A 72,089-nucleotide genomic window follows, 5' to 3' on the forward strand; every position below is an offset into this window, starting at 1 on the left:
ATTAAATATATTTTATATATTAAAATAATTTCATCAGGGACTTCCCTGGCGGTCCAGTGGTTAAGACTTCACCTTCCAATGTGGAGGGTATGGGTTCGATCCCTGGTGGGGGAGCTAAGATCCCACATGCCTCACAGCCAAAAAACCAAAACAGAAGCAATGTTGTAACAAATTCAATAAAGACTTTAAAAATGGTTCACATCAAAAAAATCTTTAAAATAATTTCATCAGATTGATTTTACTTTTTTAATGTGGCTACTAGAAAATTTTAAGTTGCATATGTGGCTTGCATACATGGCTTGCATTATGCTTCTATTGGACAGCACTACTCTGACAAATACGTTTTCTGTCATAGATCTTGCTAAGAAGCAGAGTTAAGCCCAGAGGATGATGACAACCATTACAGGTCTTTTAAAGGAGAGAATACTTGCGTTACAATTTAATGGACTGAGAAGGGAGAAAACTTTCATTAACCACTGCTGGCATCTTCTGTGTCAAGACTACCCTTGTGCTCATCTTTGAGCAAGATCCCCAGATTGATTCTTTGTTGAAAACTCCTTGGAGGCCCAGAAGAAGGGCAAGGCTACAACAATAGGACCAGCCAAAATTTTAGAACCATACATTTCCAGCTGCTATCCTTGAGTAATTTCTTGAAACACAAACCAGCCTGGAATCCACCTTTCTGCTCTCCCCTAAATTTCTCCCATTCTTCAAGGTCTTCGTATAGCTCCCTCTAATTACTCCACTTCTCACTGACTGCTCTTAATCACCGAGTTCCTGCTCACTTGGTATCTGTAACATGATTTGGCAATTGTGCTTTGGTTATTCTTTCAGGCGACACCAGAATCCAGATGGGGCATTTTGATGCCTGTCATAACACCAGGACAGGTTTTTCTGGTAATAGATATTTTCAGCATACGTGTCTAATAGTGTCCATTCCATTTGCTGGCCTAAATTATCTAAAAATTTAAATTAATGTAATAATAACTCTATATTCCACTAGTATTTTCCCAAACTATTTTCACTCTAATGATTTCACTTAAGCCCAAACAGGATTCAGCTCTAACTGGCCAATTTTATGCCTCTCTGTTCCACAATGTATAATAATATAGGGATAAAGTGAGGGATTCCAATCACTGCTCTTCTACAATGTACACACCACGAGGAGTCTTGACTCAATCATAGAACTGTCCAGAATTAGGCTCTCCCTTTACAGTATTTGCTAGGCTGTCATTATACAATTGCATCTTATGCCATTACTAACTTTTCACCACTTTGCATGGCAGTATGTATTTATATGACAGTAAAAGTGATGAAATAACTAAGTGGACCTTGTAGTAAATGAGCTGTTTCTTTGCTACCATTATGTCTAATTCACCATACATTATTCAGTCTGAAGGCTTTGCAGCATCATAAAGTAGCCAAGATCATTTTTCACCTCATCATCCCATTATCCGTAATGAGATAATATTTGTAAACGTGAAGACTACTCTTTCCAAACATCCCTGGTGAACACTTCTATAGACATTAGTGAAATCTATTAAACATATTTTTTTCTCACAGCAGAAAGAATATGTAGGGGATGCCCACAAAGTCCTTCTAACAACTCTCAAGAGTCAGATTCCTTCCAGAGTATAAATGGGCCCTTCTGGATGATCCTACTGAGGTGGTGACTGACGACCTCACCACAGCTTATTGCATGAGATATTAATGGGCTTCAATTCACACCCAAAGTTTTCAGGAAGAAGGCAAGTCTAAAGTCTAGCTCTATCGTTCAATTTCCTAAGGAATGTCAGTGGATCTAACCAGACTCAGTTTGATTCCTCAGCTCTAATAATTTCTCTATGCACTTTACAGTTTACAAAGGGCTTCCAAACACATTATCCCATTTAATCCACTACATCCTGAAAGGTATTATTATTCACATTTTTCAGATGGGGAAAATGAGTTTCACTGACAATTAGTGATTTATACACGATCACAGATGCAGTTAACAGTAGAGCCAGACCCTTGCCCAGGTCTTCTGAATTCAGAGGCCAGGGGTAAAGAAGTTTAAGGAAACGCTCCAGAGAACAAAATTCCAACATCTGCTTAGCCAGTGGCAATTTGGGGACTTTAGGTAAGTCACCTCACCGAAATGAGCTGGACCAGAAAATCACTACAACTCCACAATACCTTAATATTCTAAGGATTCTAGGAATCTAAATGTAATTCCCACTTTACGTCTGTTCACCCTGGTCCTTGTGCTGGACCCTTGACACAGTTTTCAAAGTTGGAAAGGTTCTTTGGATTTTCTCCCATGTCCAACAGGATTCCAGTACCTCCATTTGACCCAACCCAGACCAAAAAGTTCTATCCAGTCCAAAAAGTCCATTCATACCTAAGAGTTTCTAAGTCTGCATGAAAGGTAGTAGGGGAGGTAGAGCCCTTCCTCTGTTTGGGAATTCCCAGAACCCTGTGGTTAAAACGTAAAGCCAAGTTCATCCTTCCTTATTTCATAAATTGGATTTGAAACAGATTAAAAGTTGTTTCAATAATAATCTTTATTATTATAGATTGAATAAATTATAGAGATTTCAGGAAATACTTGCAGTGTGGGAAGCTCATGCCCTCTTTTGTAAAATAAGCTTAGGACCATGATTCAGGTATCAGATGACATAGGCTGGGTATCTAAGTACATCCACTTCGGTTGAAAAGTGAATGCTCAGGTCAAGATATATGTCTGTCCCTGGTTGATGTGAACATGATACATTTATTTTTTATAGTGTTAAAAATATCTTTTTCTTCAGTTGTCTCCACAAAACTCTAACCAATAATTCATGGAATTTCTTGCCCCCCAAGAGAGATACTATATCACCTTACTAACAAACTCATGAAAAATTTAGGTGATAGATTAAAACCAACTGCAACAGTCTCCCTCTTTATCTCCTCTTTCTCTTTCTCCCTCTCTCTCGCTCTCTCTCTCCAAGCTGAAGAAAAACTTCAGCAGCAAGTCTTGAGTACAGTATACAAAAGAAACAAATTGCTAAGTAATTAATCTACATGTGATAGTTTTTTTTTTTAACATCTTTATTGGAGTCTAATTGCTTTCCAATGGTGTGTTAGTTTCTGCTTTATAACAAAGTAAATCAGTTATACATATACATATGTTCCCATATCTCTTCCCTCTTGCGTCTTTTGTTGTCTTCTCTTCCGTAGCACTGGAGGAGCAAGCAAAAACCCAAATGTGCTCAGGATTTTGAGTTGAGTTATCATTTCAGACACTAGCATTAGCATAAAAAAATTTAATTGTATCCATAAAAATGAATATAACCCAGAACTTGAGGGGAAAAATTTTTGAATAATCATTTGGTATGGTCCAATGCCTCTAAGCAAAACAGAATTCAATCTTCCTAAAAGAGATAAATATGTCTCATGTGCCTAGGGATGGAACATCGATCTTCCTATTGCTTAATAATGCAAAGTCTAGAGAGGCAGTATGCTATAGAAAGCATATAGGACTTGCATTTATTAGACACAGGTTCTAGGCCTGGCTACAACCTTTACTAACTGGCTGTATTGCCTTAGGAAAGTCACTTAACCTCTCTGAGACTCATTTTCTTCATCTTCACTACAGAATTTTCATTGCAGATTTTTACTGTAAAGTTCATTACAGTAAAAGAGAGACTTTAAAAAAAGCTCTAGTGAATTAATAGAGCTAGGCATTGAATATCATAGCTAATAACATCATACACAAAAAGAAATATCTAGATTATGAATTAACAAGGAAAAATAAACCTGATTCTGATAAAGCCTCAAGATATAACTACCAGTTTACAGGAAACAGGAGGCAGGGCACCATATTAAACCACACCACAGAGATGCACCAGCAAAATTCAGACTGGGAAAAACTCTATAAGATAGACAGCCCCAGTGTCTTCGATGACATAACAGAAAAAAAGTAGCAAGGAAAAACAAGAAGAGAGAAAAAGAGGAAGAAAATATAGATCAAAAAAGATTTAAAGGACATATAAACATTATGTTGTATAAATTTTATTTGGATTCTGACTAAAACAAACAATTGTGGGGAAAAAGCTGTGGAGCCTCCAGTTTCCAATCAGGGATATAGAGAGCTGGATAGAGCATTGCTCTCACCTGTACAACAGCAACAATCAAAAAAAAAAAAAGGCCAGATGACTGCAAATTTATGACTTTTCTCAAACCCATTAGAGAACTGAGGTATCAGTTCTCTAATGGGTTTGAGAACTGAGGTATCAACTGGTCCAAAATACAAGGAGAGATAGATACCTATAGGGAGCAAAGAGATGTGACCATACCCTTACCTGGGGTAGATGTCACTGGATGGACACTTATGAGAAGAGCTCAACTAAAATAGTTAACATAATATTAGCAAATCAGATAGAGCATTATATATAAAGAATAATATCTCACAACCAAGTTAAGTTTATCCCAGGAATGCTGATTTGAAAAATCAATCAATGTACTTCACCATGCTAACAGAAAAAAAGAAGAAAAAAATAATATCTAATGGTAAAAGACTGAATGTACCCACTAAGAACAAGCAGGGATGACCTCTCTCACCACTTCCATTCAACATCATACTGGATGCATCACACTGGATACATTCTAGCCAATACAATAAAACAAGAAAAGGAAGTCAAAGGCTTACAGATTGGAGAGGAAGAAAGAAAATGGTCTCCATTCACTGATGACATGATTGTCTACACAGAAAATTCCAAGGGCATTTTTCACAGAACTAGAACACATAATTTTAAAATTTGTATGGTAACACAAAAGACCCTGAATAGCCAAAACAATCTTCAGAAAGAAGAAAAGAGCTGAAGGTATCATGTGCCCTGACTTCAGACTATACTACAAAGCTACAGTAATCAAAACAGCATGGTACTGGCACAAAAGCATACACATAGATCAATGGAACAAAACTGACAGCCCAGAAATAAACCCACATACTTACGGTCAATTAATCTATGACAAAGAAGTCAAGAATATACAATGGAGAAAAGACAGTCCCTTCAATATGTGGTGCTGGGAAAACTGACCAGCTACATGTAAAAGAATGAAATTAGAACATTCTCTAACACCATACACAAAAATAAACTCACAATGGATTAAAGACCTAAATGTAAGACCAGAAACCATAAAACTCCTAGAAGAAAACATAGGCAGAACACTCTTTAGCATAAATCGTAGCAATATGTTTTTTTAAATCTGTCTCCTAAAGCAAAGGAAATAAAAGCAAAAACAAAGAAATGGGACCCAATTAGACGTAAAAGTTTTGCACAGCAAAGGAAACCATCGACAAAATTAAAACACAACCTACTGAATGGGAGAAAATATTTGCTAATGATATGACCAATAAGGGGTTAATATCCAAAATATATAAATAGCTCATACAACTCAACATCAAAAAAACAAACAATCTGATTTAAAAAATGGGCAGAAGACCTGAACAGACATTTTACCAAAGAAGACATACAGGCACAGGAAAAGGTATTCAACATTGCTAATCATCAGGGAAATGCAAATCACCTCACACCTGGAATGGCTATCATCATAAAGACCACAAATAACAAATAACAAACATTGGTGAGGATGTAGAGAAAAGGAAACCCTCATTCACTGTTGGTAGGAATGTAAACTGGTGCAGCCACTATGGAAAACAGTATGGAGGTTTCTCAAAAAATTAAAACGAGAACTACCATAGGACCCAGAAATTCCAGGCCTGGACATATATCAAAAAAAAAAAAAAAAAAAAAAAAAAAACACTAATTCTAAGATACCTGTACCCCAATGTTCATAGAAGCATTATTTACAATTGCCAAGGTATGGAGGCAACCTAAGTGTCCATCAATAGATGAATGGTTAAGGAGAAGTGATACACACACACACACACACACACACACACACACACACACACACACACACACGAATACTACTCAGCCATAAAAAAGATGGAAATTTTGCCATTTGCAACAACATGGATGGAGTTGGAGGGTGTTATGCTAAGTGAAATAAGTCAGACAGAGAAAGACAAATACCGTATGATACCACTTATATGTAGAATCTAAAAAATAAAACAAACTAGTGAATATGACAAAAAGGAAAAAAGACTCACAGATATAGAGAACAAACTAGCGGTTACCAGTGAAGAGAGGGAAAGGAAGAAGGGCAAGATAGTGGTAGGGGATTAAGAGATACAAACTGTTATGTATATAATAAATAAGCTATAAGTATATATTATACAACACAGGGAAAATAGACATATTACTTTACAATAACTATAAACAGAGTATAACCTTTAAAAATTGCGAATCACTATGTTGTACACCTGTAACTTATACAACATTATATATCAACTATATCTCAATTTTTAAAAGTGAAAAGAAAAAGGAAATCAAAGGCTTACAGATTGGAGAGGAAGAAAGAAAATGGTCTCCATTCGCAGATGACATGATTATCTACATAGAAAACTCCAAAATATATATCAAAAAAATACATCTTAGAACTAGTATGTGAGTTTGGCAAGTTTACCAGATATAAAGTCAATTTTTCTATGACAAATAAGAATTCAAATTTCTTAAAAATTCAATTTACAATAGTACACCAAAAATGAAATTTAGTTTCATATGTGTGAAAGATTTGTACGGTGAAATTTATAAAATACTGAAGGAGGAAACAAAGAAGAACCAAATAATCACATTCGTGGATTGGAAGACTCAGTATTATTAAGATGTCAATTCTTTCCAATATGATCTATATATTCAACACAAAATCACTGGTATACAACAACCCTCTATACTGCTTTTGAAATTCTTCCATAAATCTAAAATTACCTCAAAATAAAATATTTTTAAAATTATAATTGGGACAATTAAGGAATTATCGTTAATTTGTTTTGGGGTGAGATGAAGGTATTAGGGTTATGTTTTTAAAATCCTTACCTCTTAGAGACATAAATTTAAATTTTAAATAATCAGAAAAATCACTAAATGGCAACCCCCATAGAATTACTTGTTTCATGCAAGATTCATGAACGCTAAAATTAGTGAGTGAAACTGTTGTGAGAAACAAGATATATATTGTCTCAAAATATCTCCCCACAAGACACTTACTAAATATAAAGAGAATGATAGTAACTTTACAGTGAAGTAGCCTGGCAAACATCTTAACCAAGTACCTCCTGATATCATGCACAGAGAACGACACAGTACCATTTCTTGTATTCCTGCCCAAAATGCATGTGAGTCCTAATCATTCAGAAGCATTACACAAAACCAAACTGAGGGACATTCTACAAAATGACTGGTCTGTACTCTTTAAAAATGTGGAGATCATGAAAGATAGAGACAGGCTGAATTACTGCTCCAGATTAAAGGAGACAAATGATATGTGAGATCCAAATGCAATAGGCGATCTGGGTTAGACCCTGGATCAGAAAAAAATATTCTCTTTGCTGTAAAGGACATTAATGTGGCAATTGGCAACATTTAAATAGGCTTTCAGGTTGGCTAATAGTGTTGTGTCATTTTAACTTCCTGATTTTGTCCGTGGCTATGTTTTTTAGGAATCACACAATTAAGTATTTGGGGAATGGGGCATCATATCTACAACTTACTCTCAAACAATTCAAGAAGAAAATAATACATACAAATCAATTTTCACTGCAAAGTAAAGGAGCTGTTACAGTGGAGGATTCCTGGACTGAATGTCAATATTATGACATAGTATAAGTGTGTTTCATGTTTGGTAATTGCAATCATTGTTGCTTTTGTTGTGGTCATCCATGTGCAATGCTTGGTGTCAGTCTATTTATCTCTTGTAAAAATAAAATACAGTGTGTGTGTGTGAAAAAAAAAGAAAAGAATACATACATATATAATATATAAACACACATAGAGAATGAAATTATAGATAGAATATTTATTATATATATGATAAAACAAATGTGTTAAAACGTTTACATTTAGGAGACCAATGTGAACTCTTGGTACTATTTTTGTAACTTTTCTAAAAGTCTGAAATTAACCCAAAATGAAAGGTTTTAAAAATTAACAAAAGAGAGGTAATAACAACACCTTGAGTCTGTGGCCTCCCCTATGTCCACCTTCTGTCTATGCCAGAAGAAAACTGACTCTATGTCTATCATTCATAAGACCATCTCAGCCACTGTTTCATTTTCTGTGGTTGATATAACATATTACCACAAAGTTAGTGGCTTAAAACAACACAAATGTATTATCTTATAGTTCTGCAGGTCAGAAGTCCAAAAGGACTGGTACTGGGCTACAACCAAGGTGTCAGCAGAGCTGTAGCCTTCCTTTCTGGAGGCTCTAGAAGATAATCTGCTTCCTTGACTTTTCCAGCGTCTAGAGGCTGTCTGCATTCCTTGGTTCATGGCCCTTACCTCCATCTTCAAAACCAGCAGCATAGCATCTTCAAATCTTTCTCTGACTCCCTTTTCTGTCTTCTTCTTCCACTTCAAAGTACCCTTATGATTTAAAATGAGGCTTACCAGGATAATCCAGAATAATTTCCCTATATTAAAGTCAGCTGATTAACAACCTTAAATTCATCTACAACCTAAATTCTTCCTTGCCATGCAACAATATACTCACTGGTTCCAAAAATTAGGATGTAGACATTTTTTAGGGGCCATTTTTATCTGCCTATCACAGCTATCCTCTACCAGAAATGCCTGGAAATTATGCCCTATCCTAAAACCCAGATCCCTAAATCTTAACTCCTTTAGAAACAGGTCCCTAGGTAATTGAAATTGTTGTGGTGATCCCTCCAGATTTAACTTCCTCAACTCTCCCATCCCCAATAAACTTTACAGATTTTAGTTATTTCGGTTTTTGTTTGTTTGCTTGTTAGTTGTACAGTCTTCCGTTCTTTGACTGTTATCATTGTCTGACTGAGCCTATAACTTGGAAGGCTGATGCAGACAAATGTCACTGATAAGAAAACACTTCCTAATGTCTAACTTAAATCACCTTTGTTGAAATGTAACCATAGTTCTTCCTGTCCTCGCTTTGGAAGTAACAGTAAGCAAGAAGTCAATATCAACCTAATAAAAACCTTTTAATTTAGAGTCTATCTTTCTAATGCAACATACACACACACACACACACACACACACACACACACACACACACACAGATAATATGTCAACCAACCAGCCAATCCAGGATAAAGGCCAGTCAAGTTACTTTTTGAAGTGATGGAGTGATACAGTCAAGCCCTAAGATAAATAGCCATCCACAAACATGACCTGTATGATACCTCCAGCTTTTCTCCCTTAGCCAACATAACCCTACTCAGTCCTTGCCTATTTCCTAAAGTGCTCATAGTTTAGGTTACCCTCTCTTAGTTCTGATTCCTTCCTAAATCTCCTATGTAAGTTCAGCTTGGACCTGGAGTTTTTTCCTTCTCCAACTGGCAACATCTTTTTCATCTTTCAAGACTTCTCACATGATCCCTTTCTCCCCCAAGAACAATTAGCCATGCTCTTCTTTGTGCTCCCATTGGAGGCGCTGGGGGTTCATACCTCCAATATAACACTTAACTCGTGGAACTGAAATTCTCTACATTACCATCAGTTTTGAACTCAAGTCTTGTTTCTGGAATATGGATTCCAAGGAAGCAGCTATTGTTGTTATATTTTATTGCTTATTAAATGAGTCCAGGATTTCTTCCTACCTTTCTGGCTATTCCTTCTTCTATTTTCAGGTTAATTCTCCTTTAACTAGAAGAATTCCAACTCAATGCTAGAATCCTTCCATACTTGGTCCTTCGTCCTCTTCTCTTCTCAGTGTATATTCCTCCCCCTAGTTGACTGTATCCACTCCCTTAGTTTCAATGACTACTTTTATGCAAATTACTCCCAAGGTGTATCCAGCCCAGAACTCTCCTCTGAGATTTAGTCCATGCATCCATCATCTCTTGAATGCCTTAAAAGAACCTCACACACATGCTCAAAACAGAAGTCAGGAACTTTCTCCCTGGTAATGAGCACTTTTGGTTACCTTCCCAGTACTCGTTTCCCCCTCCTTACCGCAGTAATGTCCTAATTTCCTTTAAGGACTTCACCGCTCCCACTGTTGACCAATCTGGTCTCCATGAGGCTGACCACACCCTCATCCCCAGTTCTAGGGATGGACAGTAATTAACCTAAACTAATCCACATATCCCATCCCTCCCATCACCCTGGGCAGGATGTCTCTTGGACTGTGGGCATATAATCCAATCAGAGCAACTGAGTCACAGTGATGCCTTAGCTGGGGCTCCTCAAGAGCAAATCCCTCTTCCTGTATGGTGGTATGAGTATGTGGTCATCTTGCTTCTCTAAGTGGCCAAAGGGACCCAAGAGACTGATCCCTGTCACACTGTTTGGCCCCTAGACAAGCCATTCCTAAAGCCAGTTTACCCTTTTTTTTTTTTAATATGAGTCAACTAATTCTTTCTGTTTAAGCAAGTTTGTATTGAGTTTTCTATCACTCGGATCGTATAGACTGCTACAGTGAGACTTCTCTGGGAAGCCCCAGGGCAGACATTGTTCTGTTTTTGTTTTTTAATATGTAATACCTGTAGACAGCAACTGAATTCCCCCAGAGAATAGTTGAGAAAGAGAGAGAAGTCACCAATGTAGATAAGAAAGCTACACTGTGGACTAAGACAAGGATGTTATCTAAAACAAATGGGTAGAGGTTACTGACCACAAGAAGAATAAAATTCACTGGTATGTGAAAACAAACTCCCAGAATCACTCTGAGCTCTCCCTTTTAGCCAGCACCATCAATTATGATTATTAAGTGCCTGCTCGGCTGCTGTGCCGTGGAAGAGGCAGGGAGGTTTGGTAGCTAGGCAACAGCCTGGAAACTCAAGGGGTAGGAGTTGTGATTCTGGCTCCTCCATAAAAGTGTTAAGTGGCCTTGGGTAAACTTCCCCTGCCTTGTCTTCTTCATCTGAAAAATAGCATCACCAGTCTGCCTTTCCGCATTGAGGGAACAAAAACAGAGTGAACAGTACACTGCAATCATAGAAAAGTGAGCTTATGGGGCCTAGGGAGTGAGGAACTCATCAGGGGACCAACCTCTCAGCTGAAATCACCACTTCATTACAATCACACTTTATTACATTTGAGCCTAAGTAATCTGTGCCTCAGTTTATCCATCTGGAATGATTCAGAGATAACGGTCAGGTCCTGAGTTAAAATACTAATTAAAATATGTGGTCTTTATTTTTACAGGCTCTAGGGGAAAACTTGGGTGGAAGAACCTCTCCCCACTAAGTACCTCTGGAATTCCTCAAGTACCTCTAACCTAAGCACCTCAAAAGAAAGGTGCCTGATTCACCACACAAACCCCAGTACCTGGCCCAGTGTCTGTTACACAGTTAGTGCTCATTGTGTTTAATGAATGAGTACATTAATTATTTAAATAATATCACCTATTTAAATGGGGAAAAGGCAATATATAACCTCAAGTGAAGCATAACTAGTCTTGAAGGAAAAAAAGTCCATTGAACAACTTTGGAGGAAGTAACCTTCATCTATACTCTAGGGTAAAGTTAAGTTCATGCCAGGTCATGAACAGCCATGAAACAAGATTACTTTGACTAATTCTCTTTTATTTATTTTTACTATTATTTAGAGTAGACCCAAATATTACAGTTACAGCTCAACAGCATTCCTCCCTCCAAATATAACTGTCATTCCTGTAGAGCAAGTTTCAGAAATGTTTATATATTATCAAAATTAAGTTTCAAAATGAGCTACAGCATCTGAAAAAAGGGGATAATAATATTTCACAGAAACTAATTGGAAACTTGTTTTGAAATAAAGTAGTTATTATTTCCATCATGGAGAGATGAAAGTACAGAGATTTCCTTTTATCTCACCAGCCTAGTATCTTACATTATTTATTCAAACTAAAATTAAAACCTGGCCAAATCCTACTGAGGCGCTGCATATCAGTTAGAGATTATTCTTCTGGAAATGAACTTTTGTTCGCAAATTTCATTATGCAGTTACAAGTGACTATTATTAAAATGTAACATATAAAACTAAATTGTGTTTTTTTCCTGGCCATGCACAAGGTTCAATTTCCTATGCAGTATTATTCTTTTCCTCTGGACTGAGTGGCATGCTGTCCCTCTGCCCACTGCCTCAGCATCCAGAGAATCTCACAACACCCACTCCACTCGCCTGGAGCTCCCATCAATGCCACTTTTTATTCCTCTATCCTTTGCATCCCAACGAACAGACACCAAAGGACATTCTCCACCTGGAGACCTTGCCAAGGCCCATTTTTATTTTTTCTGCAGACTCAAACCTCAGGCAAAGTGACTACCTACAAAAAGTACCTGGAGCATGATGTTGACCCACTTGCAGCTTTCTGAGTGCCTAACTCTGAAGCTCTTTCTCACCCAACCCCCAGGCCTTGCCACTTCCTACTCATTTGGCCTGGAATGCTCTTCCCTGATCACCTAATTCTGACTTGTCTTTTGGTCTCAGCTTAGAAGGAACTTTCTCCAGAAAGATTTTCCTGACCTACCTCCCAGCTACTGGATCAGGTACAGCCTCTGTGTTGCCATGGCACCCTGCACCACATGGCACTTGCAACTTCTTCATTGACCCTACCTCTCACCAGATTGTAAGCTCCAAGACAGCAAGACTTACGTCATGTTGCCTCACCATTTTTTTTACCAGTTTCCAGCACGGTGATGGGCATATAGCAATTGATCAATAAATAGTTCATGAATTTTGGATTTAGATTCAACTCTGGTATCTGGCCTCTAGGAAAACCAATCTCCCATTTGAATTCCAAAGAATGCTCACTATCTTTGGGCTTTCCTGGAATTAACTCTGTGGTTCACTGGAGTTCTCCTTGGTTCTCCACCTTAAGAACTCTAATTTTTCCTCTGCTCATTTCCTTCCACTCCTGGAAGGTCCTGTATAGCACTTCTAGGGTTTGCTCTTCTGGTCAATCTGTTTGAATTGTGCTCATCAACTAGTTTTCAAAACTGGTCCTACTTCTTGGGTTCTTCACATCCATCCCATTTCCTGTACATCCAGGCCATCTTTTGCCCTATTTCCACTCTCTAGTCTACTCTTTAACTCTCTCTAGCTCAATAAGGATGAAGCTTGGTATGAACTTGTTAAGAGAGATTAAAAATGCATCTAGGCACCGCATGGATCTTTGTACAGACAACAATTTTAAGAAACTTCCAATCTTAGTTTTTGTGCATCTACATGACCTCTGCCCTTCATGCTGCTCAAACTTTACCTTTTCCCTGGGACACTGACACTCCACTACCTTCTATTCTAAAAAAATAGCCTCCCACCCCAGTTCTGAAAGTCATTTTCCAATCAGCTCAAAATAGCTTTTCCCTCTGCCTAGGTGCCGCCAATAGCTCCTTTTTCATCACAGGTTTCTAGGTTTATTTGTTTGTCTGTTTGACCCTGATGAAAGGTAGAAATAAGGGCAGGCTTTCCCAGGGAAAAGTCAACCAGGTTATTTTTGCACAGGCTGCTTAAAGACAGTCTTGGTTCATATCTTGGTTACATTTGAAGAAAGGAGATACTGAATATTGCTTATCTTCAGCCTTATTGTTTGCATCATTGGAGGTAGGAGAGGATCAATAAATAATATCAAGTTCTCAAGTTAAGAATATATTGAGAAACAAGACAAGGAAGACAGACAAATAGAGATCAAAACATCAGCTTTATTATTATTACTGATAAAACTGATTTGAGAATTTGGCTTGATGTTTGGGCACAAATGGACTTGCTAACACTACTTCTTGACTAGGCAGATTTACCCACCAATCACAGGCATCACTACACTACTGTAGAACCCTACCCACCCAGGCAGGAGCTGCTTCTGTAAGTTTCTAATATGTGTCAGTACCCTGTAGAATGGAGACCTCCAAGAAAAAAGGCCTGAGTTAAGTAAGTTTAGTTCTTCCTCCTATCAGAAAATGCCAGGAATGTTATGATTGTTATGACAAAGGAAATCCGTCATGAAAACATAAAGGCAGGGGAATGGAGAGTCCCTTGCATACAGCAACCACTCAAATCTATCAAAGCTTCCACCAAAGTCCCTACTATTGTCCCAAGATCTGATAACTCCGGATTCCCTTGGTGATTGCAAGTTTACCTTTTCATATTGTTATGAAACAATATTTTAGGATTCCCATGAGGTGTTACGGAGCTGTTTGGCTTCATCTGGGACTAAGATAAGCTTTCCTTTAGCATTCAAACTAAGCCAGAAGGCTTGGAAATGGGTGTACTGGTTACTTGAATTCCCTGATGAGGAAGAAAGTCCTTTTTTTAAAATTTCAAATGACAGTCTTTAAAAAAATTCATCCATTTATTTTGCTGCTACCATAAGCACACTAAATGTAATTTAATCTTTCTTTGATGATTCATGATCTGTGAGAGCCTCACATCATCACTATTCCTATGAATTCTCACTGTTTGGTACTGGATACACAGAAACACAAGATACAAAAATTGGATTGAATGGGCAAACTGTGGCTGACCAGGAAGCTCTCGGATGAGGTCAGACTCTTTAAATATATTTGAAAGATCACAGGAATGCATTACAAATGATTATGGTGGTGTTGGTTGTGATAAGCACTTACTATGTACCAAACACTATTCTAAGCACTTTATGTGTATTAAATCATTGACTCTGAAGTCCTAGGAGGTAGGCATTATTACCTCCCTTTTACAGGTGAGGTAAATCAGGTTCGGAGAGGTTAACTAACCTGCCCATGGTCTCACTGCTACAGGAAGTAGAACAGCCAGGATCTGCCCTTGGACTGTGTGGTTCCAGAGCTTTCGCTCATAACTAAATGCTAAAACAAGAGAAAATGTGCATAGGAGTATTGAACTGAAAGAACATGATAGGAGAGTTAATCCCTCAATGCATTGTAGGGATATGCTTATGTGAAATATGCTTAAGCCTTTCATCCACAAACTCGGAAACACACACACATCCCTTATCAGCTACAATCAAAGTAAAAAGGATGAACCTAAAAAACACACTCACTGCTTGGGGCACATGATACAACATTAACAATCAACAAAGAGAAAGTCATATATCTCAACTTCTGTTGTATTTCCATCTTCTTTATCAAGGAGAATGATCTTTAAACTCAGGAGGGTTGAATAAATGTAGTTTAGAAGGAATTGAAATATGAGATAAGTAAGGTGATAGCAAGAGACCATCTTGCTGTTTTAAATGAGTTCAAGCCTCCAGGCCTAAACAAATTACATCCCAGAGTATGGAGAGACTTTGCAGATGTAATCTAAGCGTCACTGTCAGTAATCTTTAAGGGATCATAGAGACTAGAAAAGGTACCAGGGCAATGGAGCTAGAAATACAGTATACCAATTTTTGAACATGAGAAAAACGGTGTATTCCGTGATGTACAGATCCACAAGCTTGACTTCGAAACTTGGTAATACTCTAAAATGATTATATAGACAATTTGTGAGCCCTTAGAAAGGGAAGTGGCAATCACTAGGATTCAGGACGAATTCACTGGGGAAAAGTAATAAAGATCCTGCATTCCTCTTCTTCGTAGGTTTAAGGACTGGTGAAAGTGGGGATGCCATCTACACCATGAGAGATGTGAGAGCAACCTGGCTGAGGCTCCTATAACTCTTTGGGTTACCAGGGTTGACTCAGATGATCTGGCTGGCTGATGGGGTCCCCTTTGCTTTACATTCCATGAAGTCGTACATCTTCTCAGAGAGAAACACCAGAGAGAGAAAAACCTTCATATGAACAAGGGAATACAAATCCTGTGCCTTCCCAAAACCCCCAAACAAGCTCAGATCCATCTGTGGTTTATATCAATTAGGGCAAGCATATTTACAAAGTCTCTTAATACTCTTGACATCTGATGGGTAAGTAAGACATTGTTTTTAAGAAAATAAATGTCTGGTTGACCATTCATACCAAAAATGCTTGAATTTATAAATCAGTGTCCTTCTGACTAGAGCCTTTCCCTGCAGAGAGTTGCATAGCTCTCATCCTCCCTCCAACAGGACTCTCCCCAATGTCTCCTCCTTAGAGAGGTCTTCTCTAATCATCTAAGATAGCATTTGCCCCCTATCATACTCTGAGTACCTTGTTTTATTTGTCTACATAGTTCTTGCAATTAGCTAATGTCACATTATACATTCTAGCTCTTACTACCATCTGACATTGTATTATATACACTATGAGATGTATGTGTGTGTCTGTATGTATGTATGTATATATTTATATATGTATGTATGTCTGTCTCCTCCTTTTGCAGAGCCAACAAATTCTATGTGAATGATGTCCCTACGTTATATGGTAGCCCTGCCCTTTTGAACATCAGCTCCATGAGGGCTGGGATTTTGCTGTCTTTTTTTTTTTTACCACTATACCCCTAATCACTAGAACAGTACTGAAGTATAGCTGTGCTCAATAAATATTTATTTCTCAATAATATTTGCCTAATTAATGGATGTCAACCTAGAGAATGGTCTCTAGAGGCTCTATGGCTCTGTTCTTAGCCCTATCCAACATATTAAATTTGACTCAAATAAGGAGAAAGAAAATAAGAGAATTGATTCTGAGCCCATGTCACAAAAACATTTCTTCTTCTTCTTCTTATTATTATTACCAAAACCATCACCTACTCAGCAACAGGTACTTATATTATTGTGAATGCTCACAACAAACCTAAAAGGTAGAAATTGTTATCACCTTCATTTTGATATGAGGAAACTGGGCTTGGGGAGTTTCAATAACATGGCAACATTAGACAGCAGGTACAGGAAGCTGGGATTAAAAACCAAGATTGTCCCACTGCAAAGTGCATGCCTTTTTTACAATACTATGATAACACTTACAAAAACATGGAAAAACCTACTTAAATGTGCAGCTGACAGGAAAGCCAGTACATTAGATGAAGGATCAAGATTTTACAAGAAAAAAAAAAAAAAAAAAAAGATTTTACAAGAGTTTGACAGATTTAAATGGCAGGTCAGAATTCCAAAAACATATATATTAGGTATAAAGGTAAAGACCCATATGCCAATTTTAAGAGTCAAATGCAGGTACATGGTGCGGGAAGGAAGAGATGGGGGAAATACTCATTTATTTGAAACAGGCCAAGAGGCATCAATCGACCACAAGCTTAATATAAAACATCATTAAGATGTGGCTGTCAAATGAACTAAAATGATATTAAACTGTATTATTCAAGACTTTTTAAAGGGAGGGGGGATGCAGTTCTGCAGAAACTAGACTAGGAAAACCACAGCCAAAGTAGAGTGCTACGGCCACTAGAATGGTGAAAATATTGTTATGAACATAAGGCTTGGTGAAGCTTGGCCTGGGAGAGAAAAGACTCACAGGGATAAAATAACCATCTGCCTATCTGAAAAGGATCATCACGACAAACAAAAGGACATTCTCTGTTGATCCAGATGAAACAGGTTTGACTAAAGATACAAAGCTTACTAATAATTAGATGCCTTCTCCCCAGTCTATCAGGGAAGATATTCAAGCAGAGGCTACACGACAACTGGCCCAGATACTTTAGTATCTCCCCAACGAGGTATGAAATTTAGTTGATTTTGTGTATTTTTGTTCAATCTCCTCCTTCTACATACAGTGACATTATTTTCTGAACCCCAAACCAAGACCTGTGGTTCTAAACAGGCTGTTGTGTTGCTTCTGGGTTCGAAAGACAGTCCAGCAGATATAGTGCTATTAGCTACCAGAATACTGAGTTTCTGGGAGATGTCAATGATTGAAATAATGGGGAAAATGTTTGAAATTAGGACTTTCCTGGAAAAGGGAATTTGTAAAATCACTCTAGGGCAGGCATTTTTCTCTCCTTGAGTACTCATCTTTTACCCAAATAGGCAGAAGCTCTTGGTTAGCGTTCACTCGTTTCTTTCCTAGTACAGCAAGTTTTCTTGAACTATGGCCCCTTCTTCCAAAAGCTGAGAATGAAAATATAACTACTTCAATTCATTCATATTTAGAAAATCAAGCAGCCCTCAGAAAAGCTTCTTGGAGCATAGTAAAACTCCAAGGCCCTCCTACAGAAGCTATGCCAACACTTCCCTCATGATATCACTTCCACCTTTGTGGGGATACTCTAGTCTGTGCAGCTAATCAAGCTCCCAAACTATCCTGGTTCCTCCAGCCTCCAGACCAGAGTGCCTCCCAACCAACTCCCCACCTTGGGATTCTTGCTTCAGAGGTGGGTGGGGCCAAAGAACCCCCACCCCCAGCCTTGGCCAAATCTGGGCTCTCTCTCCTTCTGGAATTACAGTTCAAGATATCACTCATCGGGCTGGTATCAGCTGTTCCCTACTAGACACAATGTTCTTTTCAATAGACTACTTTGTTTCACACTGACAGTCATTTTTCACCCTGCATGGCAGAATTTCAAAGCCAAGAATCCTGTATTACACAGTAAACAATCAAAATTAGACTCAAAATTGCCTTTTTTTTTTTAACCTCTTTATTGGAGTATAATTGCTTCACCATGTTGTGTTGGTTTCTGCTTTATAACAAAGTGAATCAACTATACGTATACATATATCCCCATATCTCCTCCCTCTTGCGTCTCCCTCCCACCCTCCCTATCCCACCCCTCTAGGTGGTCACAAAGCACCGAGCTGATCTCCCTGTGCTATGTGGCTGCTTCCCACTAGCTATCTGTTTTACATTTGGTAGTGTATGTATGTCCATGCCACTCTCTCATTTCGTCCCAGCTTACTCTTCCCCCTCCCCGTGTCCTCAAGTCCATTCTCTACATCTGTGTCTTTAGTCCTGTCCTGTCCCTAGGTTCTTCAGAACCATTTCCTTTTTTAAGATTCTATATATATGGATTTTTTAAATACGATTCCATACAGTATTTGTTTTTCTCTTTCTGACTTACTTCACTCTGTATGACAGACTCTAGGTCCATCCACCTCACTACAAATAACTCAACTCCGTTTCTTTTCATGGCTGAGTAATATTCCATTGTATATATGTGCCACATCTTTATTCATTCATCTGTCGATGGACACTTAGGTTGCTTCCATGTCCTGGCTATTGTAAATAGAGCTGCAAGGAACACTGTGGTACATGACTCTTTTTGAATTACGGTTTTCTCAGGGTATATACACAGTAGTGGGATTGCTGGGTCATATGGTAGTTCTATTTTTAGTTTTATAAGGAAACTCCATACTGTTCTCCATAGTGGCTGTATCAATTTACATTCCCACCAACAGTGAAAATTGCCTTTTTTGATTTTGATATATTAATCAACTCTTCATGAAAGCTTCTAAACATTTTCAGTTACATCAAAAACAGGCTGGCAACATTTTCCAACTTCAAAAAAAAAGAGGCTTAGTTAAAGGTTTGTTTTCTATTCCACGGATACTCTATATTACATATTTGCAACTGTTTCTGTTTTGGGACAGATTGATTGATAGCATCAGTTCTAAAATCCCAGAATGTCCGCAGGGGGAAAAAACGTATTTCCATCTGTGATCTTTATTAACCAAGGCAGATACATCTATTTTGGTGTGTTTGTTTCTTCCTTCAGCTGTAGCCTTGGGTACCTGCATCTCTCTGAGACTATAGGCTTCATTGTCACCATTAAATGCCAATTGTTGGTCAGTTGTGCACTCTAGCAGATAGAAGGCAAATAATGAGTCAAATGAGCCCAGGGGAAAGAGCAGTCTTGATACCCCAAAGACCCAGCCTCCCTCCTGTACTTTACGTCTTACTTGACTAGGCAAGAAAACTGGCATTTGAACTAACAACGGAAAGATCCTGAAAAACAAAACAGGAAGTAAGGTATAGTCAACAGGGATGTAAAAAAGAAAATCTATATCGGACAATTATATACTGAATAGATTAGATGATGACAGTAGCTAATGTGCTTAAATTATATAAGTCTATTACTTAAGAAGTGGAAATCACAGGCAGAATGCTACTAAGACAACTGAAATGTTTACACATCCTTCCCTGAATGTATTCCTTAAAAAAAGAGCTTAAGGCTGCTCCTGCTGCTAATTGCTAAAGTTTTTTTGTAACCTTTAAAGGACTATCTTATCTACTAGTTAAAACTGACAAGTTATAAGGATTTACTGAATCCCTGCAGTTTGCAGTGTGTCATGTGCAAGATACAAAAGAATTAGAATACAGATTTGTTTACAAAAAGGCTTACAGGCATTATAGGATAGAAACTGGACAAAAACACTTGCAAAACATGTAAGAATACTCTGAAATGTGGAAATGGATGTGATCTATTATATAATTAGATGGGGCTTTATGTGACCCTACAATGGAATTTCACCTCCCTTATTGAAATGAAACACAGAATTTGAAAGCTTTTAGCATTTGAAAAAGTTTCTCCCAGAGGACAGAGGGGCTAACAAGTGATCACTGCTCTGCCCTGTGATTTTTCACAGACACACACACACACACACACACACACAGTTTTCTTGGCACTCCTTAATACAAATGAGACACACTAAAATTTTCAAAAAGACTTTACTATTTCACTTTGTGTAAGAAACATAAAAAGCAGTCAAGCTTATGGAGTCCAGCATAATAGCTACATCAACCCCTTGGTCCCAACAAATATTCACATTCTTATTCCCCAAAGGAGCTAGTGATTCAACACTAATCTGAGACTGTGGGCCTCATGGATGCCATTAAAGACAGAATTTTTAGGGCCTGTCCTAATATTCTCCCAGATTACGGAAACCTCTCATCTCCAGCATAAACTGTACTTTAATTCTTTATATCAAGATGGGGTGGAAATTTCAGGATGCCAGAAGATTGAGACTCACATGTTTTTTATTTCCTATCAAATGAAATGCCAAACAATATCTCAATATTACTCATACTACTTCCAGAAGTCTGCCTGAAAGTGAAAGAATTTTAATCATCCAAAGCTGGTATTGCTCAATTAGGGAGTGAAGCGGAAAATGAAAAGACATTTCACCCCTACAGGTGAGTTTCTGTAGGGACTGAATTGGAGGAAGTTTTCCCAGAAAGTAGACAGAATCCTGAAAAAGGTTTTGACTTGTCTATGGACAGAAATCAAAAACCCACAGTGACATCCTTCACACCTTTGTTTTGCCTTATATGGAACAGGAAAGAACAGTTTCTTCCCAGTCTCTCTCTACAGACATACCTACTAAAAGTGCTGGCAAGCAGGTGTTCTCAATTAACAGGCTTTAAGCAGGTATTTCTTAAGCTTTATGCAGCTATTTCTTTTCTTCCTCCTCATTCTAAATATACAGCAGCCTATCTACCAGAAAGGGGAATAGGGGTGTTGGTCTTTGATTAAGAACAGTGATCATAATCTATTAGTCTACTGAACACCAAGAAAAGAAGAAATCACTATACTGCAATGCCAAGGGCCCGGGTCCCACGTGAGTACTTTCCTAAGGGTCTCTCTGAACAGGCCCCATCTGTGCAGCTCACTCACAGTTTACTTTGCCTAGATGACTGATAAAATACCTAAGGGTACCCTGTCACCCTTAACTGAGACCCCCATCCTCTAAATTCGTGGTCTGGTAGCTAATGACAAATCTCTTCATGGAACCTCCTTAAAAGAAAGGTTACTCCCCCTTTACTATGAAAGGGGGATACTACTCGGTCAGTAACTATACACAGTAAGAGAGTGTAAAGAGATAGTAGCCAAAACGGAGTGTCTTATTCAGGAGTGAAATTAATTAAGGAAGATTTCCTAAAGGTGGTAAGGCCTCCGTATAGACTTGATCATTATCCAACAGTATTTATTTTATAAGGCTCCTATAAATTGTAACCCTGGTGATTTACACGAATGAATTAACACCTATGTCTAGTAATCATCCAGCAGAAAAATTAAATATATCTGAAATATATGTCAAGTTAATTTTTTGTTTCATTTATCACAACACGTATCCCAATTCACATATGTTCAGTCTTCTTAATCTACAGCTGCTAGTGCATGATCCTGTCCTCATGACTTTTAAAAAAAAGGAGGAAAGTTAATTTTAAGACACCTAATTTTAAGACCTAAGACACATTTTAAGTCGCATTTCCGTTAGGAAAACACTATGTCAATTCAAAGGCGATGGCTGTGCTAACGTAACAAAAGATCTATAGCATTCCTTATACTGTCGGAAGTAATCACCCATTCAGGTTGGCCCCAGAATGATGGTATCCAACGAACTTAAGAGAGGAAATGAAATTGCAGCAAAATGGGACCCTATAAGATTAATAATTTTATAATTCAATATTTACATAATTGTACCTAAAACATTAACTCAAGGTACGAAGAAATATAACTGGTTAATATAAGTTTAAATACTTACAATTATCAAGATAGTGGTCATTGGCAAGTGAAACCACAAGAGAAGAGGCCCATGCTATGCCTGGTCCTGCTGAGCAATTTTCAGACGTCAGCTCATTCTGGCAACTACGATTAAAGAAGACACAGAAACCAGAATTATAATTACATGACATTACACTGTATCAATTAGCATGTTTCCATTGAAAATAGTAAAAGGCTGAGTAAAATTGGCTTAAACAATGACTTTTACTATATTCACAAAACAGGACGTCCAGAGGTAGAATAGCTCCAGTGAGTTCACTGAGTAATTCAACAACATCAAGAAGGAGCCGGGGGGCAGAGCTTCAAGATGGCAGAAGAGTAAGACGCGGAGATCACCTTCCTCCCCACAGATACATCAGAAATACATCTACACGTGGAACAACTCCTACAGAACACCTACTGAACGCTGGCAGAAGACCTCAGACCTCCCAAAAGGCAAGAAACTCCCCATGTACCTGGGTATGGCAAAAGAAAAAAGAAAAAACAGAGACAAAAGAATAGGGATGGGACCTGCACCAGTGTGAGGGAGCTGTGAAGGAGGAAAGGTTTCCACACACTAGGAAGCCCCTTCGCGGGCAGAGACTGCGGGTGGCGGAGGGGGTAAGCTTCAGAGCCATGGAGGAGAGCGCAGCAACAGGGGTGCGGAGGGCAAAGCGGAGAGATCCCCACACAGAGGATCGGTGCCGACCAGCACTCACCAGCCCGAGAGGCTTGTTGTCTCACCCGCCGGGACGGGTGCGGGCTGGGAGCTGAGGCTCGGGCTTCAGTCGGATCCCAGGGAGAGGACGGGGGTTGGCTGCGTGAACACAGCCTGGAGGGGCTAGAGCGCCACAGCTAGCGGGGAGGGAGTCCGGGAAAAGGTCTGGAGCTGACGAAGAGGCAGGAGACATTTTCTTGCCTCTTTGTTTCCTGGTGCGCGAGGAGAGGGGATTAAGAGCGCCGCTTAAAGGAGCTCCAGAGACGGGTGCGTGGCGCGGCTATCAGCGCACACCCCAGAGACGGGCATGAGACGCTAAGGCTGCTGCTGCAGCCACCAAGAAGCCTGTGTGCAAGCACAGGTCACTATCCACACTGCCCCTCCCGGGACCCTGTGCAGCCCGCCACTGCCAGGGTTCCGTGATGCAGGGACAACTTCCCCGGGAGAACACACGGCGTGCCTCAGTCTGGTGCAACGTCACGCCGGCCTCTGCGGCCACAGGCTCGCCTCGCATTCCCTGCCCCTCCCTCCCCCCGGCCTGAGTGAGTCAGAGCCCCCTCATCAGCTGCTCCTTTAACCCCGTCCTGTCTGAGCAAAGAACAGATGCCCTTAGGCGACCTACACGCAGAGGCAGGTCCAAATCCAAAGCTGAACCCCGGGAGCTGTGCAAACAAAGAAGAGAAAGGGAAATCTCTCCCAGCAGCCTCAGGAACAGCGGGTTAAATCGCCACAATCAACATGATGTACCTGCATCTGTGGAATACCTGAAGAGACAACGAATCATCCCAAATTGAGGAGATGGACTTTGGGGGAAACGATATTTTTTTTTTCCTTTTTCTCTTTTTGTGAGTGTGTATGTGTATGCTTCTGTGTGTCATTTTCTCTGTATAGCTTTGCTTTTACCATTTGTCCTAGGGTTCTCTCTGTTGGTTTGTTTTTTCTTTTTTTTTTTTAGTATGGTTTTTAGCACTTGTTATCATGGGTGGATTTGTTTTTTGGTTTGGTGGCTCTCTTCTTTCTCTCCTTTTTTTTTTTTTTACTTTAAAAAATTTTTTTAATAATTATTTTTTACTTTAATTATTTTATTTTATTTTACTTTATTTTATTTTATCTTCTTCTTTCTTTCTTTCTTTTCTCCCTTTTATTCTGAGCCATGTGGATGACAGGCTCTTGGTGCTCCAGCCAGGCGTCAGGGCTGTGCCTCTGAGGTGGGAGAGCCAAGTTCAGGACACTGGTTCACAAGAGACCTCCCAGCTCCATGTAATATCAAACGGCAAAAATCTCCCAGAGATCTCCATCTCAACGCCAAGACCCAGCTCCATTCAACAACAGCAAGATACAGTGCTGGACACCCTATGACAAACAACTAGCAAGACAGGAACACAACCCCATCCATTAGCAGAGAGGCTGCCCAAAATCATACTAAGGACACAAACACTGCAAAACACACCACCAGACGTGGAACTGCCCCCCAGAAAGACAACATCCTGCCTCATCCACCAGAACACAGGCACTAGTCCCCTCCACCAGGAAGCCTACACAAACCACTGAACCCACCTTAGCCACTGGGGACAGACACCAAAAACAACAGGAACTACGAACATGCACCTGCGAAAAGGAGACCCCAAACACAGTAAGTTAAGCAAAATGAGAAGACAGAGAAACACACAGCAGATGAAGGAGCAAGGCAAAAACCCACCAGACCTAACAAATGAAGAGGAAATAGGCAGTCTACCTGAAAAAGAATTCAGAATAATGATAGTAAAGATGATCCAAAATCTTGGAAGTAGAATGGAGAAACTACAAGAAAGGTTTAACAAGGACCTAGAAGAACTAAAGAGCAAACAAAAAGTGATGAACAACACAATAAATGAAACTAAAAATTCTCTAGAAGGGATCAATAGCAGAATAACTGAGGCAGAAGAACAGATAAGTGACCTGGAAGATAAAATAGTGGAAATAACTACTGCAGAGCAGAATAAAGAAAAAAGAATGAAAAGAATTGAGGGCAGTCTCAGAGACCTCTGGGACAACATTAAATGCACCAACATTCGAATTATAGGGGAACAGAAGAAGAAGAGAAAAAGAAAGGGACTGAGAAAATATTTGAACAGATTATAGTTGAAAATTTCCCTAATATGGGAAAGGAAATAGTTAATCAAGTCTAGGAAGCACAGAGAGTGCCATACAGGATAAATCCAAGGAGAAACAAGCCAACACACATATTAATCAAACTATCAAAAATTAAATACAAAGAAAAAATATTAAAAGCAGCAAGGGAAAAACAACAAATAACACACAAGGGAATCCCCATAAGGTTAACAGCTGATCATTCAACAGAAACTCTGCAAGCCAGAAGGGAGTGGCAGAATATATTCAAAGTGATGAAACGGAAAAAGCTACAACCAAGATTACTCTACCCAGCAAGGATCTCATTCAGATTCGACAGAGAAATTAAAACCCTTACAGACAAACTAAGAGAATTCAGCACGACCAAACCAGCTTTACAACAAATGCTAAAGGAACGTCTCTAGGCAGGAAACACATGAGAAGAAAAAGATCTAAAATAAACAACCCAAAACAATTAAGAAAATGGTAATAGAAACATACATATCGATAATTACCTTAAATGTAAATGGATTAAATGCTCCAACCAAAAGACATAGACTGCCTGAATGGATACAAAAACAAGACCCGTACATATGCTGTCTACAAGAGACCCACTTCAGACCTAGGGACACATACAGACTGAAAGTGAGGGGATGGAAAAAGATATTCCATGTGAATGGAAATCAAAAGAAAGCTGGAGTAGCAATTCTCATATCAGACAAAATAGACTTTAAAATAAAGACTATGACAAGAGACAAAGAAGGACACTACATAATGATCAAGGGATCGATCCAAGAAGAAGATATAACAATTGTAAATATTTATGCACCCAACATAGGAGCACCTCAATACATAAGGCAAAGGCTAACAGCCATAAAAGTGGAAATCAACAGTAACACAATCGTAGTAGGGGACTTTAACACCCCACTTTCACCAGTGGACAAATCATCCAAAATGAAAATAAATAAGGAAACTCAAGATTTAAATGATACATTAAACAAGATGGACTTAATTGATATATATAGGACATTCCATCCAAAAACAACAGAATACACATCCTTCTCAAGTGCTCATGGAACATTCTCCAGGATAGATCACACCTTGGGTCACAAATCAAGCCTTCGTAAATTTAAGAAAATTGAAATCATATCAAGTATCTTTTCCAACCACAACACTATAAGACTAGATATCAATTACAGGAAAAAATCTGTAAAAAATACAAACACATGGAGGCTAAACAATACACTACTTAATAACCAAGAGATCACTGAAGAAATCAAAGAGGAAATCAAAAAATACCTAGAAACAAACGATAATGAAAACACGACGACCCAAAACCTATGGGATGCAGCAAAAGCAGTTCTAAGAGGGAAATTTATAGCAATAAAATCCTACCTTAAGAAACAAGAAACATCTCAAAAAAACAATCTAACCTTACACCTAAAGCAATTAGAGAAAGAAGAACAAAAAACCCCCAAAGTTAGCAGAAGGAAAAAAATCATAAAGATCAGATCAGAAATAAATGAAAAAGAAATGAAGGAAAGGATAGCAAAGATCAATAAAACTAAAAGCTGGTTCTTTGAGAAGATAAGCAAAATTGATAAACCATTAGCCAGACTCATCAAGAAAAAAAGGGAGAAGACTCAAATCAACAGAATTAGAAATGAAAACGGAGAAGTAACAACTGACACTGCAGAAATACAAAGGATCATGAGAGATTACTACAAGCAACTCTATGCCAATAAAACGGACAACCTGGAAGAAATGGAAATTCTTAGAAATGCACAACTCTCTGAGACTGAACCAGGAAGAAATAGAAAATATGAACAGTCCAATCACAAGCACTGAAATTGAAACTGTGATTAAAAATCTTCCAACAAACAAAAGCCCAGGACCAGATGGATTCACAGGGGATTTCTATCAAACATTTAGAGAAGAGCTAACACCTATCCTTCTCAAACTCTTCCAAAATATAGCAGAGGGAGGAGCACTCCCAAACTCATTCTACGAGGCCACCATCACCCTGATACCCGGATACCAAAACCAGACAAAGATGTCACAAAGAAAGAAAACTACAGGCCAATATCGCTGATGAACATAGATGCAAAAATCCTCAACAAAATACTAGCAAACAGAATCCAACAGCACATTAAAAGGATCATCCACCATGATCAAGTGGGGTTTATCCCAGGAATGCAAGGATTCTTCAATATACGCAAGTCAATCAATGTGATACACCATATTAACAAATTGAAGGAGAAAAACCATATGATCATCTCAGTAGATGCAGAGAAAGCTCTTGACAAAATTCAACAACCATTTATGATAAAAACCCTCCAGAAAGCAGGCATAGAGGGAACTTTCCTCAACATAATAAAGGCCATATATGAAAAACCTACAGCCAACATCTTCCTCAATGGTGAAAAACTGAAACCATTTCCACTAAGATCAGGAACAAGACAAGGTTGCCCACTCTCACCACTATTATTCAACATAGTTTTGGAAGTTTTAGCCACAGCAATCAGAGAAGAAAAAGAAATAAAAGGAATCCAAATTGGAAAAGAAGAAGTAAAGCTGTCACTGTTTGCAGATGACATGATACTATACATAGAGAATCCTAAAGATGCCACCAGAAAACTACTAGAGCTAATCAATGAATTTGGTAAAGTTGCAGGATACAAAATGAATGCACAGAAATCTCTTGCATTCCTATACACTAATGATGAAAAATCTGAAAGAGAAATTAAGGAAACAATCCCATTTACCACTGCAACAAAAATAATAAAATACCTAGGAATAAACCTACCTAGGGAGACAAAAGACCCATATGCAGAAAACTATAAGACACTGATGAAAGAAATGAAAGATGATACCAACAGATGGAGAGATATACCATGTTCTTGGATTGGAAGAATCAATATTGTGAAAATGACTTTACTACCCAAAGCAATCTACAGATTCAATGCAATTCCTATCAAATTACCAATGGCATTTTTTACAGAACTAGAACAAAAAAATCTTAAAATTTGTATGGAGACACAAAAGACCCCGAATAGCCAAAGCAGTCTTGAGGGAAAAAAACGGAGCTGGAGGACTCAGACTCCCTGACTTCAGACTATACTACAAAGCTACAGTCATCAAGACGATATGGTACTGGTACAAAAAGAGAAATATAGATCAATGGAAAAGGATAGAAAGCCCAGAGATAAACCCACGCACCTATGGTCAACTAATCTATGACAAAGGAGGCAAGGATATACAATGGAGAAAAGACAGTCTCTTCAATAAGTGGTGCTGGGAAAACTGGACAGCTACATGTAAAAGAATGAAACTAGAATACTCCCTAACACCATACACAAAAATAAACTCAAAATGGGTTAGAAACCTAAGTGTAAGACCGGACACGATAAAACTCTTAGAGGAAAACATAGGAAGAACACTCTGACATAAATGACAGCAAGATCTTTTTTGATCCACCTCCTAGAGTAATGGAAATAAAAACAAAAATAAACAAATGGGACCTAATGAAACTTCAAAGCTTTTGCAAAGCAAAGGAAACTACAAACAAGACGAAAAGACAACCCTCAGAATGGGAGAAAACATTTGCAAACGAATCAACGGACAAAGGATTAATCTCCAAAATATATAAACAGCTCATGCAGCTCAATATTAAAAAAACAACCCAATCAAAAAATGGGCAGAAACTTAAGTCGACATTTCTCCAAAGAAGACATACAGATGGCCAAGAAGCACATGAAAAGCTGCTCAACATCACTAATTATTAGAGAAATGCAAATCAAAACTACAATGAGGTATCACCTCACACCAGTTCAAATGGGCATCATCAGAAAATCTACAAACAACAAATGCTGGAGAGGGTGTGGAGCAAAGGGAACGCTCTTGCACTGTTGGTGGGAATGTAAATTGATACAGCCACTATGGAGAACAGTATGGAGGTTCCTTAAAAAATTAAAAATAGAATTACCATATGACCCAGCAATCCCACTACTGTGCGTATACCCAGAGAAAACCATAAGTCAAAAAGACACATGCACCCCAATGTTCATTGCAGCACTATTTACAATAGCCAGGTTATGGAAGCAACCTAAATGCCCATCGACAGATGAATGGATAAAGAAGATGTGGTACATATATACAATGGAATATTACTCAGCTAGAAAAAGGAACAAAATTGGGTCATTTGTAGAGACGTGGATGAATCTAGAGACTGTCATACAGAGTGAAGTAAGTCAGAAAGAGAAAAACAAATATCGTATATTAACGCATATATGTGGAACCTAGAAAAGTGGTACAGATGAACCGGTTTTCAGGGCAGAAATTGAGACACAGATATAGAAAACAAACGTATGGACACCAAGGCGTGAAAGCAGCGGGGGTGTTGGGGGGGTGATGATGAATTGGGAGATTGGGATTGACGTGTATATACTAATATGTATAAAATGGATAAATAATAAGAACCTGCTGTATAAAAAAAAATAATAAAATTCAAAAAAAAAGAATAATAAAGTGCTATCCGAATATACTCAGACATACATCATTTAATTTTTTCATTTCATTCCAAATTCCTCATTTATTACATGGCCATCTCTTACACAGAAAAAAAAATAGTCATGATACTTGTTAAATATGTGTTCTTTTCTAAAATATTTTATCAATTCTAATGAGAAATAACACTAATGAAACATTTTTAATGCTATATCAAATATATTTAAGGGATGTCAGGAGAGACAATGTGGCACAACTATAAAGCAATCAACTGAGAGGTAAGAAACATGAATTCTAATTCTAACAGCATTTATTCAGTACTCAATGTATACCACGCACTGTGCTAAATGTTTAACTCATATTCATTTATTTAATCCTTATAATATCCCTGCAAACTATGTACTATGACTATCCTATTTTCAGATGTGGAAACTGAAGCACAGAGAGGTGATATGACTTGCACAAGGTCACACAGCTAATAAGTGGCAGGGGCAGACTGTGGGACTTCAGAGCCAAAACACCTAACCATGGTTCAATATGATCTCTCTAGTCCTGGAATTGCCACTAGCTGCTTAACTTTGTTGGAGCCACAGTTTCCTAATGAGTTAAAGAGTTGATTAGAGATCTTTAAGAAAATTTCCAGCCCTAACACTTAAAATATCATGAAAACCATGACCTTACAGAATCTTCCTCTGCCAAATGCTTTATATTAAAGTTACATTTATCACACAACCAAACACCCATATCTGGACACTTACTTTCTAGCAACAACTGCAAGATAATCCAGAGGAAGAATTAACTTCAAAACCAATCATGGTATGTAAGTCACAGGAAAAATACATCTCCTTGGAGGAATAAGGTTGCAGTTTATCAGTCCTAAACTCACGAATTTCCCCAGACACTGATGTGAGACCTACCTAGAGGGCAGGTTACAGAACTGGGTTTCCTACAATATGGTTTCTGAACTAACTAAAGAGCTTCCAAAGCATGTACATTTCCTGACATTAGGCGGCGGAAAATTCTTCCCCCTTCAGAGCAAAAAGTCCCCCAGGACCTCCTAAAGGAGTTATAATTGATTTTAAAACATCTCACCAAACATAATTATAAGTACTTGTGTGCTCGCTTCGGCAGCACATACACTAAAATTGGAATGATACGGAGAAGATTAGCATGGTCCCTGTGCAAGGATGACATGCAAATTCGTGAAGCATTCCATATTTTTATGTATATGTATAGCGGATTCACGTTGCTATAAAGCAGAAACTAACATGCCATTATAAAGCAACTATACTCCAATAAAGATGTTAAAAAAAAAGTACTTGTAAGATTCCTCAAAATACCTCTTTGGAGTATCCATACAGAGACACAGAGTAGAGCTATACATTTGGAGAAGAATTCATATTAAATTTATTTCACCAAACACTGTGAACTACCCACTAGTGACCTACCATTCAGCTTACCTGAAGAGCAAAAATTTAAATTTAAACGATTGAAGTCTCAAATCTTATCTTAATAATACAAGCAGGATTGGACAGTATCTTCCTGCAGTGTGTGAAGTAGTTCATACTCGCTGTACTTTTTCACTGTGTGTAAAGAGGGACATCAAGTGGTTTAAGTTCTGGAAGATGGGCATTTTCTCAAAAATCTTTTAAGCTCTTATGGCCCCCTGGCAGGATAGATAGAAAAAAGGAGTGCAAAGGATAGAAAATTTCAAAACACTCATCTTTTTAAAAAATTACTTGAATAATTTCAGCCAATTTTTGTAAGGATCAATTTTCCTTAGTTAGAGACAGTTTTCTTTGGGATATTCAGTCATATCTCAATTATCCCTAGTAGGTAAGGGATATAATAATGTTTAGAATACATAAATAATTTATGTATCATAGTATGTGTGTATGTAGGTATTTTGTGATATAAGCTATTTTGCTTTCCTATTGCATTTTTTATGTTACATAATAAAGTTAATTTGTTATTCCTGAACAACAACAAGAAGACCTGAAAAAGCCCAAAGCATTGCAAATGCTAAGGTCAAGTTGTGAAAAATAAATTTGCTACAGTATGCAAGGACTAAACCATACAACTTTTTTTAAAAGATAGTTATAGCTTGTCTACATCTATGATTTGAAATGTATCCCAAATAAAAGTCCTGGGCACGTCTATTCCCATACATTTGTAATCCCTTTGTCCTGTTTATGGAACAGATAAGTGAAGAAGAGCTTTATAACAACTTTCAGCAAGAAAGAAAAGTTAGGCTGCTGGATAACTGCACAGAAAGCCACTACTGACAAGAACCACCTGCCTATTATTTAAATATTTCTCATACCAGAAAAGCATGAAGTTCTTTTGAGGTTGTTTCTCCCCTTAGTCCTTCAGGCCAGATTCTACAGATAAGGGGGGAAATGAGAGGCATTACTACTTGGTCTTGCCTGAGCTATTGAGTTTATAGTAAAATAAAATATAGTAAAATAAAAAGCTAATATGGACACTAAGCAACAATTTTATAGTAATTTTATTTCTCCTGCCAGTCAGTAAAATGATGTTTCTTGAATTACTAGCATCTCTAAACTTAACTTAAATGTTCCAAACTCTAGCATGTGGTCTTGATAAAAATAATAATGTGGAACCCTTGGAAGCATTATGAAGGAAAAAATATAATAATAGTTTCTTTGAGAACAAATTATCATGCCTGGTGAGCAGGGAATGTTAAAAACATGGTGTTTAATTTTTCAACACTATCCACGAAGAAATTGCAATATATGGGCTCAATGAAAACAGTCATGCAAATTCTAAAGTTTTAATAGTTGATGACGACTTGTGTGAAGGCATGTCTTTAAAAATATATCACAGAGCACATTATTTGTATTATCAGTATGTTGGAAAAACCTTAGAGGTAATGGTTATCACATTTTCCGATGACAAGATTCTAGAAGGGATGCAAACACAATAATTCAAATGATATCCAGAGATAGAAATGATGAGCTGAATCTATCCATACTGCATATAAAATAAATAAATATTTTTGATAAGGAGAATTTGAACTAACAGTGGGCCAAGTTTGAAATCTAATACAGCTAACACAGTAAAAATTAAACAAAACAAAATTTAATAATATAAAAGTAGTACAGGTACAGATAGAGAGGTTAACTTACTTTGACATTGAAAGGAATTAGAAAGTCCATTTCTTGTTATATTTTAATTTTGTTTATTCCACAACTACAAGAATCTATGAATTGGAGTACTTCATAAAGGAACATCAACTGAGAAACAACTAATAAAACCTATCTTGCTTTTCCTGAATATTTCATTAAATGTAATTTTTGTAGGTAATTTTATTTTATATTTCAGATGCAATAGAGAACTGATTGTGACAAGCCATCTCTCATTGTCATTCACAGCTCAAAATAAAAGTCTACACGACATTAAGATGAGAAAATTAAATGTTCCAGAGAAATATTTGAGGATTTAATTTTAACATTATATAAAAATTTGTTTGTTTCTTACCACTCTATAAAAGAAAAATTCAGTTACAATTTATGGAAGATTTGTATCCTTCTTGAAATGATTGCACAACTATACCTTTTAAGCAGCAAGATCAAAGGGGAAGAGAGGAGTATGTGTTTTCTAGAATGGAAAATCCCAGCCTTCATATTTTTGTCAAAAATTGCAACACCTTTGACTTGAAAACTAAAGAATGATAGAAACCAGGATTTATCCATTTTTTTTGAAGACTATTCTACTATAATACCTCTGAATTATAGTTATAGTAAGAACTAATCTACTAGCCAAATGACATGCAAAACTGTACCTAAACCTTAAAAAAAAATACATGTTTCACTGAAATCAGAAATGTACATTTTAGCTGTTTCCATCACTGCTAGTTTTTGTGAAAAACATTTATGTACTGTCATTGTATTTTTCTTTCTTTTCATATTTCAATATCTAAACAGTTACTCTTTATTCTGTCAGACTCCTGCTACCATAAATTTTATGATCCCATACTAACCAAACAAAAAGAGAGTTATGAAGATAGTTTGTTTTGTATATTAATATATGGTAAAACTTTATAAATTATTTATATCTATTAATTTTAAATTATATTTTCTATGTAAAATATAATTTGAAATAATTTTATTTTACTGATTCTTTAGTGGAAAAACAGAAGTTTTAGAGTCTTTGCCCCTTACTTCATTTTTGAGCCTTCTAACTCAGTTATTTTGCACTTGATAAAATTGGAGTTCAGAGAGCTTTATATAATTTTTTTTCCCCCAGAATGTAGCATGGCAGCACTAAAAATGTGCTCACCTACAATTTAGGTAACTATGTAAAAATATTTCCTGAAGGTCCCATCAGAAGTATCAACCCCTATTCCCTGAGTCTGAGCATCCATATATGTGTTTTAGCAATATAAAGATCATATTAGTCAGGGTCCTCATGAGGAACAGAACAAATGTGATATACATTTAAATGGAGAAAGATTTATCTTATGGAATTGGCTTACATGATTGCATGGGCTGGCAGCTTCAAAATCCTCAGAACAAGCTGCTAGGCTGTAGACCCAAGGATAAGTTGATGGTGCAGTCTTGAGTCTGAAAAACAGCCTGGAGGCAGATTTCCTTCTTCCTCCAGGGACCTTAGTCTTTTCTCTTAAGGCCTTCAACTGATCTGATGAGACCCACCCACATTATGGAAGGAAATCTGCTATACTCAAAGTCTACCAATTTAAATGTTAATCATTTTTTTTTAATCAATTTTATACACATCAGTGTATACATATCAATCCCAATCGCCCAATTCAGCACACCACCATCCCCACCCCACCGCAGTTTTCCCCCCTTGGTGTCCATATGTCCATTCTCTACACCTGTGTCTCAAACTCTGCCCTGCAAAATGGCTCATCTGTACCATTTTTTAGGTCCCACATACATGCATTAATATACGATATTTGTTTTTCTCTTTCTGACTTACTTCACTCTGTATGACAGTCTCTAGATCCATCCACGTCTCAACAAATGACTCAATTTCGTTCCTTTTTATGGCTGAGTAATATTCCATTGTATATATGTACCACATCTTCTTTATCCATTCGTCTGTTGATGGGCATTTAGGTTGCTTCCATGACCTGGCTATTGTAAATAGTGCTGCAATGAACATTCGGGTGCATGTGTCTTTTTGAATTACGGTTTTCTCTGGGTATATGCCCAGTAGTGGGATTGCTGGGTCATATGGTAATTCTATTTTTAGTTTTTTAAGGAACCTCCATATTGTTCTCCATAGTGGCTGTATCAATTTACATTCCCACCAACAGTGCAAGAGGGTTCCCTTTTCTCCACACCCTCTCCAGCATTTGTTGTTTGTAGATTTTCTGATGATGCCCATTTGAACTGGTGTGAGGTGATACCTCATTGTAGTTTTGATTTGCATTTCTCTAATAATTAGTGATGTTGAGCATCTTTTCATGTGCTTCGTGGCTGTCTGTATGTCTTCTTTGGGGAAATGTCTATTTAGGTCTTCTGCCCATTTTTGGATTGGGGTGTTTGTTTCTTTAATATTGAGCTGAATGAGCTGTTTATATATTTTGGAGATTAATCCTTTGTCCGTTGATTCATTTGCAAATATTTTCTCCCATTCTGAGGGTTGTCTTTTCGTCTTGTTTATGGTTTCCTTTGCTGTGCAAAAGCTTTGAAGTTTCATTAGGTCCCACTTGTTTATTTTTATTTTTATTTCCGTTACTCTAGGAGGTGGATCAAAAAAGATCTTGCTGTGATTTATGTCAAAGAGAGTTCTTCCTATGTTTTCCTCTAAGAGTTTTATAGTGTCCAGTCTTATATTTAGGTCTCTAATCCATTTTGAGTTTATTTTTGTGTATGGTGTTAGGGAGTATTCTAATTTCATTCTTTTACATGTAGCTATCCAGTTTTCCCAGCACCACTTATTGAAGAGACTGTCTTTTCCCCATTGTATATCTTTGCCTCCTTTGTCATAGATTAGTTGACCATAGGTGCGTGGGTTAATCTCTGGGCTTTCTATCTTGTTCCATTGATCTATGTTTCTGTTTTTGTGCCAGTAGCATATTGTCTTGATTACTGTAGCTTTGTAGTATAGTCTGAAGTCAGGGAATCTGATTCCTCCAGCTCCATTTTTTTCCCTCAAGACTGCTTTGGCTATTCGGGGTCTTTTGTGTCTCCATACAAATTTTAAGATGATTTGTTCTAGCTCCGTAAAAAATGCCATTGGTAATTTGATAGGGATTGCATTGAATCTGTAGATTGCTTTGGGTAGTATACTCATTTTCACAATGTTGATTCTTCCAATCCAAGAACATGGTATATCTCTCCATCTGTTGGTATCATCTTTAATTTCTTTCATCAGTGTCTTATAGTTTTCTGCATACAGGTCTTTTGTCTCCCTAGGTAGGTTTATTCCTAGGTATTTTATTCTTTTTGTTGCAATGGTAAATGGGAGTGTTTCCTTAATTTCTCTTTCAGATTTTTCATCATTAGTGTATAGGAATGCAAGAGATTTCTGTGCATTCATTTTGTATCCTGCAACTTTACCAAATTCATTAATTAGCTCTAGTAGTTTTCTGGTGGCAGTTTTAGGATTCTCTATGTATAGTATCATGTCATCCGCAAACAGTGACAGTTTTACTTCTTCTTTTCCAATTTGTATTCCTTTTATTTCTTTTTCTTCTCTGATTGCCGTGGCTAGGACTTCCAGAACTATGCTGAATAATAGTGGTGAGAGTGGACATCCTTGTCTCGTTCCTGATCTTAGAGGAAATGCTTTCAGTTTTTCACCATTGAGGATGATGTTTGCTGTGGGTTTGTCATATATGGCCTTTATTATGTTGAGGTAGGTTCCCTCTATGCCCGCTTTCTGGAGAGTTTTTATCATAAATGGGTGTTGAATTTTGTCAAAAGCTTTTTCTGCATCTATTGAGATGATCATATGGTTTTTATTCTTCAATTTGTTAATATGGTGTATCACATTGATTGATTTGCATATATTGAAGAATCCTTGCATCCCTGGGATAAATCCCACTTGATCGTGGTGTATGATCCTTTTAATGTGTTGTTGGATTCTGTTTGCTAGTATTTTGTTGAGGATTGTTGCATCTATATTCATCGGTGATATTGGTCTGTAATTTTCTTTTTTTGTAGTGTCTTTGTCTGGTTTTGGTATCAGGGTGATGGTGGCCTCATAGAATGAGTTTGGGAGTGTTCCTTCCTCTGCAATTTTTTGGAAGAGTTTGAGAAGGATGGGTGTTAGCTCTTCTCTAAATGTTTGATAGAATTCACCTGTGAAGCCATCTGGTCCTGGACTTTTGTTTGTTGGAAGATTTTTAATCACAGTTTCAATTTCATTACTTGTGATTGGTCTGTTCATATTTTCTGTTTCTTCCTGGTTCAGTCTTGGAAGGTTATACCTTTCTAAGAATTTGTCCATTTCTTCCAGGTTGTCCATTTTATTGGCATAAAGTTGCTTGTAGTAGTCTCTTAGGATGCTTTGTATTTCTGCAGCGTCTGTTGTAACTTCTCCTTTTTCATTTCTGATTTTATTGATTTGAGTCCTCTCCCTCTTTTTCTTGATGAGTCTGGCTAATGGCTTATCAATTTTGTTTATCTTCTCAAAGAACCAACTTCTAGTTTTATTGATCTTTGCTATCGTTTTCTTTGTTTCTATTTCATTTATTTCTGCTCTGATCTTTATGATTTCTTTCCTTCTGCTAACTTTGGGTTTTGTTTGTTCTTCTTTCTCTAGTTTCTTTAGGTGTAAGGTTAGATTGTTTACTTGAGATTTTTCTTGTTTCTTTAGGTAGGCTTGTATAGCTATAAACTTCCCTCTTAGAACTGCTTTTGCTGCATCCCATAGGTTTTGGGTCATCGTGTTTTTATTGTCATTTGTCTCTAGGTATGTTTTTTATTTCCTCTTTGATTTCTTCAGTGATCTCTTGGTTATTTAGTAACGTATTGTTTAGCCTCCTTGTGTTTGTGTTTATTACGTTTTTTCCCCTGTAATTCATTTCTAATCTCATAGCGTTGTGATCAGAAAAGATGCTTGATATGATTTCAATTTTCTTAAATTTACTGAGGCTTGATTTGTGACCCAAGATGTGATCTATCCTGGAGAATGTTCCGTGCGCACTTGAGAAGAACGTGTACTCTGCTGTTTTTGGATGGAATGTCCTATATGTATCAATTAAATCTATCTGGTCTATTGTGTCACTTAAAGCTTCTGTTTCCTTATTTATTTTCATTTTGGATGATCTGTCCATTGGTGTAAGTGAGGTGTTAAAGTCCCCCACTATGATTGTGTTACTGTCGATTTCCTCTTTTATAGCTGTTAGCAGTTGCCTTATGTATTGAGGTGCTCCTATGTTGGGTGCATATATATTTATAATTGTTATATCTTCTTCTTGGATTGATCCCTGGATCATTATGTAGTGTCCTTCCTTGTCTCTTGTAACATTCTTTATTTTAAAGTCTATTTTATCTGATATGAGTATAGCTACTCCAGCTTTCTTTTGATTTCCATTTGCATGGAATATCTTTTTCCATCCCCTCACTTTCAGTCTGTATGTGTCCCTAGGTCTAAAGTGGGTCTCTTGTAGACAGCATATATATGGGTCTTGTTTTTGTATCCATTCAGCCAGTCTATGTCTTTTGGTTGGGGCATTTAATCCATTCACGTTTAAGGTAATTATCGATATGGATGTTCCTCTGACCATTTTCTTAATTGTTTTGGGTTCGTTTTTGTAGGTCCTTTTCTTCTCTTGTGTTTCCCACTTAGAGAAGTTCCTTTAGCATTTGTTGTAGAGCTGGTTTGGTGGTGCTGAATTCTCTTAGCTTTTGCTTGTCTCTAAAGCTTTTGATTTCTCCATCAAATCTAAATGAGATCCTTGCCGGGTAGAGTAATCTTGGTTGTAGGTTCTTCCCTTTCATCACTTTAAGTATATCATGCCACTCCCTTCTGGCTTGCAGAGTTTCTGCTGAGAAATCAGCTGTTAACCTTATGGGAGTTCCCTTGTATGTTATGTGTCATTTTTCCCTTGCTGCTTTCAATAATTTTTCTTTGTCTTTAATTTTTGCCACTTTGATTACTATGTGTCTCGGCGTGTTTCTCCTTGGGTTTATCCTGTATGGGACTCTCTGCGCTTCCTGGACTTGGGTGGCTATTTCCTTTCCCATGTTAGGGAAGTTTTCGACTATAATCTCTTCAAATATTTTCTCTGGTCCTTTCTCTCTCTCTTCTCCTTCTGGGACCCCTATAATGCGAATGTTGTTGCGTTTAATGTTGTCCCAGAGGTCTCTTAGGCTGTCTTCATTTCTTTTCATTCTTTCTTCTTTAGTCTGTTCCGCAGCAGTGAATTCCACCATTCTGTCTTCCAGGTCACTTATCCATTCTTCTGCCTCAGTTATTCTGCTATTGATTCCTTCTAGTGTAGTTTTCATTTCAGTTATTGTGTTGGTCATCTCTGTTTGTTTGTTCTTTAATTCTTCTAGGTCTTTGTTAATCATTTCTTGCATCTTCTCAATCTTTGCCTCCATTCTTATTCCGAGGTCCTGGATCATCTTCACTCTCATTATTCTGAATTCTTTCTCTGGAAGGTTGCCTATCTCCACTTCATTTAGTTGTTTTTCTGGGGTTTTTTCTTGTTCCTTCATCTGGTACATAGCCCTCTGCCTTTTCATCTTCTCTATCTTTCTGTAACTGTGGTTTTTGGTCCACAGGCTGCAGGATTGTAGTTTTTCTTGCTTCTGCTGTCTGCCCTCTGGTGGTTGAGGCTATCTAAGAGGCTTGATGGGAGGCTCTGGTGGTGGGTAGAGCTCTCATTTACCAGTTTTATTTTACATAGGATGCCTCATTTACTAAAACCATAGATTCCAAGTTGCTCCATGAAAAATGTGATATTCTTAGCTGTCAACATTAGGGAATTTCCCCAATCACATTTTTAAATTGATTTAATGTGTTATTTTTGAAAACATAAGTTGGGATATCACAAAATGGACTTAGCCTGCAGAGGCTTACTTTCAACCAGAGAGCTCCATTTCCATGTTCCGCTCAACAGAACCCAAAATGGTCTTCCTTCCCAAACCTCTTCCTTTTCCTGCACTATCTAAGAAAAAGTAACCACACTCTACATAGTTCCCTAAGCCAGAACCCTAGCAGCCATTTTTGCTTCTCTTTTCCCCTTCCCGCTCCATATCTAGTCACTGAGCACTTCTATTCTACCTCCCAAATGACCTCAGATCCTTTCCCTCCACTCCAATCTCTGCCACTGCCTTTAGTTTGAACCCTCACTCCTCGCTTAGATGAATCGAAAGTCTCTTAATGGGTTTTGTTGCTTCCATCAGTCCTACTTATTCTCAAGCGTGACCTCACTACAAACCACCTGATAGTGACTCCTTAACTTCACAACATTCAATGGCTCTCATGTTTCTGGGAAGAAAACCAAGCTCTTTACCCCAGCATCTACTTGGGGTTAATAGATCTAGGTTTGAATTTCAGGTTTAAGTACTTTGCAGCAGTGTGACCTCAGACTATTGGGCTCTCTAAGCCTTTGTTTTCTCACCGTGCCTGAGGTCACTGAGGGCAGGACTATTTTTCACACACGGGTGCCTGGCATGTAGGAGGGACTAATCAATGTTGAATGAAGGGAAAGTATTTTAAAATCCACATCAAAAAATTGTTCCTCCTTAAAAAAGGAAAATCCTGATACACTATGCCACTTCCAACCAAATTTGACTTCTACCTTTATTTTCTGATGATCACAATAAGGTGCCTTTGGGGATCCACACAATCAGGGATCAAATCCTGGCCACACCCCTGAGCAATCATGTGACCTTGGGAACGTTACTTAGCTTCTGTAAAATCTGTAAAATGAAGGTTTCTGAGGATTTTGTTCCCGAGGGTTAAATGAGTACCTCACTTGGAACGGGGGCGGGCGCATAGTGTTTGCCAAATGTTAACTATCGTTATCATCTTCATCAAATCAAGACCGTGGTACTTCACTTTGTGACTCTCAAGTTTGTATGAGAAAATCGTACTTTATGCGTTGTTGTTGGCTAAAGTAGGGAAACCTGGAAACTCCTGCCGTGGAAGAGAGAAACAGGCGAGAAAAGCGAGTTGCTGAATCCCAGCGCCTCAGAGGTGGGAGGGAGGAGTTCGGTAATTTACTGATGAGGAATTTACTGATGAGGAAGTGGAGGGGTGACGTGTCCTCGAGTCTCATTCAAGACACAGCCACAGCTCTTTATTGAGAGGAGGACCAGGGCCCCGGGGGTTGCTATGGTTAAACTGTAGGCGGAAACTAACACTCTTTGGAAGGCAAGACAGGAGGAGCATTCAGTTATAAAAAACGGTCAAAACTTGGGGTGAAACTAAGATCGTTGAGCAATACATCAAATGAGTCAACTGTCGACCCGGTGAAACCGAGTTGCTAACTGAACTGGCATTTTATGAACAGGGGCTTTCTACAGAGCCCACTGACTCAGGACGGCTTCCATTAACAAACTCCCGCGGCGCTTCCCGCAGGACCGGAAAGCTCGGAGCGCGAGAGATGAATGGAAACCAGAGTCCGGGGCGCGCCGCTCGGGGGGCGGGGCAGCCGCGGGCGGGGGCGGGGCATTGTGAGTTCCATGCCTGCGCTCTGAGGAGGGCGCGTGGAGGGAACTCTGGTCGTGATTGGTCCGTCGTAACCAGGTTACCGAAGGACACGTTCCGGTAGGCAAGGGCCGGCCGGGCTAGCTACTTTCAGTCAGGAGGCGGCGGCGGAAGGAGGAGGAGGTCCGGCTGCGCTCTCTCCCTGCAGTGGCTGCGCGTCTCAGCGCTTGTCTGGTTGTTCCCACCCCTTTTAACTAAGCCGGTCTGGTCACCGCCCTCACAGACTAGTTGGTTCCAGGGAGGCGGCGGCGGAGGCGGCGGGGGTGCGGCCGGGGCCGGGCCCCTGCCCGGGGCCCGGCGGCTGGGCGGACAGGAGAGCGGCGGGCGAAGTCGCGTCTGCATGTGCGGCACAGCCCCGGCATAGCCCGGGGCTGCCAGTGCCCGCCGCGCCATTGTTGGGGGAGGGGGCGGCTTCTGAGCTCGGCGGAGTCGGGGGACGAGCGGCGGCGGCGGCGGCGGCGGCGGCGGCGGCGAGGAGTGAAGGCGCCCCATGGGGAACTCGCTGTCTTGTTGCCTGTCCCGCAATGCCTGCCCCAAGTTGGGCCGGCGCAGGGGGTCAGCGGAGCCGGACTGTGAGTCTGAGGTCTACAAGGCGGCGGCCGGGAACGCGGTGGCAGTAGCTCCGGCGGCGGCTACCGTGGAACCCGCCGAGTTGGATTTCGCAGGTGGCGAAGGCCACCACCTGCAGCACAGCAGCGACCGGGAGATGCCCGAAGGTAAGAAGCGGCGGGCGCACCTCGCCCCTCGCGGGGTCGGCGCCGTCTGCTCTCGGGCTTACCTCTGGCCTCCGCCGCCCCCAGGGTCCCCCGGGAGGGAGACGCCGCCTAGGGCTCCTTCTTGCCCGGAGTTGGCTCTCCCAGGGCGGGGCACCGGGGACGAAGGCTGGCTCTGCTTGGCGTCCCCACCCCTTATTCTTTACCAGTCGCGTCCGGCCAGTCTCCTTCCCTCTTCCCTACCCGAATGCCCAATTCTTTCCCCCGTTCCCATTTCCCAGCCCGGCCTGAGACCCTCCAATCCGCGGCCCTTCCTGTTCGTGGTTCTATTTAACATCTCGTGGGACTTAGCAGAGACTTTCTGGTGTATTCTCTCTTTTCTTAATGAAAACTTAAATACTCTAACTTCGGCGTATCCATCCCGTCTCCCTATCCAGATGGTACCTAAGCGAAGGAACTAGGTAAGGGCCTGATGATAGACTTCTATTCGTTAAGGTAGTTGATACTCGAGACAATTAAGACAAACATTAGAGGATTTGTCATTTAAATTCAAAATAGAGATGGACAGAGTCAGTGTGGTGTTCTTAACTAAAATTCTTTGGATTTTAATGTTTTCAGTCGCCCTGATAAAAGCTACTTTATCCCTTCTAACTATAATTTGAACACGATAGGAAAGAAAATGGTGGGAGAGGGGCTTAAAATAACTGTGAACGGTGTGAAACGTTACTGCCACGGCTGCAGAGAATAGTTGTTGGGTTTTTTTTCTTTACCAAAGGAGACCCCATGGAGTTCTGATTACTTTTAAATTCCCACTTTGACACAAGTATGTCTTCAGCTGCACGGCCTTAACCGACTTCTTTTGCACGTTGCCTGTTCTAAGGGAGGGGTGAGGTGGTTCCTGAGACTGCTGGACAGAAGTTTCAAAGGAGAAAAAACAAATTCAGATTGTAATTTGTAATATAAAGGTTTGGGAGTTAACATACCACATCCATCCTGCAGAAAAATGTCTCCATGGCTCCCTCCTCCGCCCCCCCCCCCCCAGTAGAATACTATTCAACTTTAAGAATGTTCAGGTAAAAGTTCTGAAGACTAAGTGGCTGGGGGTGGGTGTTGTCGGGGAGGAGAGGAGAGAGAGAAGAGAGGAAATGTTTGATTTTTGCCTCTAGAATTTTGGAAAGGGATGGCTCTAGGTTAAAAAAAAAAATTTCTGGGTAGCATAGTGGCACTTTAATAAAGACTGTTCTTTGAAGTATAAAACATTGTATCATAAAGATGTTAAAGCCCCACTGGCCCATTTGTTTCATTGAAATGCCAGAGATTATTTCATTATTTCATAGACGAAATGTCTTACAGCTCTTCTATTTAAATTTTAGTTGGGTTTATTTAATTTCTTTAAAAGTTAGAATAATTAAGCCTGTGGATTCACCCTTATGATGGACGTGGCTTTGTAAGTGGAAAGTACTCCCTTTTCAGAATAGTTAGATATTGTGAAAGAATGAACAAATTATGTGAATTAATTGTAGCTTTAAACACAAAGCATGTAAGTACTTGTGAAAACTGCTCTGCTTGTTGCTATAAGGTAAGCCTCTAAATGATTTTTCAAAACAGTTAGTAGTTGGCTAGTGTAGGATGAGAGACGAAAATTGGACCTTTATAGAATTCTTTTAAGATTTACAATGCATTTTCTTGTGTATTTCACTTGGCCCTTCCATCTACAAATAAGGCCCGTATATGTTCTCCCTCTGTTGCCGATGAAGAAGCCAAGACTTAGAGATCTGAAATGACTGTGTAACACAGCTACTGAACAAAAGAGACAGACTTGGGAGGTGGTAGATATGCCAAATTCAGTTCTTGGGATGCTTAAGAAACTGTTTAGAGTGCACCTTATATTTGATAATTTATCCATAAGTTAGGCCTATCTCAGCATACTCCAGTTTTGATTATTGCCATTCCAGTTGATTGTACACAACTCAGAAGCAACATTTACCTCTCCATTCTCTGTCTGTACATACATTGCAATGGATATGAATAAAAGTAGAAGTCATGAAATAGCCTAAATTTATCAGTCAGGTAGACACGTTGATATAATTTAAAGAGTTTGTTCTGGTGAAATCCAATTGAAGCCGAGAATGCCCTGCACAGAGGGACACTGGGGGCAGCTGGTAAGCGGGCAGGTGAGGTACTAAGCATGTAGCACACGACTATGTATGCTAAGGAAGGCGTGCTCAATCAGGAACTGGAAAATAGAGTTCATGAGTACAGGACTTACCTTTTTATGTTTAACAGGATTGTTAAAATTTCATTTCAATTTGTCTTTTTTGGGGGGGCATTCAATAAAGTGATAAGAGAAACCTCAATTTCAGCATTTGCCTATTAATGAAGTTTCCATAGAAACAAGGTCAGAACACCAAATATAAAGCACAGGCACATTGGAAGTTTGCTCTTTATGTCTTTATTTCAGACAATTTTGTATCAGTTTCCCTGGAAACTGAGAAATACCTACTCAGATATAAAACATTTGGGCTTTTCTACAGTGAAGAATTATTTGGTTACTTAGAGAAAATCGTACATAAATGATGCTCTGTCTTGTTCTTCAGAAACATTGGAGAAGAACATGATTTCTTCAAGCCATCTCAAAAAAGTAACTCCTAAGAACGTAGTATAGATTTCAGATAGACTCAAAAGAATTTTTTACTACTTTGTCTTTAACAGTATATCTAATATAACTGATGGTAGTGTCATAATAGAAAATAAGATGCTACGGTCCTATTATCTGATTTTATTTTTATTCATCAACTTTTCATACAGCCTTTATGTTCTGACCTTAGGAGCTTTGCTAATTTTCTGGTGAAAGGTGCTCTCTCAAGTGACCCCTACCTCCCATCCCCCTGAAGAGTGGGTAGGGAAGGAATTGGCAATATGATGTGGAAAAACCTCTGAGCAACAGATCTTTCCTTTTTTTGGTGACAGTATTAATAAACATTTGATGTAAAAGATTTAGAAAACACAGAAAAGTCCTGCACTCACACTCAGAATATCCAGAATTTTTATGAATATTTTGGTGTTGATTCTTCCTGAACCTTTTGTATGCATATAAACATAACATTGTGTTTATTTTACAAAGATGGGACTGTTCTTTATGTGCCACTTTGTCACTTTTTGTTGTAAAGAAAAGTAACGGCATGCAGCTCCGGGAACCGTGCTGGCACCTAGAGAGTGCTCCAGGGTGACGTATTTGCATGCAACTGCGCATGGCTCTACAGCCTGCCTTTTACCAGCTGTTTACTGTGCCATCGAATGGTTGGAGCATAATTCATTTACCCAGCCTTTATGGTTGAGCATCTTTTATAATCCCATTATAATGCTTTATTCAGGGGACACAGGTAAAAACTGATGCATTGTATTGATACTTCCCTATAGCATTCTGATTGTACACTCTGTCTTACGACTTCATTAAATTCATAGGGTGAGTCATTTTGTAGTAAAGGTATTTTAACATTAAATGTTCTTTTCCCAAATTAAAGTTACCATTGATTTTTCACTGAACATTAGATTTCCTCTTTTAGGTTTTCGTGGTTCTTGGTAACCTGTCTTGTGTCTTTGATTCTGAGTAACTAAACTACTACTCTAAGAGATCTGAAATTAACTCTGGTCTTAGGTGACAGACACATCAAAAGACAGCATTAGAAGAAATCTTAGATGATGTGGGAAAATTGGGAGAAACTTAACTGGTTTTGGGTACACTGAAACATGATTATTAGGCACCATTCCAGAGGCAGGACAAACAGTGGTTAGACAAGACAAAACCCGTAGCCTAACTCAGGTCCTTACTTTCTAGAGGTGCCTGGGGGCTGACGACACAAGAATAACATCAGGTAGTGAGAACACTAAGAAAGAAAATGAAGGTAATGGGCTGGGGAGGAGGACAGTTTTACAAGGGGTGGTTAAAGACAGCTTCTCTCCTTTAGCGACCCATGAGCAGTCCTAAGAGAGCCATGTGAGGCTGTGGGAGAAGAGGCTTCTGTGCAGTTCCTAAGAAGGGAATGTGCTTGATGCGTGCCAAGGACAGAAAGATGGGTGGCTGCAGCTGAGTGAATGAATGCCAGGAGGAATATGGGGGATTAAGACCTTGTATGCCTAGTGGGCCTTGACCAAAAAATATGAATTTTAGTCTAATTGTAATGGGAAACCATTGAAGGATTATATGCAGGGGAATGATGTTAATTCTTAGAAAAAGGGAAGGGGGGTAGAGAGGGTGGAGGGAGATCAGACCAGCTACTGTGTGAGAATAGACTGTAAGGGTGGAAGGAAGCAGAGAGGGAGACCAGTTAGGAGGCTGGTGCGGTAGCTCAGGTGAGAGCCAACAGTGGCTTGAACAAAAAAGCGATATTAATAAGGGTCTAAAATAGGCTGTAGTATATAGATTGCTCTTGCATTTCATTTGATTCTCACCATGTTCTGAGTTAGGTAGTGTAGGAATTCTTCTCTTAGGTATAAATTGAGCTGTCCAAGGTTTTAAAAATGAGTATTGATAGAGAGTAGGACTGTAAATTCCAAATGCATGGCATATAGGAACAGAATTTATTGTTGACATTATGTGAGCTTCTTTGGAATACTACCTTTTTTCTCACCCTTTTTTGTTGTTGTTGGTTTAGTGTATTAAAGTAATAAAACTTAAGAGTTAAAACAGTAACACTGCGTAATGTGAAATGAAATGAAGGCAACTTGCAACCCACAAAGGTTCTTAAAAGTCCAAGAAACTGAGTAAAGTACTCTTTAGAAATATATAAAGCCAGGTGTACTTACCTATGTGTCACCTCTCAGTCATGATCACTGTAACACTGATTGAGGATTAAAATAAGGCAAAACTGAGAACCAGGGTAGAGGCAGGTACAGAAGCAGTTGGAAACCAGAGCTGGGAAGTTGGGAAGCCAGGATGGTCAGAAGCTAGGGAAGCAGGGTCAAGGCGTGGGTGAGCCGTAGCCTGGCAGGTGCAGGAGCCTGCTGTGTCCCCGCTGGTGAGGCAGCCCAGCTCGGGGCCGGCTGGCGGGAACTCCCTGACTGCGGTGGCAAGTGTGGACTCAGAGAGATGAAGCCATCAGTTTCCGTGGTAATTGTAAGGACTGTAATGTTTGTCTTATGAGCCATAAAACTAATACACTGTGCAGTATAGGGGTGCTAGGGCAGTTCAGTAAATGCAGTGGTTACCGTTAAGTGAACTGGTGCTCAGCAGTTGGCCCAGAAACTGCTGACATCTCCTGTTTATTTGGAATATATTGAAATCAATATGTTGATATTAATCGCTTTCTGAAATATGCTGCTTCTGTCAGATGCTTTCTTGGTCACTTCCCTCTCCCTCTAATATTTTAACAAGGAAAAATCATTTATCGACAGTTTGATAGCATAGTTTTAACACTTTTAGCCTTCAGTAATGCATTTCATTTGTTCTAAGTTGCCTATGTTTTCACACTTTTAACAACTGCAGTCGAGATGGATCTTAACAACTGGTAGAATCTTAGATTGGAGGAAAAACAGTATTCAGTGTCGGTGGTGTTTTACAGGTTTCCTCTGAGGAATGTTTACATTAAGACCGAGTTGAATTTTTTTTTAATCATACTTTTTCTACATCGACCTATCGTGCTGTCAAATAAGTTGCAATTTAAATTGATAATACAAAAATGATGGGTCTTAAAATACAGTTTTAATCATAACCCCTAATCATGAGCTCAAGAATATTTCTCCTGGGTAAAACATTCTTAGAGGTTTCTAAAGAAATAACTTTCGGAAGAATCCATGTAATTTCCTGAATGCACAGTAATTTCCTGAAGTCTCTAAATTACTGTGTGTGCATGTGGTGGGGAGAGGGATGAGAGGGATGGTGGGTGGTAAAGCTTTGCTTAATAGTTGGCAGTCTTACCTTTGTGATAGTGAAGAGTGTGGTAGGTTTTATCATAGTCTCCTTAGGCTCTTGGGAAGATAGTTAATGGGAAGTGCAGAAATATTGTGTGTATGTATGAGTTTACTGTCTAATGGCTCACATGTCCATTCTATAAGATAGTGATGTGGTATTTTTCATTAGCAAAAAGTGCAAGTTATATAGAAAATTGTTAGTTATATAGACTATAAACAAAAGATTAATATTTTCTGAAAACCTCATGCAAACTGACAGCAGTAGGGCCCTGGTGTTTACAGTACATTCAAATGATAGGCCAACTCACCAAAGTGGAAATAACACTGATAACTGTGGGAAAATGGTCAAACTGTGTAATCAAAAGAAATACAAATTAGATCTACAGTGAGGTTCCTCATTCATATCAGTAGGAATTTTTTTTTTTTTTTCAAGTATCCAAAGCAAGGGTAGGAACTCAAAATGTCATGATTGGTAGCATTATACCCTAATGTGCCCCCCACCTTCTTTAGGAAGCAATTTAGCATTGTACATGGAGCCGTGAAAGTGATCTAACCTTTTGGCTTAGTCATTCCACTTCCGAAGATCTTTGCTAAGGAGATAAGACCATTATTTTAAAAACCTATGTACATGAAGATTTTCCTCATAATATTTTAAGAATAGAACTTTGTAAGCACCAATCCCCAGCAATAGGGGATTGGCTAAGTCCAGGATAGGAATAACACTTGATGGGCCAGTGTGTATTCATTAGACAATAAATATGCAACAGTGGGGTGGAGAGCGCTTGTTAGTAACAAGAAGACATAAATTGTACACTAATTAGAGCTTTTTTTAACGTATAAGAAAAGCAACTAAAAGTAACGGTTGTGAATCATTGTGTGTTAATGATTGTGAATGGTTGTGTGTAATTTTTAAACAGAGCATCGTTTTGTCTCATGCAGATTTTTGTTCATGATATTTGTTAAAGGAATGAGCAAGTGACTTTTACCTTTCCCCACCTTTAGTGTGATCATCAGTACTGCCGATTAACCAGGTCTCCTTCAGTTGCAAGTTAAAAGAACATCACAGCGTTAAGCACTACTTGACCCAGGAGTTAAATGATCTCCTCAGTTCTGCTCTCCTCTGTTGATGTCTCCTGAAAAGCCTTTCCCCTCATGATAGCAAGGGGAGTGTCCAGCAGCTCAAGACTAGCTAAGGATCCTAGAGTACAGTTCTGCCTTTCTCTTTTCTTGGGAAGTCCCAGGACAGCTGTGATTGATTGGCCGGTCCTGGGTCCTGTGCCTACCTTTGAACCCCCTAGGATAGAGTAGGGAGAGTGCCAGCTTTTTTCTGGTCACTTGGGCTAAGTTTACTTTTTTTTTTTTGCATGTTGTCATTTCTTTTATCCCGGCCTTCTTGATTTTTGTATTTAGATCTGTAGTAGCACATCTTGGTTTGGCGGGTGTGTGTGTGTGTGTGTGTGTGTGTGTTAAAGCTTGCTTCTCTTTGATTCTGGCACTTAATTTTCCTGGACTTCCATTGAAAATTGTTAAGTTTTACCATGCCATAGACACTGATAAATAATACAGCTACTTTGCAAACATTTCTGCTTATTTTTTAGATTCAAATGTAGTCTATTTACTTTCTTTTTGGTATAGGTAAGTAGTCATGAATTCTTTCGGAAGCTATAGGTTAGAGGCAGCTGTGAAAGTCTCTGCCTGCCATTTTGTGTACAGCTGAAATAATTTATTTTCCCATTGTCTTAGTTTTTCAAATATGTAGGAGAAAAAAACTTTAAAATAATTATATGGGTCTTTTACATAAAAATGTTGAATAGAATATTTTCTCCAAAAGCAGCTTGATAAACTTCAAATTCAGTGAAGGAATTTTCATGAAGAACAAAGCAGTTGGTTTAGCTCTGTAAATTACTAGTGCTGGCAATGACATTAAAATGGATGGCTCAGATTCCTGTTAAAACGGGAAGTCCAAAATTACTGTTCGTGCAAAATTCTTTCTGGGTGGGAAAAGGGGATTCTAGGTAGCTACATTTGTGGAATGCTGGGTTAGACAGAATTCACTACTAGACTAATTCGTTTTTAATATATCAATGTGTGTATTCTTTGGCTTCTCTAAGAGGCAGGGATATATTTGTATTTCACTTTGACCATCAAAGCCATCTTTCAAAAACAGATCAGTTATTATGTGGTTTGGGAAATAATTGCCTTAACCATTACTCTTTATCTGAATCTTGGTCCAGTTTCTTAAAAGATTGGTTAAATGGTTTGAGATGGACTTTGCTGAGGAAGTGTCATAGGGCTTTTATGTTTGTTTGTTTGTTTTAAACAACAACCTTACTATCCTGTGTGGTAGCTTGTGCTTGTTTTGTATTTCTGCCTAAATAGAAGACGCTATCCCACCTTGGTGCAAGGTGGGCTACAGGCAGACCCACCTTTTCGTGTAGGTATGGCCAAAATTTTTTTCTAGTAGCCCTATGATCTGCTCCAGAAAGTACTCTTATTGAAGCCCCCAATTAATCATGCAGCGTGGAATGAAGAAGAAGTGAGTTTAGCTTTGGAAATAGAGGGCAAAGTTAAAAATCACTATCATGGAAGTGTTCCTCTAGATTAGAACATTGAACTTTTATGTAGTCCTCTTAAATCTGCCATGATGAATAGCCCCCAGATAAACCACAGCCAATTAAATGAGTTCATTTGTTGAATGGAGTTAGAATTAGCCATTTGATTGTCTGAAGAACATTTGCCAAAAGCAACTCACTTCGTTTTGGCATATTTGATATATTGAGCTGGTATCTGACAGTAGTTGGCCACAGCATAACTTGCTTCTTGAGACTGTTCCTGGAATGTGCTAGTAATATCAGCTTTAAAAGAGGGTGACTGAATTTTTAATTGATAAATAGGAGGGGAGTCACATATATGATTCATCTAAAAATGGCATAGATTATTTAGGTGCAAGTTAAAGAAGTCTAAGACATAGCCATGGTTTTATTCCACATGTATGGAGAGTTTCTACCATTTTGCTGTTTCCCAATAGAATTTTTATATTGTGCCTTTACTAAAATTGCCTTTTTGTCATTACTAAAAGCTCTTCTCAAGACTATTAAAAGTGGTTTCAATCAATGTGTAGCTATCTTTAAAATCATGTATTTTTCTACTCAACTAAATCACCACACCTTTTTCTCTTCTTCCTATACAGACTTAGCTTTGGAACCAAACCCTTCTGACCACCCAAGGGCAAGCACAGTTTTTCTGAGCAAACCTCAAACAGATGGTAAGGCAATGCTTTTTTTTCCCTGAGAAAAAGAGTGAAAACTGTTTTTGTTTTGTGTATTATAGGAGGTATTTAGAAAAACTCTTACAGTGGTTTAAATGTTTCACTTTTTTTATGTATTCACTTGTCTTATTTTAATATGTTGATGATACAGTTTCCTTTAGTTGTCAGTGTTTTAGGGAGGAGAACACTTAGACTATCTGTTTATACATTTTGCCACCTCTTTATCAACATAGTCAACTGGCCACATGATTTAGATGTGGTCTATTTCTCCATGCTACTTTGTCCTTTTCCCCTTGCTCCGAAGAGCACATATGTTAAAGACAAATGATAGGGTTTAGGTCACAGTTAGGTTTTCATTTGATCAAATCAGAAAAATCAGTTGTTATATATGGGAATTGAGCCTTGTGATTTTGGCCCTGTTTTACACAGTGTTCAACCAGACGAGCCTATCTCACATCCAGATTTATGCTACTCAGAACTTTTAAGCTATTCAAAACTTTCTCATCCTAATGTAGTGCTGTGCCAGGGTAATAAGAGCAACATGCCATATGGGGTTTTCCAGAAGATTATCCTCAGCATGTGAAACTCATATAAATTTCCTGTGTCCTCCTTGTTTTAAGATGAGAATCAGAACCGTAGAATTTTTTGCACTCCTGCTTGCCTGCTTGTCTTCCTTAATGTTATGTTAAATCCTAGTTTATTTGCTAAAAAGCCATACGTGACCAAGTTTTTCAGTTGATTACGAGGGCAGGAATACAAGAAGTGAACATTCCATAATATTTAAAGTGAAGCAGCACAATAAAAAACGGAGGTTTGGTTTTTTGTTGTTGTTGTTTTGCTTTTTGTTTTTTTCCGTTAGATCACTGGTTTTTATAAAAGGATATAACTCAGGAACAGCCAGATGGAAGAGATGCATAGGGCCAGGCATGGGGACAGGGCACAGAGCTTTGATGCCCTCTGCAAGGGTACTACGTGTTCACCAACCTGGAAGCTCCTGGGGTTTCTAACTTGCATTTTTCTAGTGTGTGTACTTGAGCCACTCATTTCTGGTTAGGATTGCTCTATTTCTCAGTTTCTTCCAGAGCCATGAGCTGCTCACATGTAGAGGGGCGCTGGAGACAGTAAAAGAAAAGCTGTCCCATGCCTGTCTCTCTCTTCAGCCTTAAGGAATCCGTGCCTGTGATGCCTGTCTGGAGTTAAAGGAGGCAATGTGAGCAAGAGTGTGGCCTAAGACCCTCTTCAGGCTTTTATTCTTCTGGCCTTTGTTGGAGCAAAACAGTTTTGTGTGCTGTAGATATGTTCATTTAGGTCAGCACACTCATTTTACAATTTACGTTTAACGTAGGTTACTTTCCAGTTGTGTATTTTTTCAGTAAGGTATTTGAGTAGGTTACCATTAAGTGGTTCAGGATGCTTCCAGAGATACTGGTGCGTTCGGAGATGAGTGCCTGGCCAGAAACTGGTTCTTAGAGTTGTCATCTGTAGATTGTGGTAATTAAAGTAAGCTGTGTGTAAATGAAGAATTAGAAAATACTCCTGGCTAGTAGTTCAGCTATGCAGCAGGTAAATTTTTTTATTAGCTAAGTTTCTCACCTGGCCTAATTTGCTTTGTCCTTTTCTTTTGTAAATGGGGAGTCTTTCATTTGTACCTAATCCAGAATATCTATTAGGTCAAAAAAGTGAAACTAAGTTTTTAGATTTTATTTATAGGACTCATCTTGCTGGGTGATTTAAATGATATATTTTGTTGGAAATTATTTTAAAAAATAGAATGGAATTTTATCTCATTGTGTTATTGGTAATCCATCAAATAATTAGTGACTACTTTTATTTTTCTATGGCATTTGTATCAGAATTCATCAGTTAATTTTTTTTATTCTTAGTGCGGGAAAAGAGGAAGAGCAACCATTTAAACCATGTAAGTAAACAGTTGAAAAGTTAAGAAATTAATAGTTTGAATTAAAAATATGTCTGCCATGATTCCTAAAAATATGATGGATCCAATACTGTTAGCATGGACCTCTTTTTGGTAGATTTTCTAAATCTCTGTTTTCCTAATTACCAAATGTATTCAGGAAAGTCTTTGACTTAGTAGTGCCCATTTTTTAAGGGTTCTGACATTTAAGTTAAATTTCACTAATATGGTTGTAGTATAAAGATCTGCCTTAAATTCTTTTGCCTTATTTTTTTGATCTCATTTTTTAACCAAAGTAATAAAAGTATAACAGGTAAGTTAATTTTTAGCACTGTCCATTGACTTCTTGTCATAGCAGGTGACAGCTTAGCTTCTTCGGTCCACCATGACGTTATTTCCCTCCCTGTGTTCCCTCAACATGTATCAGTTTTTATTAAATCAGAATCAATGTTTACATTACTACGACTCTGCAAATATTGTGCATTGCTGAGCCATATAGTTCTCTGACTGTGCCTCCTCCTTGTACACCCTTCATTCTTCTTCTTAAATATTAATGAAATTGGAGCACTTCTGCACTTCTCTAGGATAACCCAACCCCCCTTTTCCTAGCCAACGTGATCTCACACAGCCAAATGCAGTAAGTAGCTCCCTGCCCGGTCTCCCTGCTTTCACATTCTTCATTTTTTCTGTGGAATTAATTTCCTGACTCTATTCACTTGCCTGTTTTCTAACAGCTATTTTTTTCCCCAAATGTTTTAACATTTGTCACATGCCTATCAAAAATATTTTCCGTCTACTAAGCCACATCTGTTCCATTTTTTTCTTGGAGACACTTTTCCCCAATCTTTTGTCTTCCTACTCCCATATAGACTAGTGTTCCCCTAGGCCTGCTCTATGCCTCTTTTCCTGGGATATCTGTGTGAAGTCATCTGGGATCTCACATAACTCTGCTCTCTTATGTTGGATCCCCTATGTCCTAGATTCTGTTTCCCTCTTGTCTTGTTATACTTCCTTGTTTTACTGGAGCACATTTTCCTGGGAAAAGGGCACATGGGCAGAAAGTTTATAGAGATCTAGCCTCTCTGAAACTCCTTCTATTTGATAAAGTATAGAATTCTCAGCTGAAACTAATTTTTGCCATTCTAAAGACACTTCCCTCTCATCTTCTCATTTACACTGTTGCTCTTAAACCTGTTGACATTGTATGGTACATTGTACATTACCGATTTTAGTCATTTCCCCCCATCCCTTCCTTCTCGGGAACCTTTTAGTACCTTCCCTCTCCCTGGGATTTTGAAATTTCATAATTTGGTTTGGTATAGACCTTTTTTGTGTGTTTCTTTGATATTCTGTTTTTTTCTTCCAGGTTCCTATTATTCGGATGTTGGAAGTCTTAGACTTACCAGATGGCTAACTTTTTTCCCCTCCTGCTTTGCATTTTGTCGTTTTGTCCTGCTTCCTGGAGGTTTCCTTGACTGTGCTCTAATCCTTCTATTGAATATATTGTTTTGTCTACCTTATTTTCAATTTATAGAGTTCTCTTATATCCTGTCATTCTTTTTTTCACTGATGCAATTTCAAGTTTTCATTTGCTCCTGAGTTTTTATCACTCCCATCAATTCCTTCTTCCTGTTTGGTTTTGTTTTTTTTTAAAGCATCCTTATATTTTATTTTATTTATTTATTCTTTGGCTGCATTGGGTCTTGGTTTCTGCACGTGGGCTTTCTCTGGTTGCGGTGAGCTGGGCCTACTCTTTGTTGGGTGCGTGGGCTTCTCATTGCAGTGGCTTCTCTTGTTGCGGAGCACAGGCTCTAGGGCGTGTGGGCTTCAGTAGTTGTGGCTCATGGGCTCTAGAGCGCAGGCTCAGTAGTTGTGGCGCATGGGCTCAGTTGCTCTGTGGTATGTGGGATCTTTCTGGGCCAGGGCTCGAACCCGTGTCCCCTGCATTGGCAGGCGGATTCTTAACCACTGCGCCACCAGGGAAGTCCCATTCCTTCTTCCTGTTTTGATCTCTTACTTGTTGGGGGCTTCCCTCAAACGTGTGATGGTCCTTGGCTGTCTGTTAAGATCTAATTGGAAGCATCACTTGGACAACTCGTTAACTGATGGGCCTCACTGCAAGGATTTGGGGACCACGCCTCTGAACTCTGAGCCTGCCTTGGGTTCTGTAAGACAAACTGGTTTTCTTGTTCCTGTCCTAGTCACTCTCTGTAGGTACCAAGGTTGTGCTTCCTCTGTTCTGCCATGTCAGTTACCACTCCTTTATCTAGTCTTTTCACCTTTCAAACATTAAAAATCATCTGCTGTTTATCCTGTCTTATGTATAGCTTTTTTAAAAAATGCCTTTAATTCGAATGAGATGATATCTGAAAGAAGGGGGAGAGGAAATAGGTTTGTGGTCAGTCTACTCAAACTTAGATTTATTCTTTGAATATAGGTTCTGAGTTTGAAGTTTAATTCAATATAATTAACGATATTAATTCAGACAATATTTTTGATTATACCTATAATTAGAATATTATACTTTTCTACTAAGGCCTGGAGTATGAATTCTATTCAAACCACTCACCCTACCATATTGTCCATTAGTGTGCAACATAGATGGAGTATTACAGACTTTTCAGTTAAAGTCATTGATTCTTAATAAACGTATCCAAAACTTGTGAAAAGGGGGAAGAAAAAAGTGAACTTCAGCTTTATTCTCTTTTTTTTTTTTTTTTTTCATTTATATACTTTTATTTGGGAATGTTTAAATCAATACAGAGAAAACTAAATTTCAGAGACACTGAATATCATTAGTTTGGATATCATTACTTTATTATAAAAGAAACACGGAAATTATTTACAGGATGAAAGATTTCAGAACTTCAGTGGCAGCTTCACGTGATGCCATTGGGGGAACGGGCAGCTTCACGTGATGCCATTTCAATAGTGACTTATTTTAGTCGACATATTTTCCAAGAATGTCACCATCTCTAAATAAGAAATAATCCTTGTCATCTAGAACTACTTTGGTGCCTCCATATTCTGGGAGAAGAACTTTATCTCCAACTTTCACACTAACTGGTTGAATCTCTCCACCCTTTCCTTTAGAGCCTGATCCAACAGCTACTACCATTGCTTGCAATACTTTTCCTTGCGATTTTTCTGGAAGCATAATGCCTCCTTTGGTTACAACTTCGGGTGCACTTCTTTCAACTAATACTCGGTCAAAGAGGGGAAGAAACTTTCTAAATGCCTGTCCTGCCATGACTCGGGTTGCCGCACTTCGTACTCTCGCTCTCTCCAGCTTTATTCTTTTAATGGGTTAAAATCAGAGGCAGTAGGCACAATGGGAAGAGTCATTGGGTGGGGGCAGGATTTCAACAGGTACTTGACCTTTAATGATAAGCTTTGAGGGTTGTTACTTACTAGCCTCCTAGGTATGATTATTTTCTAGTCTTCACCATTAAACCTGAAGTCTACTTTAAGCAACCTTTCCCCTTATAAAGATTGTAAAAGTCCATGTATTTTGTCCTTAGTGCTGAATGAAGATAAATACTCTTCTTCAGTGACCAATTGAAATAATACCTATGAACATTAAACTGTCAGTAGTGTTTTTTGCTACTTGTTTTTTTTTTTTTTGTATTTGCATTTTATACCCTTATGTGTGTCAGTGCAGTTTATTGAGGTTGTGAGCCAGCAATGGTAAGGCTTTAATCATAAAGGACAGTTATCTTAAATTTTCAAGCAAGATGAGAGGAAAGTAATCTGCTGGCAGCTAACATATCTAGGCTTTGCTCAGAGGCTTCAATTCTGCCATCCTTTAGTGAACCCTAGATGCTGGAAAGTTTGAATAGTTTCAGGAGTAGGCCTGTGGAAGTGTTTCTTTTGTAGGATCGAGCCAGTAGACTGTAAGTTGCTGATACATTAAATGAGCCCCCATAGGACTATAGACCACATCTAATTAAAAATTTTAAATGTTTTAGCAGTAATATTTCCAAAGACAAATCAATATACATTCATAATAGAAAAAAAAGTTTTTAATAGAGGAAAACAGGATAAATAGCACCCAAAGCTCTACCAACTAGTCTATATTTTGGTACATTTCCTTACTATTTTTATTCCCCTCATATATATAGATTTTTGGTCAGAATTGACTTTTATTACGTGTAGTGTATGTCATATTATACCCTAATAGTAGTGACCTTAAAAGATAACCTGCTTCGTTTAGAATCAAAGTATTTGAATGAGTGAATTTTCATTTTTCATGCTGTATCTGTTTTTTGAGATTCTAAAATTACACATTAACCAGATAGCTTAAGGACCATATCAGAGTTTTAGTTTAAAACATTTCTAGCTTGAAGGAGAAATTAGTCTTCCAAATAGTGATACTTTTCAAATATGTTACATCTAGAACTTTTTGTTAATAAGGAATAAGTGGCTTTGCATAAAGCATCTGAAACAAGCAAAATGGTGTTTTATATATGCCATTTGGATATTTCTGAGTATTGGATACTGGCAATTTTTATTTAAATGCTCTGTATTTTAAAAAGCATCAACTAGATTTTCTCCCTGCCTCACCTTTCATGTATTTGTGGAGGACATTGATGGGAGAGTGTGACAGCATGGTGAAAACTATTTTATATTAATAGGAGGAAGGAAGGCTCATCTGAATTAGTAAACAAACAAAAACCAAAAACAAAACCCAGCTTTAAAATTGTTTGTATTCTGTGGTATTAAAGAATGCTACTCTTCCTTCCAGTGGCTTTCAGTGATTGGGATTTGGTTATTGGCCTTACTTTAAGGAAGAGAGTTGTCCTAACATAGTTTAGGCCATTTTAGTATTTGACTATTGCCATGTTCATGGGCTCTTCACAAATAAATGGATACTTCTAAAGTGTTTTAAAGATAGTTCATTCTCTAGAGGGTCTCAAAAAGTTCTTTGTCACCTATCCAACACCACTGTAGATAAAGTCTCACGAATTTGTATCTTTAGTAAGATTTACCTCCAGTTGTAACTGATCTTAAATAATTTCTCAAACACTTGTTGAATCCTAATTTGTCCCAGATTCTGTGCTCAGTAGCTGGAGGTAGGAGAAGAATCTTCCTAACCTGGAGAAGCTTGTTTACTTAAGAGGGTGGTACTATGCAAGCAGCTGAGACCATGGAACAGTTGGTAAATTAGATGTGTGAGTGTGCAGGAAGTGAGAAGTTTTGTGGTGTGCCTGCTGGCAAAGGGATCCTAGAGGAAGATGGGGTCAAGCTTGCTGGGACAGGAGGAAGAAAAAGGCACTGCAGGCAGAGAGCAGCATGGGTGAGGCAGGAGTGTCAAATAACACGTAGAACAGAAGTAGTACAATTTTGAAATGAATGGCAAGTATTCTCTGAGGTTCTCACTTGAGTAATGTAATGGCAGTCTTACTTAAACATGAAGTGAGAAGTTAAATTCTCAGAGTTGTTTTATCCGTTTTTTTTGGATGCGAGAGAATCTTTAAGCAGTACCTATTTGTCCTCCAGATAAGGAAGTTGAGGCCCAGAGAGACTTACGGCCCCCAGCTTTTTAGTGATAGAGCAGCCCTGGCATGCCCAGCCTCTGATTCGAAAACGCTTGTCTCGTCACACTGTCTCCTGAACGAGTACATTTGTTATCGGCGTGCATTGACTGCAGTGAAATGCTCCGACATCGGTATTACAGAAAGCATGACGTTTTATTGTAGTAAATGAATAGAAATGGGAAATCTCAGCTGCATTTCATTGCTTAAGGAAAAAACCCTGAAATCTTATTCTAAACTTTTTACATTATTATAAAGGTAATTTATAATAGGCGCTTGCCAGGTTTGAGTATAGGTACTATATCAAGGCAGCATTTTATAACCCATTTCTCAAAGCTCGTCTGTGGAAGTCAGAGTATAGAGGTTTCCCATAGAGCTGCACATGATATCACACTCAGGCAGTTCATGGAGTGTAAGAAAAATCTTAATGCTTTATCGTTTGACATTTTAACCAAGGAAAAAAACACACTTTATAGGTTTAACTTACTGTGACATTTTCTTCTATTTCCCTTCCCCTTCAGGTATCTCCAGGGCAGCTTACTAAAAAGTATAGCTCATGCTCAACGATATTTCTAGATGACAGCACAATCAGCCGTCCTAATCTTAGAACCACAGTAAAATGGTGAGTACAAGTAGGTTGCCAAGGGCTGAGTGACAGACCCCCTTATCGCTAAAAGCATCCTAGCCATACATAATTTCATTCATTTGAATTGTCCTTTTCAGTGATCAGGTTAAAAAACTGGTGTCAACTATACATTGATTTCAAGGACCTAAATATGAATTTTCAGTTTCCATTTTAATCTTAGAGCGCATGATAGAAGGGAAAGCCAGTTAGCAAATAAGAAATCCCAGAAAAAGTATAAATCTTTATTTGACGCATTTCTGTTGTTAAGCCATTGTTGAACATAATGAGAAAGAGAGGTACTTTTTATTGGCTATTTCTAGAAAAAATTATTTCTTTATGAGTTGTAGTCCTCAAACAATGTATACTACTTTGGAAGCTACTCTTAGAAGAAGGAACAGCTTGTCCCCTACTGGCACCAAAGCGAATCTGCATTTAAATTTAATTGGATTTTGTCAGATTTATCCCACTGTGCATTTTTTTTTTTCCTGCACTATTTCTGTATGAAATTTTACTTCTCCTTCCTGTCCCCCAAAGAGGGGGAGAATATATCAAACCAGTCTTAAGAAATACACACTCAAGCTTAATTTCTGTGTAGACGAAATTTGTTCAACTGAGGTTTTAACTTAATAGACACATTTAATTTTTGTTTACATATATAAATATATCTCCAACACACTGTATCAATCACAGCAGAGAACAATAAAAGAGGTGAGGTTTCGGAAACATGGCTGTCGTCAGGCTTATACTTAAGGAGACACGAACAGTGTCATGATGATGGAAACTATTCTTTAATTTCTGGGAGCACCTCATAGTCCACAATTGGAGATGCACTTTCAAAACACCCTAATGATGAACCTTTCAAGCTTATTTAAGAGAGAAAAACCAAACGGGATGCAGAGCTTCTTGCCTCCTCCCTCGCGGTTGTCCACGAAACATTAACATCTCCTTAGGATATGAATGTTGATTTTCCAGAACACAGTTTGGGAAATGCTATTTGAAAATATTAATGTCCTTATCCTTAATTTTATTTGTTGTCTTAATTTTAAAAGCTAATTATATTTTTAATTGGTTTTTAATGTGCCAGCTTTTTTTTTAGCTATTTAAATTATCAGTAACTTCTACTTTAATTAAAGACAGCAAGTTCACAGTCATAATAATGTAACTTTCCTCTCTTGCTTACAATAATAGTTGAAGTCAAATCATGTTTCAGCAAAAACTGAGCCCCATCTCTAAAGTCCTGAGTTTGGGCACTTATCACATCATCACTGAATGTTTTTATTCAGCCAAGACACTGAATCTGTGGGTACAAAAACCACTCTACTTTGGCTAGAGTCGCAGCTTCTTTTGAATTCAAAAGAGTCTGATGTCCAGTATATAATTCAAAAGTACCTTTGAAGGTTAACCTTGCTCAGGGACTTCCCTGGTGGTGTAGTGGTTAAGAATCTGCCTGCCAACGCAGGGGACACAGGTTCGAGCCCTGGTCTGGGAAGATCCCACATGCCGCAGAGCAATTAAACCCGTGCGCCACAACTACTGAGCCTGTGCCGTAGAGCCCGCGAGCCACAGCTCCTGAGCCCGTGTGCCACAACTACTGAAGCCCACGCACCTAGAGCCCGTGCTGTGCAACAAGAGAAGCCACCACAGTGAGAAGGCCGCGCACCACGACAAAGAGCAGCCCCCGCTCTTGGCAACTAGAGAAAGCCCGCGCGCAGTAACAAAGACCCCATGCAGCCAAAAATAAGTAAAATTAAATAAAATTAAAAAAAAAAAAAAAGATTAACCTTGCTCAGACAAGTAGGTGTCATCCTTTTTTTTTCCCGACCTAGTCTAATTTTTGGAAGTACAGTAAATTTTAATTTGCTCTCATGAAGTTTTAAAAATGATCATTCATCACATTCATTATTGGTGAAATAAAGGTTTACTGAGAAAATTAATAGGGCCAATTGGCTTTTAGGAATGATTTTGAAAATGTTTATCATGGGGTTAGTTTTCAGTGGGGTAGTTGTTCTCAGTGGGGTAGGTGAGCCTTATTAGAATCACTTATGCAACTTTTCAAGATATATGTTTCTGGATGCACAAAGTCCACCCGCCTGCCCCCGCCTCCAAGACACAGTGTCTGTGTGTCTGTCTGTCTGTCTGTCTGTCTCTCTCTCACCCACGCACACACACCTTTTGACAAGATGGGGAATGATGTGAAGCATGATTATATGGACAAAAGCATCCCGAGTGATTCTCCGATCTTAACCCTAACTCATTCATCCCTAAACTTTGCTGCACGCTGCAGTCATCTGGGAATCTTTAAAAACAGTCCTGATGCCCAAGTCATACCCAGTGCCGGTTAAATCAGAACATCTTGAAGCAGAAGCCAGGCAGTTTTTAAAGCTTCTCAGATGATCCCAGTGTGCAGCTGAGCTTGGGAGCCACTATTTGGTTAGAGGGCAGGAGAAAGAGAACTGCTTCTGATAATTAGTGGGACCTTAGGTAAGTCAGTTTTAAGCCTTGGTTCCCTTCTCTGTAAAATGGGTTGTTTAATTAAATGTCATCTACGGTTCAGTGGTCCTTTCCATCATAAAACTTCTAATGCTGTGATTTTAAAATCAATTTGAAGATGAAACTTTGAAGCACTATAGAAGTGTCCATCTTTGATGCTAACGGTGTTACAGGCCTTTATACAAGTGCTAAGATTCTATAGACCTATTATAAAATTCAGATTTGCCTTCCCTCAATTATTTTGAGTTTCATTTTAGACACTGAGAACAAAGGGGAGCATATAACTTAACCAGAGAACCCCTTTGTTGCCTAATATACAACAGCTGTGAATAACTTAGGAATATAGTAACTTAAAAAAGACTACCTAAGGACTTGTATCTATCTGTTCGTTAATACTTTATTTGAAATAATTTGGAAATACCTGTCATTAATAGTATACTGTGTAGTATTATGCTGTATTATTAGCACTGCTTATTTCAGGATAGCTAGACCTATCATCAGTTTTGTGGCTATAAAATTTTGCTATTAAATTTTCTAATAATTATGTAAAAGTGATTTTAAATCATTTTGGTATAGAGCACTTTTATTATTTACTTTTAGGGAAATAATGGAAAACGGATGGGTAGGTGGATAGCGAACTAAATCAACTGAAATTCAGGGGCTAACAGAAAAACCACACACACACACACACACACCCCCACACACACAAACTACTATATGGCTTAAATTTAAGCATGTGTATAGATAGATAGAACTTGTACAGGACAGAAGGTTTTGTGGGTAGAAGGACAAATGACAGGGGAAATATGTAATAATTTATATATTATAATAATCAACCAAAACATGCCTTCTAACAGCATATCTAGCATTTTGGGTCTCCTAATTTTGCTAAAAGCTGAAGAACCTAAAACAAGGGGGAAAGCACCCATGTGGTACTGTTCTGAATTCGAGGATTTCGGGGCCACTGGGCCTCTGGAAGGTCTTCCCTCCTTGCTAACCCCTTTTTAAAAATGTCTTCAGGCCTGATATGATAAAAATCAGTTATTACAATGTATTTTTTTTTCCTCCACAGTATGACCTTAGCAATATATAACCACATAAAGAACAGGTGAGCTCTTTTAAAACCTATCTTGTTATTCCAGCTAATTAATTTACAAGGTATCAAGTTTAGTGTTAGGTAATAACTATAGGTGTTACTGGCATAAGCTTTTATTATTCGAGTGCTTTTATTACAATATAGAAGTGAATCATTTATTTTTATCTTAGGACCCTTAATTCTTAGGTTACTGAGCATCCCAAAGAGTATTTGTTTATATGGGTTATATTGATAATTTACTGTATTAGAAATTGAAATTGAGAATTTAAAAAATTAAATCCATTGTATGTTCAAACAGGGTTTGCCTTAGCACTATTGAAATTTTGAGCTAGATAATGCTTTGTTGTGGGGTGTCGTCCTGTGTGTTATAGGATATATAGCAGCACCCTTGGCCTCTACTCACTAGATGCCAGTAGCACCTTCTTCCCTCCACATTACGACAACCAAAACTGTCTCCAGCCATGGCCAGAAGTCCCCTGGGGGACGAAATCACCCCTGATTGGGAACCCCAGTGTTTAACATAAGTCATTTTTTTTTTAATGAAAAATAACTATTTTCCACAACAAAAAATATTGAGAGAAAAGTATCTCCTTAATAGAAGACAGCTGATTCTCATATCTATTCTGTCTTCAGTCATTTGTTTTGAAGAAACAATATGAAGAAGATCCAGCTGCTTGCAGATATATAGTTGGAAAAAGATGTATTTTTAAAGCCTTCAGATAATTTGGTATATTCTTTGATACTCTACCAAAAGTCTGCATGTGCTAGTTTCTTAAATTAGTTAAAATGGAATTCTAAGTCATATCAATGAACTTGTAATAAATACTATGTTAAATTAATACCCATTGATCTGTCATGCATACTGAGTAGATCTTTTTACCTGTACCTGACTTTATAATATTATACATTGGTCATTTGGAAAGTATTGGTTCACATTTCTTTAGACAGTGTCAAAAACTCACTTTTGTTAGTATCACCACCAGTCTTACCAGAAAAGTCTTTTAAGTGTTGAGAAGTTGTCAAGTTCACAATAGAAGGTAGAAGTTTTCCAAAAATCCTGATATTTTTAGCTTGATGGCTTGAATTTTGTCATTGGCAACAAATAACTTTAGAGTTATTTTCCTTGAAGTGACAGGCTCACTTTGTTCATTTGTGAAAGAATGACTGTGTCAGTTGTACATTCAAATAACGATGGTGTTCGATGAAAAAAGTGTTTCAAATAAAGATGGTGTTCTATGAAAAAAATGACTTACCGCCAAGTCACAAGTGCTTTTCCTTAACACAGCCATATTTCAGTATGTAAAAGTGCTTAATGCATACTTTCCACTTATTCAGAATATTAAAAAGAAGGACCAAGGTTTAAGAACACTATTAATTTTTACTCTTTTATCAAGGATGTTCTTAAAGCAGATTTTTAACTGCAAGTGGCAGTGAATAATTGAATGACTTCTAATTCAGTTTGGTACCACTGCCTTGATTCATGCTCAGAAACCAGCAGTTTTACCCACTTTTGCTTTTATACATCCATAGCAAATGTCACACAATGTGAAGGGCAGGTAGTGTCTTAGTATTCTTATAAAAGCAGTTTTGACCTCTTGGGCCTCCTGAAGGAGGGGATAGGGGAGAATCCCAGAGGCCTGCAGACCACATTTAGAGAACCGCTGTTCAAATGAGCGCAGTGTATTAGTGTGGTGAAATTTTAAATTAAAAAGCCTGGTTTCTTTTAAAATAAAAAGACAATTACATTTTTAACTCAAACTATTTAAAAGAGACAAGAAGAAATACACAATCAGAATATAAAGAACTAAAGAGAAAAAAACGGGAAAAAACCATGAATCTCATATTCACATTGATTGAAGTTAGAAGAATTTATTGCCCACCACCACTGCTTTATAAAATGTTCTTGCATATTCCAGTGTGAGGTTAGAGGAGTGAAAATATATTGGTTTACTAGCATTGCCTGTTAGGGAGGGTCAGTGCTTATAGAGGCAACTCTGGCTGGTTGTTGTAGAAAAGATTTCACGGAACTTGATGTGCTGAGTAAAAATAGGTCAGGAAACCTTTCTAAGGGTGGAATCCAGGAGAAGAATTTATAAAACTGTTTGCTTTGTTGAAGGTTAAGCTTCCTCTACCCCTCTCTCTACTCCTAGCAGATATTTTACTAAGATAGTAACTCCTGAATTAATTTTTTAAATGCACATTCTTATTTTATAGAGATGCAGATAGATCCTTGGATATTTTTGATGAGAGATTACATCCACTCACGGTGAGTGTCAGTTTTATTGAAGTGGTATTTTTCTCTTATACAGTTGTGTTTATTTCATGCTGATTTGCTTTGAAATTAATTACTAGAAGAAAATTACTTCCTCCAGCTCGAAGTCAAATTCATCTTCCTTTAAGTCTTCTTCCCCACGCCATGTTGTGTCTAGTCATTTTCCCGAAGGCGTGTTGTATAAGGGGTTGATGGATATGAACCGAGTTGCACTTTGTATGAATAGTGAGCAGGTAAGTAAACATACCCAAGTAACAGAAAATGTATCTTTTTAAAGGATGATTTTCCATAGCATCAAACAATATAAATATTTGTAAATAAACCTAATATGATAAGGCCTCTAAGAAGAAAATTAGAAAACTGTTTAAATTTTAAACGAATTAAAATGACAAAGTTTTAAAATTCACTTCTTCGGGTGCTCTGTAGCCACACGTGGCTGGCGACTGCTGTACAGGACAGCACATTCTTAGAGCCTTATGGTTACAGGACACTGGGAATGTGTTTTCAAAGTTGATTACAGAAAAGTATGACATATGGTGATCAGCAAGACTTTTGAGCCTAAAAATATTGGGTTGGCCAAAAAGTTTGTTTGGTTAGTGAATATATTGTTCAATAAAATGCTTGGTGAAAATGAAAACTGTGTCGTTTATTTTTACTTAAAACCAAATGAACTTTTTGGCCAACCCAATAGTTTACATTTGGTTAGAATTCTGTGGGGAGGAACGTGGAAATACATAAATTTTCTGCGGTTGTGCCTGTATTTTTCTTTAATGAATGGTGGTGAGTACTGGATCACTGTGGTATTTTAGGATCCCATTGTTTATATTTAAAAGACTACAAGACATGTCACCCAACCAAAATTATTTTAAGGGGCACGTGGGCCCAAGTGTGAAGACTGCTATCTTAAGGGTACTTTTAAGTATTTTTCTTCCATGGATACTTAAATTGCATTTTTTCTCCTTTCAGCGAGAAAAGCTTCCAGAGGAATACTTCGAGCACGATCCTGAACACGAAGTCATTTACAGATTTGTTCATACTCTTTGTAGTGCCGCACTGCTAACTGCTGACTGTGCAATAGTAACTTGGGTAAGATATTTTTTCTTTCATAAAGCATCTGTAGAAATTTCTGTCTTGTACACATGGTATGGTCCTGTTTTTCCCAAATGAAAGTAGGTTCCTGAAATGATCATTAGAACTTTATTAAGAGAAACCTATCAAAAGAAAGTAAAGTATACACATTTGAGCTTTAATAATCATTATGATTTACAATGTTGCCATTGCTTTTCTCATCACAAAACAATTGCTATTAAAGGCAGCAGGAGAGATTTCTGGTTTCTCCTTCCACACCTGAGGGGACACATGCACGCACAGTGCACACACGCACACACAGACGGCGCATGTTGTGGCGCTAGGGCGGGGCCATAACTGAACGCTCTGGTCCACAGGCAGAAACAGGTGCCGGGTAGTTTGAAGCTGAGTCCCAGACTGTACTGCCTAGGCAGTTCTGATGTGTGTCCTGATTGAGAACTACTGCCCTCAGTTCTCTGTTCCTTGGGTAATGGATAATGGTGTTAACCATCCCTGCTGTCCTCTTATTGCCTGCATGTGAAGTTGCCCAGGACTAGGGTGCCAGTAGGACTTCAGAAGGCTTTCCTCTAGTTAGCCTGCTAAGCTACAGCTGTGTAAGGACCTTTTTGTCATCCATTCCTAATTCCTATGGTAAGATTTTATCATTTGAATACTAAATCATATTCAAGTGAGAGGTAGCTGGGATTGTTTTACTCCTCCCTATAGCAAACCTGTAGGGGGGAAGTCAGCTGCGTGGTCTGCAGGGAAGGAATACTTAGGCCCCTCACTGCCGGCGCCTGTCAAGGCAGAACTGAGGACGGGAGGCTTGTCCTTTTGAAGAGAGACCCCTCAGCGGGTACTGGATCAGACACAGGCCTTTTCTTGGAGCTACAGGCCACTTGGAGTGCTTAGCACATGCTTGAGAGAGGCAGGAATGGTGCTTGCATATGGAGAGCTAGGAACTGCAGGAAGGAGAGTATTTGGGTTGGAAGAGGGGCATTTCTTTGTAGACAAGTTAAGCTTGATGTACCTGCGAGACAGCAGAATGGCAGTGTCTAGTAATCATTTGAATATATGGGATTGGAGCATGAATCTGAGCTAGAGGGAGGGAATTAAGTGTAGCTGTTCAAATGCAGAGAAAGTATGTAAAATACAAAGTGGGTAGAAGATAGATCTGTAGGGACTGTCAGCACTTAAGGGACAGACCCCCAGAGGAGTGGCTACAGTGGTAGGAAACCCAGCAGAGAACCCTAAGAGACACCAGGAGAGGTTCAAGAAGGAGAGTACGCTAAATGCTACCAAGAAGTTGCTCATGTCATAAATACCATGTCACTGAATACCTACTCTGTGTCACTTTTCTACATGTGGGGGGTGGAGGAGAGAACAAGTTGGATAAATAAAGTTCTTGCCTTTATGGAGCAAGTGTGGAAGACGTAAATTTTTTTTTTTTTTTTTTTTTTTTAATCGGAGTACAGTTGATTTACAGTGTCGTGTTAGTTTCAGGTGTATAGCAAAGTATAAGTGTTTTTTTTTAATGAGTGTTTTTTAAAAGATGACTATTTCAAGTAGTGGTAAAAACCATGAAGAGAAAGCAAGGTAAAGGGATAAAGTGATTAGAGGGGCTTACTAGAAAGCTCAGGAAGAGCCTCTTTAAAGAGGTAATGTTTGAACCCAGGACCTGGCTGAACTGAGGAAGATCAGGTACGCTGGCATTACGGGCAGAGGGGACAAGTGCAAGGCTCTGAGACAGGAACTTGTTCTGTGTGTTCAAGGGAAAGCAAGGTGGCCATTGTGATCCGAGCGGGGAATGAGGGAAAGAGCATAGGTGATGAGGTCACGGAAGGACAAGGCCGTACCGCACAGGGCCTCGTAACTTGCAGGCCACGGGAAGAAGGTATTTGTTTGATGGGAAACCTCTGGCAGATCTGGAGCAGGCGCATAAAGTACTCTTAATTTAAGAGGCTCTCCTGGCTGCTTTGGGGAGAACAGACTGTAGTCTGTTGGGAGGCAGAGAAGTTAGGCAGTGGCAGCGATACAAGTCAGAAGTGACAGACAGAAAAGCGGTCAGGGTACCAGTGAAGGTAGAGATAACAAGAAGTTCTAACAGATTGGAGCAGGATACACTCAAGTGCAGGTGTTTGGTCTCAGCGACTGGGCGTGTGGCAGTGCTCTTTCATTTATGAGGGAAGGCCTGGGGAGTGGAGCTCTGGGACGAAGAGCTCTGGGTGGTTTGTGTGAAGGCACCGGTGACCACGGCAAGGGTAGTCTCTGTAGAGTGGTAGCAGCAGGAGGCTGACTGAAGTGGGTTAAGGAGAGGATGGGAGATGAGGAGCTGGCCTCAGCCCTGAGGACGCCGTCGAGGGGCAGTGGGGGACAGGCTGGGGACATGGAAGCATTCACACTGGAGGAAGCCTCTGACAGAGAGGGAGAAGCTGTTCCAAAAGAGACTAACTGTGGGCACAGTGCTCTGCAGAAGCGAGGTGGGATCAACGTCACTCGCAGGAGAGCGAGCTTCAGTGAAAAGAAAGACGTCTCGCTTCCTCCGAGACAGGAGGGCAAGTGGGGTAAATGAATGTCGGCACGTGTACCAAGTTTGCCAGTACAAAGGTGAGAGGAAGTTGAGAGATTGCCCGTGTCGTTTCAGTGCCTCTGATTAGTCCCATAAAGTAGAGAGTTGAACCTTGCGGGGAGAGTCGTTCTTAGGGTACTAGAGAGTGCTGAGTTCTTTGGGGAATGGGAGCCGAATTTCACTAAGGACATATAATCTCAATACCCGTGTTTGAAAACACAGTAGAGTTTGGAGGGCATGGGCGAATCTGAGCTGTCAATCTGATAACCCTTCAGAGAGTAAACAGACTCTTTAAAACTGGACATTTTTCTTTTTGTCAAATGGCATATACACTCTTCTACAGAGGTAACAACAAATCACAGCTTACCTCTCAAATCTTTGCTCAGCTGTTAACTCCATCCAGTTCTTTGTAGGGTAGACATTTGATACATGTAAAAGAAACCATGAAATCATCTCACAAACCGGCAGGTTTAGAGGAGCCCCAGGGATACAGACACAGGCAGGTCTTCCCACCTTAAAACCAAAAGAATTGACTAAGCTGCAGATTATGTAAGACAGAAATGAATAATGAAATGATAATGGAGATGTGAAAAATTGGGGATATGAAAAGGACTACCCTTTGTATGCATGTGTGTCCCTGAAAAAGGCACTCAAATATGGGAATACTTGACAGCTGCAAAGCCCCTCTGTACTGCCTGTCCTGCTGTGCCACGCAGCAGCCACTGGGAGGCTCTCTTGACCACCAGTTTTTATCTTCAAGTTCATGCCACAAAAGGACTGGTGACTCTGAAGAGAAGGTAAAGATGTGCTCAGTCTTACCAGAATTTTACACACTCAAGCGTTATGTAAAATCGCCATGCAACCACCACCAGTCTTGTAGTTAACATTGCACGTGATAGGCACTCAAGCATTTACTGAACAGTTGAAGTCGACACTGGGCTGTGTGTGCTGCCCTTGACAAGTGGGAAGGTAATAATACAATGCGTGTCTTTAGAATGCCCTTTGCTGAGAGGTCCTTTCATTCCTGTGACCAAAATTGGGTTGGAAATTCACACGGGCAGAGTAGAAATATCAGACTAACAGAAATATCTGACTTACAACTGTGACCTGGCCTCTGGCCTTGGCTTGGCTGAGCAAAGTCTTTGTAGAACCTAGGAATAAAAGGGGTGTCAAAAAGAGGTGAAATCTGTCATTCCTAACAATTCTTATCACAGCACTTAAACTGAACTAAAATCAAAGATCAGTGCTCTACTTTTGCAGATTTACTTAGAAAGGCTTTTAACTTATGCTGAGATCGACATTTGCCCCACTAACTGGAAAAGAATTGTTTTGGGAGCCATTCTTCTTGCCTCGGAGCTTTGGGGCGATGACACTGTACAGAATGTGGACTACAGACAGATCCTCAAGGACGTTACAGTTGAGGACATGTGAGTTTGTAAGGTTACCGTGAACTTTCTAACCATTTTCCGATACCTCATTTGCTCTCATAAAGTTTGCATTTTTAAGAAATGTTACATTTTAAGAAAGGTTACCTTGTGCAGAGAGCTGAAATAGACATAAAATGACAGACTTCTTTCTATCTAGCTGTAGTATAACAATTTGTATTTCCCCTCATTAATTGGTAGGTCTTGATGTGTTATTGTTGTAATATTCTGCTTGATAAATTGAAATTATTTTTCTGGTGGTTTTTGCCAAACATTTTACAAGCTCACTACCAGAACAACATGGTACAGTCAGTAACTTGACAGCTTTCTTAAAGCTGTCTACCAGGTCCAGTCCATTTTTAAGGGGCACATGCCTGGTCTTTGAAGCAAGTGGCCACTGTTAAGGTCTTAGGGCCTCTAGACTACTGACAGGTTATAATTTCAACCTGAGTCACACATTGTGTATTTGCTTTTGCTGGTCTTTTTCTCCTTTTTATCTGAGGTTCTGTTGTTACAGAAACTATGATGTACAGGTAGCCACATATAAAGGTTTCAGATCCCTGTGTTCCTGTCTCCTCCCCTAAAGTCTGCTGAGTTAGGAAACACCTACCTCTCAGGTAGTCCGGGAAGCAACCCTGGGGCCTCCCCCAGGGCACTCAGCAAACACAGCGGCACTTTGTGGGGCCTTGAGTTAACTAGGCAGGTTCTCCTCACAGATGGCACGCTCACATTGGCATGAAACGCCAGGCTTCCAGTCTGGCTCTGGTGAAGGGCCCCAAGGGTGGGAAGCAGGATGAGCCAGAGAGGTAATTCCAGCAGACTCTCGAAGTGCCCGCTTGACAGTGAACCTGTCTTTGTGGGTGGCATTCAGGAAAATGGGAAAGGACACCTCTTGATTATATTGGACAGCAGAGGCCGATCAAGATGGCAGGCAGGGGCAAGAGTTGGTTTTTGTTACCTTTGCCCCTTACTCTAGATAATTCACAATTACCAAAGTGCATATTTACAGCTGAAGCGAGGAAAGTTGTGACTAAGAGAAGGGACCAGTGACTGTCAGTAGCTGTCAAAGTGGCTTTTGGTGAAAATGCCCAGTTTGGTGATCATGTAAACCAGGTGGTCATGGTGATATTGCTGGTAGCAATCTTAGCAAACAGTGTAACAGCAGATAAGGAATTTGAAATGAATAGAAGTACTTTTGGAAGTTGCAGAAACTAAAGTGACGTTGACCAACACTATCATCAGTCTTTAAACTGGTCCCTTGAAGGAAGGAAAATTTGTAATCGTGAACACCATCCCTGCCATGATGGCAGCTGAAATTTTCTCAGAATCTGCAACTGAGCTGACTGGGGCTCTGGTTCCAGGTACAACATCCGAGAACATGCAGGGAAACGTGTGGGTGTTCATAGACATTGAGCCCAGGAGCATTGGCGGCACTGTCCAGCTATGAAGAAACTAATTCTAAACGCTTTTCTGTGTAGAACGGAGAATCACCAGGAGTTATGTTTATAATAGGCTGCTTTTGTTTATGATCTTTGGGAGTTGGAAAGCATTACAACAAAGTGTTTAATACACATTTGTTTCATCCCTCTGCTGTTGACTACTATTTGTAATGGTCTCATTTTGAGTCTGAATTGAAAAATTGCTGTCTATCAGCTTTTCCTTAAAACTTTCTAACATCTCTGTGTCTTGTTAAATATATATTTCCCTTCAAAAGAGTAAGTTAAACTGAGCAGCTGCTGTTCAGACAGTTTGCTGCGCCTGTAAGTGGTAGGCTCTTCAGCCACCTAGCCATTTAAAAACAGCAAAAAACACAGAAGAT

The 72,089-nt window shown here is 38.9% G+C and overlaps 1 protein-coding gene and 1 pseudogene across 3 annotated transcripts; one reads left to right on the forward strand and one right to left on the reverse strand.

Moving 5' to 3' along the window:
- Positions 1-41,834: 41,834 nt before the first annotated feature.
- LOC309621652 (cyclin-Y-like protein 1) lies at positions 41,835-55,502 on the forward strand. 2 transcript variants are annotated; one of them, XM_082409042.1, is made up of 4 exons: positions 41,835-42,102; positions 51,200-51,274; positions 53,161-53,195; positions 54,559-55,502. In XM_082409042.1, the coding sequence occupies exons 1-4, from the start codon at positions 41,877-41,879 to the stop codon at positions 54,604-54,606; spliced, it is 384 nt and encodes a 127-aa protein (XP_082265168.1). In that variant the 5' UTR covers positions 41,835-41,876; the 3' UTR covers positions 54,607-55,502. The 2 variants fall into 2 exon arrangements, 1 of the variants encoding a protein (XP_082265168.1); XR_014240127.1 differs by lacking the exons at positions 41,835-42,102; positions 53,161-53,195; positions 54,559-55,502 and adding an exon at positions 42,128-43,064 and having other exon boundaries at positions 51,200-51,811.
- A 482-nt stretch (positions 55,503-55,984) lies between these two features.
- LOC309621653 (10 kDa heat shock protein, mitochondrial pseudogene) lies at positions 55,985-56,649 on the reverse strand (annotated as a pseudogene). The gene has a single exon. The product of its transcript is annotated as a 10 kDa heat shock protein, mitochondrial pseudogene (transcript).
- Between the last annotated feature and the right edge of the window lie 15,440 nt (positions 56,650-72,089).

The sequence above is a fragment of the Balaenoptera borealis genome, assembly GCF_965194805.1.
Source record: "Balaenoptera borealis genome assembly, contig: HAP1_SCAFFOLD_787, whole genome shotgun sequence".
In the NCBI taxonomy this organism is placed as follows: domain Eukaryota; kingdom Metazoa; phylum Chordata; class Mammalia; order Artiodactyla; family Balaenopteridae; genus Balaenoptera; species Balaenoptera borealis.

Excerpts from the sequence above, each read along its gene's own strand:
- LOC309621652 (XM_082409042.1), top strand. The coding sequence starts at position 41,877 with ATGGGGAACTCGCTGTCTTGTTGCCTGTCCCGCAATGCCTGCCCCAAG. Across the intron at positions 42,103-51,199 it reads CGACCGGGAGATGCCCGAAG|ACTTAGCTTTGGAACCAAAC; the intron begins GTAAGAAGCGGC and ends CTTCCTATACAG. Across the intron at positions 53,196-54,558 it reads AGAGCAACCATTTAAACCAT|GTTCCTATTATTCGGATGTT; the intron begins GTAAGTAAACAG and ends TTTTTCTTCCAG.